The 72,089-nt window shown below is 33.4% G+C and overlaps 4 protein-coding genes across 4 annotated transcripts; all 4 read right to left on the bottom strand.

Moving 5' to 3' along the window:
* Positions 1-10,444: 10,444 nt before the first annotated feature.
* On the bottom strand, positions 10,445-12,558 carry LOC133327104 (transcription factor btd). The gene is made up of 2 exons (XM_061535680.1): positions 12,032-12,558; positions 10,445-11,897 (listed from the first exon to the last, which is right to left on the bottom strand). Exons 1-2 carry the CDS (start codon positions 12,556-12,558, stop codon positions 10,445-10,447), a joined length of 1,980 nt encoding a protein of 659 aa, XP_061391664.1.
* Positions 12,559-39,957: 27,399 nt separating this feature from the next.
* Positions 39,958-41,958, bottom strand: LOC133327103 (sin3 histone deacetylase corepressor complex component SDS3). The gene is made up of 7 exons (XM_061535679.1): positions 41,847-41,958; positions 41,642-41,777; positions 41,338-41,554; positions 40,680-40,778; positions 40,462-40,610; positions 40,150-40,378; positions 39,958-40,083 (listed from the first exon to the last, which is right to left on the bottom strand). Exons 1-7 carry the CDS (start codon positions 41,956-41,958, stop codon positions 39,982-39,984), a joined length of 1,044 nt encoding a protein of 347 aa, XP_061391663.1. The 3' UTR covers positions 39,958-39,981.
* Positions 41,959-45,509: 3,551 nt separating this feature from the next.
* LOC133327097 (small ribosomal subunit protein eS10B) lies at positions 45,510-46,060 on the bottom strand. The gene has a single exon (XM_061535673.1). The coding sequence runs from the start codon at positions 46,042-46,044 to the stop codon at positions 45,571-45,573; it is 474 nt and encodes a 157-aa protein (XP_061391657.1). The 5' UTR covers positions 46,045-46,060; the 3' UTR covers positions 45,510-45,570.
* Positions 46,061-62,335: 16,275 nt separating this feature from the next.
* On the bottom strand, positions 62,336-71,068 carry LOC133327099 (nose resistant to fluoxetine protein 6). Its single transcript, XM_061535674.1, has 8 exons — positions 70,782-71,068; positions 65,484-65,883; positions 65,330-65,403; positions 65,064-65,263; positions 64,883-64,998; positions 63,374-63,587; positions 62,647-63,303; positions 62,336-62,571 (listed from the first exon to the last, which is right to left on the bottom strand). The coding sequence occupies exons 1-8, from the start codon at positions 71,062-71,064 to the stop codon at positions 62,359-62,361; spliced, it is 2,157 nt and encodes a 718-aa protein (XP_061391658.1). The 5' UTR covers positions 71,065-71,068; the 3' UTR covers positions 62,336-62,358.
* Positions 71,069-72,089: the final 1,021 nt, after the last annotated feature.

The raw sequence follows: 72,089 nt of genomic DNA, 5'->3' as shown, positions 1-72,089 counted from the left end.
TTTTGTCTGTAGAAAGAGGTATTTTTTCTAAGGAAAGTTTCTTAGCTATAGAAAACATAAAGAAGTCCTCCGTCTATACACGACCAACAGATCGACAGAAATGTCATTATCGTCTGCAGATATTCGGTAAATATTTATAGAAGATCGACAGGAAAGCCGATATATTGTGTTCTATAGAATAATTTCGGTACATCGTCATTTGCAGCATTTTTAAGCGTCCAACCGCATTTTCCCATCGTAATGGTTATAATTTTAAAATTTTGGTTCTTGGAGGCTAAGACGTTCACATTTTCTGGACGTATCCATTCGGGTGATGCGTCTTTCGTTTCAATGTCATAGTCATACAGCCATGATCCGTCACCAGTTATGACCTTTCTGAGGTAATCTGGATTGAAGTTGAGGATTTCAAAAACTTATTAATGATGCACACAGCTTATATTTGTTCATAGGTTGGTGACATTTTCCGAAGACCAGGACGAGCCTCATTATATGAATCTTCTCAGCCGTTTTTAAATACTTTTTTTAAATTATTGGCGCGAGATCTCTCCTAGTCCTAGGACTGTTTTCTGTAGGCAGTCGCCATTCTGAGAGTCTACCATAATAAAATAACACAATTTTGTTATTCCATACAAAAAGGGTATTTTGCCGGACTTTTATACATATATACCGAAATTCTGTAGACAGTAAAGTAATTACTGGCGGCCTTTGATATATGGGAGATTATACCGTAATAGAAAATCTAGGTCATAATCAGGAGATTGAACAAATTCGTGAGTATATTATGAACCCAAAAGCACAAATTCGCCATAGGTCAGTTTTTTTATGGTTATTGCGTGTGAACTTTGTTCGCGGGTTGTTTGCAGGAATATTTTTGAGGAAGTGAGGAATATTTTTGTAAAATATCTCGAGTCCTTGCGCGTAATTTTCGTTCTTATTGTTTAAAGGGCTCTAAATACCTCGTGACGATTGAAATATTTACTATAAATATATCACATTATGCTAAATACGTTAATAAAATTTATTCGAGGGAGATAGATACCGATCGCTAAATTTTTTAACCGAATTTTCAGATAATAAAAACGATTGGTATACCGGGGTTTTCCTTATGGATTTTTAAAGTATTCTTTAATTGCTTTTATCACCATTAAGAATTTTATCGGATTCCCATTATCAACATATCGAAATTTAATAATTTCAAAAATTGTCTCTCATTTTAACCCTACGGTCAATAACCGGGTACATTTGTACCTTTTTCGAATAAAAATGCTGTAAAACTTTTAATAATGGAGATATTTGGATCAAATTTTGAGAAATCATTCTAGAGGTATTTTCACACATAATCGAAGAAAAAAATTATAAATATTTTCCACATATATAAATTTTAAAATTTTTTAAAATTATTACCTACGTAGATCAATAACCGTGGTACATTTGTACCCATCCAAAGATAGCTCTGTAACTCATTAAAAAATTGGGCTATCGTGAGGTTTTTTGTTTTAAATTAGTCTATACGGATCTGATCTAGATGTAGGAACTCAAAATGATATATACATTAAAATAATATATATTTAAATCCATGCTTAAATGATAATATATCTAAAACAATCATAGTAAATTCGTTATAGGTTTCGAATGGGTTAAGCTTTTTTAGTTATTTTTTATTGGGATCTTATTTAGGGGTTGAGGAACCTCTCTGCAATTTTTGTGGCCCTAGACAACATAGGGCCATCATGCTCGTGGAAGTCAGAAACTACCCTGGTTTTCCCTTGGTATACAGGGACGAAACTTTGTCTATAATCGAATTAGTCTGATTTATTACAATCCTAAATTAATGTTCATATATAAACTATCATTAAATAACGTTTTAAAGTATTACATAATGTTAAAAATGCTCCAATCACAATCTCTAAACTCATAAAATGTGAATAATTGGCAATAATAATTGTTTTAGTCCCTGTATACCAAAGGAAAACCAAGGTAGTTTCTGATTTCCACGAGTCGCCCTGATGGCCCCATGTTGTCTAGGGCCACACCTAAATAAGACCCCAATAAAAAAATAACTAAAACAGCTTAACCCATTCGAAAGCTATAACGAATTTACTATGATTGTTTTAGATAGATTATCATTTAAGCATGGATTTAAATATATATTATTTTAATGTATATATAATTTTGAGTTCCTACATCTAGATCAGATCCGTATAGACTAATTTAAAACAAAAAAACCTCGCGATAGTCCAATTTTTTAATGCGTTACAGAGCTATCTTTGGATGGGTACAAATGTACCACGGTTATTGATCTACGTATACTTTTTTGGTTATTGACCGTAGGGTTAATATTCAGAAAATTTCAAGACAATATGGACACGCGCGCTTAACATGTAAAACAATTTACCAAGAATTTTATGAGATTTGACACTTCGTAGTGGCTATGTCAAATTTCAACAATTATCTACTTAAGTCAGTGTGTTAATTTAGATTTATGATTTGCTCCCATGTTTCTGGATCTTCAGAACTTATGCCGCCTTCTTCTTCCAAAAAATAAACTGGTGTAAGTACTTGTTCTAGTTAACACAGAGATCGATGAAATTGTTTAACACACCGAACATATTCGAGGAAATTTTTTTCCATTTGACAGATCAATGTGTATTATGAATGAAGGACATTATTCGATGTATACATCTTCAAGAGGCAAGTGTTTGTTTTTTCAAGTAGAGGTTATCATTTCAAGTGGTCCAATAAGTAGCTGCTGTTTTTCGTGACAAACAACTAGCCGGTGAGGAATAAAATTTGTTGTTCAACACTTTTTTGTTGGGTGCTGAGTTCAGTGCTGTGGTGTTGTATCCCTTAAGTGGATAGGTAATTGTGGTCGATGTTCTACATGTTTCACCAGTGACACTGGCACAAGTGTCCACCCTCCACACCACTTCAAGTGGACTTTGAAAAAAGTAAAAAAAAAACAAGCAAATACAAATGTCATTGTGGACACTGAACCATGGAATCTTTGTGTTTCAATTTACAAACCGCCTCCAATTCTGAGAATTTTGAGCTAAAATTTCATTTTCACTTTCAAAGGATCACAGAGAAAAGGACATTTCTATTAGATTAACTAAACAGCGCCTGCTGTTTGTTGGTTAGATAAGTAACCGTAGCCAAAGCATAAGAAGATGATCACCTAGTATGAATAGTTGTTGTAGTTGTTGTTAGTCTATGATCATGACAAGACAACAAACTAGAATATCCTGATTATGTCTTTATACTCAGCTGGGTAAGGATATAGTTTTGTTTTTTGGTGGTGGTGTGGGCGTATCTTTAACAACGGTTTGGTCATATTGCGTTTGTTGACTTTGTGTATTTTTTGAGTTTGGTTTAGTTTATTATTTATGATAGCAGCATTTGGATTATTTTCCTCTTGTTTGTTTGTCAATAGGTCGGTCCATGGAATATTTTGTGTTGTTATCTATTTCTGTTATATGGAAAATTATTACAACATATGTACGTATGCATGTTTGTTTATGTAGTGTTAGAACAATATGTTTCTTTACGCCATCGATATAAAAATATACATACGAGTTCTAATGGAAAAAAATCTAAGGTCTGATCTGAGTTCTAATCAAAAAATGAACCAGGGAGAGGAGAAGTCAGTGCGGACATGTTCGATGAATACGGTAAAAACCCGCACACCCTGTGTGAGCTGGTGCAAAATCCTCATGCTCATCACTCTTTCACCTTTCGAAAGAAGGGTACTGACTATCTTCGAATGGAGACTTAAAATGATTTCAAAACACCATTCTCGGCTGATACTAGTGTGGTTGCCTAGGTACCGTCAGTCGATAATTTTACAACTTCCTTAACTAAGACAGTACAGAAATTGGTGAACCAAATTCGCAGATGGTTGCAATAAGAAATTTGGGGTTTTTAAATCTTTGTAAACAAGGTTCTACTCAATTTTTGGCACCCAATTTCCAACTTGAGTTTTCTTTAAATTGGTATTTAATTTTCCAAAATACAACTCTCCTGATATACCTCTACACAAGGCGCCGATATATTTGAGGTATTTGGAATGCACACCTCACGGTGGAAAGTCTGGCCCAGTGAACTTGTGAAGAAGATTCTCAAACCTAAATCCTTTCTGTAACCTTTTTAATTAATTTTGTGCAAAAAATAAGAATTAATTTCAAAAAACCTACTTCTTCCATCTACAGCGCAAATATTTACAAAAACAAAAATATTTATTTCAATTAAAACCGCATAGCCATAGATAACCATGATCTTTGCTCTAAAGATTTATCAAATATTTACAATCTTCCAATCGGTCGGTTGTTTGGGATTAGCCAACCAGCAATTCCATGAGTAAGACGACCACCATGAACACAACAACAACGGCAACCAACAGTCATCATTGAACAATTAATTAAAAAATAGAAAAAATAAAGAAAACGAAAACAATTTTTTGTTGCTGTAGAAATTTATCTTAACCCAAGTATCTTTGATAGGTTAATTGTTAGTTTTTTGTATTGCCTATAGATATGTGAGTATGTATGAATGTACTTATATGGGAATGTGTTTTTGGGTGACTTTATTTGTGCTTATTTTATCCTCGAACTGTTGGATGAAGAAAAATGCACGTGGTCATGGTGGATAAATAAATCAATTTGTCTGTTTTAAAAGTAACGATAAGAAAATATTGGAAAATTGATGAATTTATATATTTATAGGTTGTTAATATATATCAGATAGGTATTAAATTTCTAAGATAAAGTACTAATTGATCTCCAGCCATATCTCACTTTTTATGTACTTCACGTAAAACATTTTTTAATTTGTCAACTCTGATTGTATTGGGAAGCTAATGAAAACACGGCATATTAAATTAAAACACGAAAACGTTGAAGTACACACAATTTGAATGTCAAATTGTCTAGAACCTTCAAAAGGCCGATATTCTAAAATATTGCTTAGAAAATTATACTAAGAGCTTCAATCATAGACAATTAAGTTGACAAACGTGGTCAGGACCTTCAAAATAAAAAAAGATTGGGTGGCTCAAAATCGGTGGAAGATTAAAATTGTCTCACTTCCACGTAATTTTTATGGCTTATGGTAGAATTTTTCAGTTCATATTGGAAAACTCCATTAATTTTATTTAGAAAAGTGTAAAATTTTTTACATGTTTGCAAATATATGAGTTGTTTATTTTGAAAGTGGTTTAAGTCCATTGTAGGTTTTAATGCAAATCTTGATTTTCTAGAAAATTACTACTACTTAACAATATTTCACCTAGACCTACTACTAGACCTAATTTCCAGAAACAGAGTAATCTATTAAAAATGTACTTTCCAATGTTTGCTTTATCCCTCTTTGCTTTCTTGAGGTTTGGTTGCTACATCATTGCCTGCTAGTAGTTGTTTATTTGGTAAAATTAAAAACGAAATTATACGGGACTTTGTATGGGAGCGATGTAAAAATTATGAACCTAAATCGGAAAATTTCTGGAAAAGAGTTTTTTCACTTTAGAGCACCGAAAATGGGTCGCGTCCGACTTTATAATGGAGTTATGTCAAAATTTTCGGCAAACACATTTTTAAATTATAGCCACTCCGCAGGAAAAGGTTATAAACCTTAAAAGTAAGCAAATATGATGGAACCTTTATATGGGGGATATGTCCAAACACAAACCTTCATAGAAAAGTGTCCGCATAAATATATCCTACCCTACAAGAACCCAGAAAATGTGTAAAAAAAACCTTAAAAATAAAGAAGATAGAGCAGTACTTTAATATGAGGACTATGTGCAAACCTTCACCTATATTGAAAATGTTCGGCATATATGCCCTTCTCTAAAACCACGCAAAAACGTGGACCGGTAATAATATTTTCAGTGATAACATTTGAGACAACATTAACATAAAAAGTTTCAAATTATAGTCAATTCGACGGGAAACGTGTCCGACGTCCCTTAAATGCTGCTCTTTAGGGCCTACCCCAAAACATAGGCCCATATTGAGTATTTAGGGTTTGGGAATGTTTACCTAATGATAATCCAAAATATCAAATTACAGCCAATTCTACTAATTTTTTTTTCTATAAAATTTTTAGCATTTTTAGTTGGCATCTTTTTATTTTTTAGCATTTGAACAAAATGTAGCATTTTTTATCGACACAGTTTTGGCAACACTGCTTAACTTTACCCCCAAATATTCGGTATTTTAGGGATTTTTTCAAGATTTTCAATGGGCTGGTAAATCAATACCAATGCTTGTTAAGGTTTGCACATATATATTTGAAGATTTAAAAGAGAAGAAAAATAATTTACAAAAAATGTTTGTTATTGTTTTGTTGTTGTTTTTTGCAATTAAAGAAAAATCGTTATTTTTGATGCCGGGCATGATAACTCCTTACTGGAAGATCGGAATCCGAAAATGCCAACGGTGTTAGAAAGAGTACATGTCTGGCTCTCGTATGAACTAGGATTATTGACTTCGCTCTAAAATTAACACAATGGCGGACCTTTGAAAAAATATTTTTGGAAAATCACCGATTTTTTACCAAAAACCAAGTTAAAAAATAAGGAAGATCTTCACCGATTGGCCTTATCCTAGTTAATACGATATCTATACACTTACAGAGAAACGTCCCAAAATTTGGAGTCGATCGGATTATTAGTTTTTGAGTTATCGTGCCCGCCATTTGCAAAAGAAATGCTGACACAATAAATAGACTATATCTTCAAGAGTTCTTGAGATGTTCACTTGAAATTTTGTAGGGATATTCTTGAATTATTGTAGAATCGAATTAAATCAAAAAAAATTTGACCCCGAGAATGGGGGGTCCCCTTAAATGAGAACAAAATATCTATGAAAGGACCAAGCTGGAAGTATGACATGACAGGAGTAAACTCACTAACAATAAAATAAAACCAAATTTCTAGAAACACAATATAGGAGGTGATGCAAATGTGGTATACCCATTTGTTTTTAGATTGCCAATTTTTTATCCGATTAAATTGGAATTTTACACTTAACATGCTGCATGTGTTGTCTTTCCATGTAATAATTTGAAAATAATATTATTCTAAAAATTTAAGAGATATTTGAGAAAATATTTTAAATTCCATTAAAAGTGATTTTAAAAAAAAGTGCAGGTAATGTGGTATACCACACGATGTTATTGTGGTATAGTATAATGTTCACTTCGAATTAGCTCGAGATCTGTTAAGATTTTTAACGAATACGTTGAGTGGAACTTTAATTTTTATTATATAATAATGTCTACACATGGCAATATTTAATTTTTGTATGGAGAAGTTGTTAAAACTCATATCCTTTGTTTTTCATCCTTGTAATTCATGGTAGACTCTCGTAGAGTTTAAATGTTTCAAATAGTAATGATATTTTGTCTAGTGCTGGCTTTTTTCCATGCAGACTCAAGGTATACCACATTACCTGCACTTGTGTTTACTGAAGAAATGTCTACTTTTTCCCCAAATTGGTGATTATGTAGTGCAATCGCGCATTTTATTTGATTTCTAGTTCATACTAATTATTTGAATGCCTTAGTAATAACGATTAAATTACAACCATAAAACAAAATAATTATTCTTAAACTTCAACCGAAAAAAGTCAATTTCACGAAAAATTTAATTTTTGGTACTGATTCTCAACGTGATTTAAATAAATTAAACAGATTATTGCTATCTTGTTTTTTTGAGAAAAACAAACTATAGAACATGTTTCAGTTATTCTAAAATTTTCAGTTTACAAAAAAGTGACTATACCACATAACCAACCTATACCATATTTGCATCACCTCCTCTATCCTATTAAAAATGTACTTTCGAATGTTTCCTATATCCCTCTTTGCTTTTTTGAGAAACGTAATATTCTAAGTACTTTATATCTGGAAAAATTAAAATTTTGTAATTTTTTGAACGAGCCCTCCAAATTTTAGATATTTTTAAGGTTTGAGGCATATTTCCTTAACGAATTGGAATATTTTTGCAGAAACGTTCGTACCTGATAATTAATTTTCGTTCCGTTTAAAATTAATACACCACCATAACGTGGAGTGTATATTAAATTTGTTCATCCTTCATCTTATCTTAGGATATTTGGTATTGAAAATGGAATGGAAATCGGTTTTTAATCGATTTTAGTGTAATTTGGTTCTTTTATTTCCCATTGGATAGCAAATATCCCTACCAAAATGATCGAAATGGGCCCCTCTGTTGGATAGCTTCTATAACGAAAATCCCAATTATTCCGTATTTTAGGGGATATGGGTACGTTTATCAATCAAATTAACTATAATTTCGTATTTAAAATCCTCAATGGCTACAAACATTTCCTTCCAAAAATGATTAAAATTGGTGAACTTTTTATCACAGCTCCAATAAAATTGTACCGCCATTATTCGGTATTTTGGGGAGTTTAGGCACTTTTTCAAACAAATTCGCTACGATTTTGGTTTTTGAGGTATATTGAGTTCTTATGGGGTACTAAATGTCTCCACAAAAAATTATAAATATAGGTTCACTTTTTCTGGTAGCCCCCATATAACGGTACCTCCTAATTTTCAGTATTTTGGGGGTTTTGGTCTCATTTTTTCATCGAATTGGCTGTAATTCAGTACTTTGAGTTCTTATTGGGTAGTAAATTTCTCCACTAAAAATTATAAATATAGGTCAATTTTTTCAGATAGCCCCCATATAAGGGTACCCCCAATTATCGGTATTTTGGGGTTCTTGAGCGCGTTTTTCTACGAAATTCGCTGCAATTTGGTATTTTGTAGTCGAATGTGGTAAGAAATCTCCCCACCAAAATTATTGATATTCACCCCCTTTTTGTGGTAGTCCCCACATAACCCCTTTTTTATATTAAAATAGTTAGCTGATTTGTTCCACGTTTTGGGTTTGTTTCTGACGCTCTGTTGTAATCATTTCTCCTGCGGAGGATATCGACATCAAAAAATAGAACGTAAGGTTCGATAATGAACTATATATGAACTATAACCCGCATTTAGGCCTAGCTCCTGTGTGGGAAATACCAGAAGAAGTGAAACGATATTCCCCATCTTCGAACTTGAACTAAGTTTGGAAGAAATAATATTTTCTGAAACAAATTTGGTCCAAAGAAACATGCGGTCTATAACCATTTAATTGTGTCAAAGTGTATACACCCTCCTTACCAAATCTCTGAAATTTGTTTTATATTTTACATTATGGTTTACATAATCGGTTTGTAGAAATGTCGATATAGGTCCACTTTTTGTATTTTCCCTATATCATTTCAAGTACCTGTCAGTATATCTATGGTGGAGGGTATCCAAAGTTCGGCCCGGCCGAACATAACGCTTTTTCACTTGTTCATAACTGATAAAGCGTGAATATTTTTCATGTCTGGATTAGAATTTTTGTGGATTTTTGTTGATTTTACTTTGTTATTTCTATCATAAGACGTGGATTTTTAAAAAATATTCGTCATTCCTATCATAAGGCGTGGATTTTATAAAATATTTTTACATTTAGAAAAATTTTGTTCATTTCTATCATAAGGCGAGGAAAATATTTTTTCATTCCTATCATTAGACGTAGATTTTTTTAAGTGTTTTTATTGCAATCAGAAGGCGTGGATTTTTAAAAAATATATATTTTTTTAAATTTATTTTATACCTATCATAAGGCTGGAAGCGTGGATTGAAAATATTTTATGTGAATTTATTTCCCATGCTCCCGAATAAATATCCCAATAATAAAAAACACCATAATAATTTTTGTTAAAATTTTTTGTTATATATTTTTTATTGTTATTATTTTTAATGATTTTTCTTGGTTTTTGTAATATCTTAAAGACAAATATAATATTAATATTTTTTATATATATGAACATAACAAGAGTATTTACTTAGATAAACTGGGTGTAATTTTAATACATACATATATGATATATACACAAAAAATAATAAAAGAAAAAAACTTAAAATTAAAAATTAAAATAAGCCAATATTATATACAAAACAACAATTTCAAGATTATCTTAAAATTGATGAACTTAATTCTAAAGAAATAATATGAAAAATATATTACATAGATAAAATACAAAAAAGCAACAACAAATATTCAGCAAAGGCTCACATAGAACAAAGGAAATCCCTCCTAAGGGATGACGATGTTGATGTTGTGGCCCCAGACATACAAACCTACACATAGAAGCAACAACAATATACTACAAAAAATGCCTAGAATTGAATTTTTTTGAGGAGTTAAAACGGATATTAGCCATGATTTGTTTTGAACAAAAATGAAAATGTTAGAAAACGGCAAACGGAATGGCGAAACGGTCAACCGTCTCAAATCCTTGATTTCTGTTTTTTCGCAAAAACACAAAAAACTAAATTTTTGCACTTTAGATTAGAGGATTTCGAATGTGGAGGATTGGGTTCTCATTTAGGCAGTGGCATGATGAGGATGTTGATATGCTGCAGCAGCAGCCCATGGATTATGGGGATGATGATGGAATGCCGAACTGGCAGCTCCAGCATATGCCGCCGATGAGCTGGCCGAAAAATCAGCATAGCTGGGATATTCCGATTTCATTTGTCCAATTAGTCCTGAATATGTAGAGCTATGATGCTGCATATGGGCAGCAGGATGATGGTAGTGATGATGCGAAGCGGAGGAGGAATGACTTAAGTGACCACCAGTGTTCTGGGAGGGTGAAGTTGAGCTCATGGTAATACCATATTCGGCCAGCTGACTTTCATTTTGCATTGTTAGGGGAGGATATTGTTGGGAATGTTGCTGTTGTTGTTGCGATTGTTGTTGCTGTTGTTGGGTCATGTTATTGGAGTTCATTAGATTTCCAAGGTTTGAGGTAGCTGGTGAGGAATTTGCTGGTGATTGTTGTTGTTGCTGTTGATGATTAATTTGTTGTTGTTGTTGCTGTTGTTGTTGATTCCATAGATCAAATGTTGGCGGTGTGTTTTGTTGTTGTTGTAATCCCGCGGCTGAGCTGTTGTTCGAGTAGCTGCTGCTGCTCAATTGAGGCTGGAACAAGGATGAACTTTGATGATACAAATTGCTGTAGGGATTGTAACCCACAGCAGATGTGGCGGATGGGGCCTCAGGTTGTTCGGTCTTCAATTGCAGTTGGGTTACACCCTGAGCGGAATTTGTGTTGAGCCTTTGTTGCAGAGCTTGTGGCGATTTGACGGTGGTGGCTGCCGAAGCAGTTGGTGTGGCTGCCGCCGGCATACTCGGCGATTTGGCAGGACTACATTTTTCATTTTCAGCAGATTTTTCCTGCTTAATGTTAGTGTTGCCGGCCTGGGCCGCTTGTTCCTTGGCCTCAGCGGCAATGGCTTTTTTACTTTTCTTATCCTTGAAATGGGTTTTCTTGTGTTTGCTCAAGTGGTCGCTACGTGAGAACTTCTTGGAGCAGATGGGACAAGCATAGGGCCGGTAGTTGGTGTGGGTACGACCGTGTCTTTGCAATTCATCGGAGCGAGAAAACCTTTTGCCGCAAGTCAAGCACAAGAATGGCCTTTCGCCGGTGTGCCAACGTAAATGGGTCTTGAGATGAGAGGCCTTGCCGTACAAACGTTCACAGCCGGGAATGTGGCAAATGTGTTGTTTACGGCCACGCTCATCGGGTCCAACAATTGGTGGCAATCCGGACATTTCATTGGTGCAGTTAGGGCAGGTACAACGCACCGAACGTCTTTGCAATTGGGTCTGGAAGGCAATATCATCGAAGTTGAAGCTGGGATAGGTTTGTCCCGACCAGGGTTGATACAAACGGTCTTGATGGGAGAACCAGGCTCCGGCTGCTGCTGAGGCTGCAGACATACCAACATTGCCATAATAATCTGATGCATATTGGGCATAAGGGAATTGTGTCCTGCAAGAAAGGGAAAAGAGAGGAAAATTTGATTAGTAAATGAATTTAAAAAATTAAATAAAAAACAAGAGGAAACGGAAATGTCAAGTTTTTTTCTATATCTACTTCTTCTTCATCTTTTTTCGAATACATACCTTGATGGCAATGCCGCTGTATAGGCTGCTGCCGTATTCCAGGAATAGGCAGCCGTGGCTGCTGCAGCCGCACCCAAATCTGTATGTGAGCCGGATAGAGGTGAGGCCGAGGTAGCCGATGCTGGTGGACTGGAGGAAATTGAGGCAAATGACTGGGCGGGTGAGGGGAAAATGCTGGGCGACACTGAGGCCGATGATGCCGAGGCCGATTGTATGCTGGAATTTGGCGAGGCCGAGCCCGTCGATGATGGCTGTGACGGATATTGCATTTCCAATTTCATTGGATTGCACACGGATGCGGAAATCGCCGAGTTGGATGAGGACGAGGCACTGGCCACCGAGGAGGCTGGTGTCAATGTGGCCTTACTGTTGTATAAGGATGATGCGGATGCGGAGGAGGCGGACGTTAGGCTGTTGTTGCTGGCCACCGATGACGATGTGAAATCTGTTAATTGGGCCAATGAGGAGGTGGCAGCCAACGAAGCTGTGGCATAGGGATTTAAATAATTGCAGGCTGCATCAATCATGTTGAAGGATGTGTTGTGTTGTTGTTGTTGGGAAATAAAAATGTTGTTTTTTGTTTAAATTTTGGGTTGTTGTAATTTTTTGTTGTTGTTCTTGTTGTATTAATTGTTACACATTTTTTTCGTTATAGTTTTTTTTTTCAAATTGGACGGTTTTTTAATAATTTTTTTATCAATTCAATTTTTTTTTTCTCCTTATGGTCAAGGGCTTTTTTTAACACTTTTGAGCTTTTTGCGTATAAGCTTTTTGTTTTATAATAACTATAATTGTCTTAATTGCAGGAATCAATTTTCCACTACTGGTCACTGGCGATAAGTTTCTGCAATCACTTTCCGTATAAAAAGGCTACAGAACTACTGGCCTTTTTTATTTTTGTTCTTGTTCTTGCTGACGATGATGATAATAATAATTCCCAATAATGTGGCAACAGTGGCTGCCAGTGGCATAGAATTATTTTTTGTTGTATTTTGTTTCTTTTGGTGTTATTAACTTCTTTTTTTTTGTGATGTCTTTAATTTGGCTTCGCCTTAAAAGAGGAAACGAAAGAACGACTTTGTTCCACGATGACGATACGTCCACCGGTAATTATCGATGCCGACTGAATGCTTAAACGCAGCGAGAGAGTTGACTAACGTCCATACGAATTTGTTAAACACACAGACAGAAGAAAATTCGGTTTTTTTGTTGTTGTATGATTACTCTTGTTCTTCTTCTTCTAGTTATTCCAATGTGAACACTTCGTATATATTTGGTTGGTTTCGTTTGTTGTGTTATGTTATGTTTGGTTCTTTTTAGGGTAAGAGAAGTGGAGTGTGAAGTGTTGTGTCTCTGTAGAAGGCAGAGCAGAGAGTGTGAGGTTTAGAGGCGAGAGCTGCGCATTTTATAATAATAACCCTCGCAAGCATTCACACACCATTTAATCCCCTGGCAGTAGGAAAGAGAACGCCGGAGAGAGACACCGAGTAGTGTGTCTCTTTCTAACCTGGCCGCAGGATACAAGCACGCGTTCGTATTGCTGTTGTTGTTTTTACTGTGTGTGTGCTCTCACAGCACACATAGGCTAGGCTCATTGAGCATGCATAAGCAAATAAGTAGGTAGGTAGATAGATGACTGCTTGTGTGGTTGGTTGTTCGTTTTATTAGGCACAAAGGGGAAGTAAAACACACAACAACACAGCACAGTGACACTCGGTGTTTGGAGATATATGAGCACGAAATGACAAATGTAAATCCCAACAACAAACAACACAACAATTTACTGTGTGGGTTAATCTCTCATAAAGGAATCAAAGGCAAATTTCTCTACTCTCTCTGTCTTTCTAACGCCGAAGGAGAATGGCTCTAACATTCTCTCGCATCACTGCTGCGTAAATGTTTGTTTGTTGTTTTTTTTCTGTGTGCGTTTTTTGCACAATGAAACAAAAAAACTATTGCTCACGCACACTTTTTTGTAAAAAGGATATTTGTTCTACGTCCTTTTTCTCTTAATAGAAAATATTTGTATGTTTTTTGTAGGTTTCCATTCATTGACTTAAATTAAGAACCCCCTTAAAAAGGGGTTTTTGTTATTTTAAGCCCTACTCTCCCACTTTTTTCTATCTTTAGCTACGCTTTTGTGGGTTAAAACACTTATTTGAGGGTAACACCCCACATCCATCCCATCATCATCATTTTCTAATATTTAAATAATGCAAAAAATTCTATTAAAAAATCATTTAAACTCTTTTTTGAATGAAAGTATTGTATTTAGAGAGACAATTTTCTGTGGAAAATTTAGATTATTTTTGTGGGACAGATCGAACTTCAATGTATTCAATTCAAAATCAGACGTTCCTTCTGTATGACAGTTTTAAGAAAAATATATAATTATGAATAATTGAGGAAGTGGAACTAACAATAATTAAATATGGGGTTTCAAAGGGCTGGGTAAATCCTTCAATCCGATTTAGATTTAACTATTTCAGACATGAATGCATCAAAAATTATCTACTGAGTTAAAAAATAATATACATAGAAATATTTTCAGATTTTTGTTGGATATTTTTGTTTATGGGGAAATAAAACCAGACTTAAAAATTAAATGGAATTGGTAGTAACGAGTAAACTTAATTCTTTTAAAAATGTCCCATTATATTATAGAAATAGAAGCCAGCATAATAAAAAATATGATGATATTGAAGACCTTGCAAAAGAACTCCTAAATATTGCTAACTCTTAGGAAGTTTTTTAAATTAATTTTAAATAAAATTGGCTGTAATCATAATTACGTAGGTATATTGGCATCACTTTTTAAACACGAGCGGAAGTGATACTTTACAGAAGAGCTGAAAGGAATATTTTTATGAAAGAATGAAGTCTATACAGAAATAATAAAGTATTTATAAAAATAATGACGTCTTTATAAAAAAAACAAGTCTTTTGAGACGAATTCCACTAAAAAAACACAAAATGAATTGCAAAGTACAACAATTTTATTTTCTTTCTTCATCCATAAGAATATAACTAACGATAAGATATGAGTTATAATTTAAACATAATTACGTCAAAAATATTATTTAAAAATCCGTTCAAAACATTCTTTTCAAACCCCTTATAGCCTCTAAAAAACATTTTATTTGAAATTCAAGTCTACGCTTTTGTTAGCCCTTAAAGAAAATATTATTTAAAAATCTACACTTCTGTTAGTCCTTAAATAACATATTATTTAAAAAAATATATTTAGTCCTTAAAGTTAGCATTATTTAATAATCTACGATTCACACTTCTTATGGTAATTAAAAAATATATTATTTCAAAACTCAAAGTTCTTACACCCCTTAAAAAATAAATTCAGAAAAACCACACTTCTTATTGTCCCTCAAATTCAAATTCTTTCCAAAACAGCTCTTCAATAACATAATTGTTGAAATCCGCACTTCTTATAGCTCTTCAATAAAATATAATTTCAAAACCCACACTTCTTATAGTACTTGAAAAAATATTATTTACAAAAAATATTATTTACAGTTCTACAACAAAATATCAGTTACAAACCCACGCTTCATATAGTCCTTACAAAAAATATTTTTTTTAAAAAATCCAAGATTATTTTAATATTTCTTTATCAAAGTATTATTTAACAATCCACGCTTCTGACTCTTCTAGCCCTTGAAAAAATATTATTTCAAAAAAAAAACAAAATAAAAATTTAATTACAAAACTAATTTTGCATCTTGATGTAAAGGACGACCCAACTTTTTCAAATATTTTCTTTAAATTTTATCTATAATTAGGTTGATTTAAACAGGATTTTGATAATTCGATTCTCCATATATCAATACATGGAAGATCCAGAGAATAAATCCTTCATTGAAGGTATAATTTAAGATGTGTTTTCATGGTAGCCTCTCTCTTCAAATATAGCTCGTAATTAATCAAATCAGTATTATGTTCCTAAAATATCGAACCAATAAAAACGTTTCTAAGCTGTTTTCTAAATGTTTAACAATTTTTTTTTAAAAAATAGTCAGCATTGTAAGATCCAATGTACTTGTCTAAAATATCGGTACCAACACTATGCAACTAGAAGAGGACATTCACAATATGTCTATTTTTGAGTTATATTTGATGTATATTTTACCCTAAAATACATAAAGAAGTCCTTAAGACCAGATTTTTTGACAACCAAATATTCTACAAAGATTTCCGATAGGATCCTCAAAGACAAGAAATCGATATTCGTTTGTTTTCATCTTCCTTTTCCACTTTTGCCCGATTATTGCATCGATGTTCACTAATACATTTTATATAAATAAGATCGATAAATGTCGGATTCGCCTAAAATACTTACCATTTGTTCACCGGTTTTAATATATTTCAACTCACGAAGTGAAGTATATACCTAACATGAGTCTGCAAGTATGTTTTCTTACAGCAAATATTCCGTCAAATTTTACAAAGTCAACTCGAAAAACATTAATAAGATTTTCAAAATCGACCAATATTGGTGTCATATTCACCAAAATGTGACATTCCATATTCCATACAATAGATCCTGTATGAGTCAAACTTTAGGCTGACCATAAAAATTAAATATACTATAGAAGGGTACCTCCTTTATTTTAGTATTTAGAAATGATTACAGGACACAAAAAGTCATGTGAATCCCCTATTTTTTCTATAAAGCCAGAACATGCAGGATTTAACTGTTTTTATAATTTGTTGTTTTTAAAGTATAATATGTATATTTCGTTTAATTCGAAAAATAACAATAATATACAAATACCTAAAAACTGTAATTTTACTCTATTCTCTCATTTAATTTGTCCTCGTGAAAGCGACCGAAACAATTTCCCTGTCCTTAGAAAATAAATTTCAAATTTCTGCAAGTCATTGTGTTCTCACAATTAATTTTATGAAAAAAATTGTAACAAAACTACTCACACTTCATATTTCTCTGCTGTTTTATTTTTTTATTCAAATAAATAGGAAAATTCCTAAATGAAAACATAATAACAACAACAAAAGAAACCCCAAAAACCCACACTTTCTTCATATACGATCTCCATTACCATCCATTGTAACCAAGTCGTAGTAGTATTTCTTTCTAATTTACATGGCATGGAATAGCGTCGAAATAAGCACATGTTGTTGCTGAAGTGAGTGGAGTGCGTAACAACAGTGAGAGTGGTTGTGCGTGTGTATGTGTGCATTCCACTCTCATGCATGTGTGTGTAGTTTTTTTCGTGGTTGCGCCCAATGAAATAACTGTATTTAAAGGGGCGTTACCAAACACCATTGTACGTTCGTTTATTCGTTGTTGTTGTTGTTGTCGTACTTCTTGTTGTTGCCACTGCCGCTGCTGCTTAGCTTAATATACTCTTACTTACCCGTATCCCAAAAAACAACAGAAACAAATGAATGCTTACAAACATTCGCTCATAATGGTTACACAGTTCAACGTTTATTAAAACAACAACAACAATGGCAGCGAGAAAACCCCCCAACACCACGGTTTTAATAATAAAACCAACAACAACAACTACGGCAATATTCAAGTAGTATGTAATCCAAAGTTAAATTGTTTTTGTTGTTGTTTTTCATTATCATCATCGTTGTTGTAGTCATTGACTTGATCTCATCGGTGTCTCATCATCCATACCACGCGCTCTTTATTAATTTTACAACAACAGCTGTGGATAGAGGGTCCGTACTTTAAATGTTAATAAGTGGGGGGAAATATACAAATAATATGAATTTGTAGGTGGGGAAAGAGAGAGGTGAGCGAGATAAAAGTTGAAAGAAAATATTGGATGAAATGGGGTCCCATTCTGCAGAGATGCCAGATTACTGAATTGATGAGATATGAGGGACTTTTTAATTAATACTTCTATATATATTTTATAGCCCTACAAGAAGCGTGGATTTTTAAATACAATTTTTTCGTGGACTATAGGTGGCGTGGATTTTTAATTAAAATTACTTTGAATGACTAACAGAAGCGTAAATTTTTAAATAATATTTATTGAAAGGACTATTAGAAGCGTGGATTATTAAATACATTTTTTTGGAATGACTTTTAGAAGAGCGGATTTTTGGAAGGACTATTAGAAGCGTGGATTTAAAAATTATGAGATTTTTAAATAACGTGTTTTTGACGGATTATAAAAACATTGTAATCCACTGCTCAGGCTACGAAATGTGCCACGATTAAAAAGGAGATCCATTTCAGGTGAAAGACTGTTGGATCAACGTTTTAGCCATGTTCAGCTGTAGGCTTTATTTTCTAAATACCTGGTTCATCTTGGATATTCTTGGAGAATCTCTGAGACTAACTAACTGAGCTGAGCGGTGATGTGGAAGCGTTGTGTGTTGTGTCGATTAGAATTTCAATCTCTGATTAGAGATGAGATAATAGGTGATAGTCTCCGCCGATTTTAGTCAGATCGATTTGAAAAGAGGCGTTTTGATTAAACTTCCTGTATGTTATGGATAGGAAGTTCATGGTGGATATAATTGCTAGCAGCTAAGGTTATTGTGATTATTATAAGCTATATAGTGAATTCGAGATCATGCGTGCTCAACAAAAAAGAAGCGCGAATTCTTAAAAAAATCCATTTCAGAAGCACTAAGCGTGGTTTTTTAAACAATATTTTTTTGGATGGACTAAAAGAAGAGTGAACCGCCAACACTACTGAAGTGGATTTTTAATAATATTTTTCCAAGGCCTATAGGAAGGGTGGATTTTTAAAAAAATATTTTTGGAAGGACTATAAGTAGCGTGCATCTTTAAATAATATATTCTAAGATAACTATAAGAAGTTTGTTTTTCTTTAAATAATATTTTTTCAAAGGACTTTTTTTTGGAAGGACTATAAAAATGGGGATTTTGAAATAATATTTTTTGGAAGGACTATAAATATTTAAAAAATATTTTTTCGAAGGACTATAAGAAGCCTGAAATTTTTTGAAGATTAAAAACAAACATTATAATCCTCAGCTCAAGCTGTAGAATGTACAACGATTAAAATGTAGATCAATTTCAAGGGAAAGCCTATTGGATCAAATTTTAGTCATGTTTAGCTGAAGGATTTGCCGTCTAAATACCTGGTTCATCTTGGAGATTCTTAGAGAATCTCTAAGACTAACTTAGCTGAGCAGTGGTGTGTAATCGGTGTGTGTGTTGTGTCGATTACAATTTCAATCTCTGATTAAAGATGTGATAATGTGTGATAGTCTCCGCCGATTTTAGTGGGATCCATATGAAATGAGGCGTTTTGATTGAGTTCCTGTTTTATATGAACAGGAAGTGATTATGTTGGTGTTGCGATTATTATAAGCTATATGGCTAATCAGAGATCATGTTTGATCAATGAAAAAATATAGGCTTAAAAATATTTGTTTTTATTTTTAATGTCCTATACTAACCCTTAATTTTTATATAATATATTTCTTTATGGATTGTAAGAACAGATGATTTTTATATAGGAAATTTGGAAGTCTGTGGAGAGATCTAATTTGTAAATAATGTCCTTCCAAGTATTATGTATGCTTCAGATTTTAAATACATGGTTCATCCTGGAGATTTTTGTACAATCTCTGAGGCCAGAAATTAGTGTTGTGCCGATTAATTTCAATCTCTGATTAGATATCTCATAATGGGTGATAGTCTCCGCCGATCGGATCTATTTATATGTGAAGAGTTTTTAATATTTTTGAAGAGCTGTAAAAAGGAAGGGAAAAGGACTATCAGTGCCAGAATTATTCAATTTTAAAAAATATTTTTGAAGGACTATAACAAACGTGAGTTTTTATATAATATTTTTTTAGAAGATTTGCTTTTTATGTAATATTTTTTAAGTGATATCATATCCGGAAACGTAGACTACTGATATTTTTTGAAGAACTATCAGAGCCAGAAGTCAAGATTTTTATAAAATATTTTTTGAAGGAATCTGTTGTCCTTCGAACGCAGCCTATCAACAATTTACAAAGTTTTATTGCATTCGATCTTCTGATTTCCAACAATTTTGTCTGATTTCCAACATTTTGCACAATAACTGTAGGACAATCAATAAAACCCGCAATAACCCGAAATATAGCAGCACTACTGGTCGTTCACAGCCAGAAATCAGCAAACAGCAAACACAAAAGATAATGTATCTAATAGCCATGTGTGTATGTTGCAACATATAATGAAACGGAAGATACAATTATCTTTTATGAAAATGTTTTATGTGTGTTCTATGTGCGATGACTTCCATACATATCTTCGATACATCGCATAAATGACGATTTTTTTTCGTTATCCAGATGTATGGTGGAATGTACAGACTCACACACATACCGGCATACCATATATGTATTGAATGTTTGTTGGCTAGCTAGCTCGGCTATCTCTGTTGGCTTCTGTCTGTCTGTCCCAGCATTTTATCCATCTGCCACTAGTACTAATATCTTGTTTGTATGTCTGTCCACCAGCCGACCAACCATCCATCCAAACCGAACCATACGTCCATCCATCCATTTGTCTGTAGATGATGGGGCGTGATTCATTGTAGATCTTTTCACAATCTTTTTTTTTTTGGGTTAGTGTTGTTGTTGGTGGTGATGGTGGCAGAGTTTCATTCTTTTTGTTTTTACATGGTTATTGTTGCGTTTCCAAATTGTGGTATAGGAGTCTCTCTTTTAGGATTTTTGCCATTTGTGTAATGAGTGTTCATGCGTAAGTGTATTTGTGTGTGCGTTATTTTTTTTTCATGCTGCTCTGTATGGCCCAAATAAGAAGGGAGAGTGCCAGAGATTTATTACCCTTTTATAGCCGTTTTTATATAAAAAGCATATTGTTTGTAAGTGATTTAGCCATACCTTCTACTCCACCTCCTCCCCGTCCCATCTCACTCACTCATTATCTTTAAAGGTCTTCGATTAAAATTGTTTTACACCAATTGCCTTCTAGATTTTTCAATTGACCGAATTTTTGTTGTTGTGTAAGTACAAATTGTTGTTTGTTGCCTTTAATTCCCCGAGATTGATTGTAGTCAATTAAAAAAACGGGTTTAGATTATTACAGTTATAAAATATAATGAGAATTAGATCAATAAACAATTAAGATTAATTAAAAAGGATCTCAGCAAAAAATATAACAAAACACTACGATTTTGGCTCTAAATTCTTCAAAACTTATGTTAATGGATCTCATCTGGTAGTCCTTAAAAATATTATTTTAAAATGTCCTCTTATGATAGTCCTTCAAAAAATTTTTATTTAAAAAGCATTGATTCTTGTAGTCTTTCAAAAAAAATATTTAAATATAAAATAAATATTATTGAATCCTCATGTTTACTATTGATAAAACCTGATCTCAGTTCGACCCTATAGCTTATAACGATCGCAATCTCTAGCTGCTAATTACTACACATCAATTATATCCACCATCACTTCCAATCCGAAAAATAAATTAATCAGAACGCCTCTTTCCATATCGATCGTACAAAAATCAGCTGTGACTATCATCCATTATCGCATCTCTAATCAGAGATTGAAATTCTAATCGACACAACACACACTAGAACTCAACTTAGCTAGTCTCAGAGATTCTACAAGAATATCCAAGATGATATCTAAAGCCTTCAACGGAACATGCCTGACAAATTGGAAATTGGCAGTGGATTTAATCCTTTGAGCCCCGAATTTTTCCGCAATATATATGATATACACAAAATTTGACATCGCTACATCCTTGCATTCGGGAGATACAGTACATTCTTCCGTAAAAATTAAAGTCCAATATCAAGAAAACCAAATGCAAAATCGACAGAAAAATCATTTTAAATTATTCTTTATATTTTTTACAAGAATCAAACATAATTCTAATGGCAGCATTTGTACAATTTAAGTACGAAGAGATTAAAAAATTTGGTTTTGTACATAAATTTACCCTCTTTTTTATATTGAAAAGCTCATAACTTTACCATAATTTTGATTTTTTTTACTTTTCTTTGTATATGTGTCATCCGTAACCAGGTCTTGACATATGAAATACAAATAATATATATATCTACTAGCTGCATATTAAATATAAGCTCTAAAACATTTTGTTGCCTGTGGGCAACATTGGGCCACAAAGGGTTAAAAGATCTACTTCTCTAATATTCCTTATTATTTACAAATTTTGGTTTTGATAGTTCTTCAAAAACTATTTAAAAATTCCCGCTTAAGGCTCTGTCACTCCTTCAAAACATACTTTAAAATACATCCAGTCCTGCAAATAAAATATTCAAAAATCCAGGTCCAAAGTCTTTACAAATATTTAAGAGAAATCCTCGCTTCTTATAGCCCTTTAAAATCCTTCTTGAAGAAAATACTATTCATTCATATTGGCTTCTGGCTCCATAGACCTTCAAGCAAATACTCTTTAAAAATTAACTCTTCTGGCTCTGAAAACCCCTGGAAAATCGTATTAAAAAAATCACACAAACAATAGATCACCAAAAATATTATTTAAAAATTTATATTTCTGATAGTCTTGCAAAAACATTTTTAAAACAATGTAGAACTCTGATAGTCCTGCAAAAATATTAAAAAAATAATTACGGTTTTTGATAGTATTTTATAAAATCTTTGCATCTTATTCATATTATTCTATGTTCTTATTATTAAAAAAATCTAGCTATTGTCTCAGTAAATATTATTTAAACATCCACGCTTCTTGCCCAGTGTTTAGCTATGAGATTCTTTCCAAAAATTTATATAAAAATGCCATGTCCTCCAAAAAAATATTACGTACTGTATGTACGAGTATCTAACAACCACTCTCTGTTTGTATACACAAATTTATATTTTTATAACTTGTATCCATCTAAACATTACTTTCATTTTTATTCATGAGCCCATATGTATGTTCGAATATACCCAACACAAATGGAGGCTTTCCACATATGTGTAGTATATTTGTCGTTTATCTTTTATTATAAGCCATTTTTCACGAAGTTATCTCCTTGCATCAGTACCACCACCTGCTAAAAAAAGCTTATGTCGCTGCTATGTTGTGGGTGTTTTTTAAACATTTATTGAACTGTCATATATGCGGTGAATGGCAACTGGTTTGGTATTTGGGCCAAATGTCACCAACAATAATGACCTACGAGCGTACGCTTTGAGAAAATTAAAAGTGAATATGTGAATATGACAAGCGTTTATAGATATACATTGTCATAGGAAAATTATACACATAAATGTAAAACGTAATATAACAATATTTAATTTTTATTTTTATATTCTTATAGTCCTTTCAAAAATATTATTTAAAAATTCAGACATAATATAGTCCTTCCAAAAAATATTACTGAAAAAAAATTTATTTAAAAATCCAGTCATCCAAAAAAAAAAATATTATTTAAAAGTCTCCGCATAGTCCTCCAAACAATATTACTGAAAAATAGTCCTTTTACAAAATATGATTTAAAAATCCACGTTTCTTCTACTCCTTCTACAAAATATGATTTAAAAATCCACGCTTTTCTAGTCCTTCTACAAAATATCATTTAAAAATCCACGCTTCTTCTAGTCCTTGGAAAAACAGTATTAAAAATATGATTTAAAAATCCACGCTTCTCTAGTCCTCCAAACAATATTACTTAAAAATCCACGCTTCTTATAGTCCTTGGAAGTAATATTATTTAAAAATCCACGCTTCCTACAGTCCTGCAGAAAAATATTATTTAAAAATCATCTCTCCTTATAGCCCCCAAAAAAATTGTTTACAAATCCACGCTTCTTATAGTCCTTCAAGAAACTTTATTAAAAATATAAAAAAATTAAACCTCCGCGATTTTAGCTTAGCTCACGTCTAATCTCTGATTAACCATATAATCACAACGTCCTTATGTCCTAATCATTACACAACAATTATATCCACCATTTACTTCTTATACAGGAAGTTTAATCAAAACGCCTCTATCCACATCGATCCGACTAAAATCGGCGGAGACTATCACCCATTATCACATCTCTAATCAGAGATTGAAATTGTAATCGACACAACACACACAGCTCACACATCACCGCTCAACTCAGCTAGTCTCCGAGATTCTTCAAGAATCTCCAAGATGAACCAGGTATTTAGACAACAAAGCCTACAGCTGAACATGGCTAAAAAGTTGATCCAACAGGCTTTCCCTCGAAATGGATCTCCCTTCTAATCGTTGCACATTTTGCAGCTTGAACAATGGATTACATTGGTCTAAGCTTGGGACTAGGCCCAGAGTTGTGTGTACGCATGTTTCAAATAATCACCAAAACATTTACATACTAGGCCACTATTGGAACTGGCTGGCTGGCTAAAGCCGGTAAAGCGTTACGCTTGATCACCAATTTACGGGGATAAATCCAAAAGTTAAGCCAACATTTGTTGGGATTGAGAAAGAGGTTTGATCTTAATCAGAACTGGGGGATTTAGTTTATCCCTGAGATAAGGCGAGAGAGAATCTGCATACACACACGCACACATCGCACGAAAGAATGCGGGAGAGAGATTTTTTAATCCTTTCACTCACCACTACTGCTGGTATGTGGTGGTCTCGGATTAAACCACAGGTCATAATCACCACAGTGGGGTGGTAAAAACACAGAGGCGCGCACACACACACATTGGGAGCAGGTAGCAAATTATTGTTGTTTTTGTTGACTTTTGTATTTGCACAAAAATCATTGATAAGCTTGTCATAAAATGCCTTGCTTATGAGAGAAAGTCAAAGGATATATTTGTGGTAATCCACAAGATTTATTCATGACAAATTCAAACACACACACACTCACATACATCGATACATTTGGGTTTGCTTCCTCTTACACATACCAACAAACCAGGTCACATACACATAACTCTTGCAATTTATGGGAATGGCCAGCGATCAATATGTTTTCAAAGGATCAGCGAGGCCTAGAACGTTCAATTCAAAATTTAAGCCTTTCATTTTATCACCGCAACACCCAAAGGACACTCGGAGACGCCATAGAGAGCAACGAAGGAGAGAGAGCGCGAACAATAGGCAAGAGTTGAGTTACCAAAAAAACAAAAAGAGGTTGCTACACTGATCATCGTCTTCTTCGTTATGCAGATTTGTTAATTGGATTAATGCTTCAAGTCGGCCTTCTAATCTCACTCCCCCATAATGGTAGTTAAGCGAACGAGTATCGGGATCACTCTCACAAAGAGTTGACATTTTAATCGTGTTTTAATCTGGGAGTTTTCAGCAATTGACTCGATAAAGTCAACAACAAATATCGCGCTGAAAAGGTAGAGAAAGAGTTAACTTCGGCCACGAAGTCACGGTAATCAACTATTATTTTCGTTTCAAATGAATTTGACTCCTGTCTGCTGTCTTTTCCCTGGATTTGTATTGTGTGTGAGAACCGAACACATTGAGGTATTTTCCCGGGGCGAACAGTGATAATCGTGTTAGGGAATTAATTTGTCATGGAACAGACTAGTTTTCGCTGACTAAATATATATATATATATGGAAATGAATATTTGATTTTAGGTATAAGTTTTTGGCAAGGACGTGCACTATAAACGATAATTATTTTTTTGAATTGAACACGAAGCCAAAATAAAAATCTATGCTTCTGATATTTCTTCAAAATAATTATATTTAAGAATGCCCACAAAATATAGCTTAAAAATTCCCTCTTCATATAGTCAAGAAATGTGATCAAAAAATCTAGATTTCTTAAAAACGCATTCAAAATAAATTCCACGTTTTTAGCTTTGATCCCATCGGATCTCTGATTAAACCTATAGCTTATAACAATCACATTATCCTTACATACTAATCATTACACAACAATCATATCCCCCATTAATTTCTATACACATGCAGGAACGTAATTAAAACGCCTCTTATCACATCGATCCCACTAAAATCCGCGGACACGATCATCCGTTATCTCATCTCTAATCAGAGATTGAAAATGTAATCCACAAAACATCCACATATCTCGGCGATTCACAAAAAAAAAAATGAAAATCATCGCTTTAACTTTTAATAAATCTACGCTAAAAATAATATTTAAAAATCTACGTTTTTGGTGTTATAGTCCTTGAAAAAGATAACAATATTCACACGAATCTATCTCGCTTGAGGTTGACTCTAGTACATGGAATACAGCCTAAGTAGAGGTGCCTCACGTCGCCGATCATTAACAAAGTTTTGAAAGGCAATATGCCAGATTTCAATGCATTATAGCATTCCGGCCTAGGTAATGACCTAAGGGGCATGACACTTACCCAGTAAATATATACCCCAATGTTTTGCAGGATGAATAAGGACGTACAAATTCAACCAGGATAAGGAGAGATTACCACAACTCGCCGGATATGACAAATGACGTAACTTAGCAACCCGTTATTATTATTATTATTATTTTTTTTGGATCTTAACTCCCGACTTCATAACTCCGAACTTTTCTTAACCATGGAAGAGCCAAATTTCAGAAGTTCAGAGACTTCGCCGATTGATGCTTTAGACAAATCCAAATTCATTTGATGTCCGGGTAACAGAAAGAAGTTTTCGGGAAATATTGGTTAGAACAAGAGTGAGGTTTTGTAACATCTGTTCTGGTTCTATTGAATTGTGAGCTCGTCTCGTTTAGCAACGTTTAATCATAAATGAACATAAAATCTTGTTAAGGGCCTCCTTTAGAATACAAGGAGATCGTCTTATCGTAAACTATAAGGTTTTGTTATAGAAAACTAGAAGACCTTCATATAAAGAATAACATGTATTCTTATTGAATTCAAGAGACTTTATTATAGAAGACCCGAAGGTTATGATACATACAATTCCTGAATGTCTTCTTATATAGAAAACCTAGAGGTATTCTTGTAGACGACCCAGTAATCTAGAGGGCTTCTTATGAAAGACCAAGATGACCTCCTATGTAAGGCCTTGAGGTCTTATGAAAGACCAAGAGAACTTTTTATGAAAGGCCAAGAGGTATTTCTATAAAAGACCACGAGTCTTCTTATATAGAAAACCAGAAGGTCTTCTTATACACAAGACCTATGGAAGCCCTAGAGTTTGTTTTTTATATAAAAGGCATATGGAAGGTCGGTAGGTCGGCTTATAAAATACCATAAAGAGTTTTCTTTGGGTTCCTATGGAAGAAGAATAGATCTTCTCAGAGGAGAAGATCAACAGATCTTCCTATTGAACACCAGATGGTCTTCTTATAGAAGAGTATAAGCTCTTTTTATAGAAGACCCAGATGGCTTCTAGTAGAAGACCCAGATGTCTTCTTATATGAAACAAAACAATATTAACCCAGAAGTTCGCTTTGTACGAAAGGATCACTTTATATTCTAATCTTTTTTGGACAGAAAAGAACTTTTCATTACAGAAGACTCCTTTATAGATAACCAAAAGATCTTCTTGTAGACGTTAAAAAAGGTCCAAAGGTTATTCTTTAATAAAGAATATTGTCTCGTATACGATCTCTTCAGGCTGAGAAGGAACCACCACAACTTACGGTGGAAGATGTTGTCATCAGAAACGCAAAATCTTCCAAGCAACTGGATAAGCCAGGAATAGAGTACCTAATATAAGTCCAAAATTACCCATTACCCATCTTAATAGTTCCCTATGTCTAGAAAATGGATAGGGTGGTCCCAGGCTATTCTCCAGCATTTGATTATCAACACGGATTCCGAAGATGCATCTTATTGAATGTTTGGACAATCCTGGATCTTATATAACCCAGAAGTTCGCTTTGTACGAAAGGATCACTTTATAATCTAATCTTTACTGGACAGAAAATTACTTTTCATTACCGAAGACCAGAAGACTAGTTTATAGATAACCAAAAGATCTTCTTGTAGACGTTAAAAAGGTCTAAAGGTTATTATTTAATATAGTGGGTTGTGTTGTGATGTTCGGCTTTCAATTACTACAATCTTTTCAGGTCTTCAAGGCCAACCATCATACAAAATTTCGTTGAAGATTGATAACTGTGGCATGTCATGTTTACAAATTATAATGGACAGACGGACACACATCTTCCAAGCTAGGAGATATGAGTACCTATATCTGCTGCACAAAGCTATAATACCCTGACAACATAGTTGTGTGGGGTATAACTAGTTTATTATGATCTCAAAAAGACAAATTCGAGTTATGACGGGACGCGATTTTTTGTACTTCGTTAGTGACTATATTAGAAAAAAATTACCAGTAGACCGATATTCTCCAAACTTAAACTAAGTTTGGAAGAAATTTTACCATGTGCTGAATTTGAATGAAATCAGTTACTCCCATTTGATTATCAACACGGATTCCGGTACAAGAGATGCAGCTACCTTTGAATGTGTTTGACAATTTGGTAAAAAAAAAATCAATATTTCGATGATGCCTATGTAGCCTGTATAATCCAAAAAGATGAGATTATAACGATTTTAGATTTTATATAAGATTTTATATAGGTTAGTAAAAGGCAAGATATCGATATCCGTATGTTTTCATCATAGGGTAAACTTGTTTAGAATATCTGTCTTTAAAGTATTAATACTATTCACATATTTCACATCATGAGATCTATTTATCAGACGAATTCTCAGGCAATTCTTCATTTATACCAAATTAGATCGGCGGAGACAAGGTTAGTTCATTTTCCAAAACGGTTTTTAACATACTTATTGAGGAAACGCACCCATGAGTAAGCATGTTTTTGCCAAACACTTTAAATATCTAACCGATTCGTCTAATTTGCCTTTCATTTTCGATTTTAGATTATATCCATTGTTGTGGCGGAGCTTAGCCCCGTGTCATTGATGTATATTGAAATTTATGACTCCTTTTAAAACCAAAACCCAATATGTTCATGTCGCGCCATGAATAAAATAAACGAAAGAAAACAGTAGCGCCACCATATGTCACATCTTTCTTTTGGTATACATCTAAACAAACAATTAAAATCAATTAATGCTAATAACTCCTTTGTTATTGTCCCGAATCGAAGGCGAGGGCATTGGACAAATTTTCATTGGCCACACACACATATGAGGTCACCTACAAGGAATTCCAAAGAATTGTTCTCTTTTTCTCATCCGATGACCAAGTCATAGATGTTGCCAAAGAAACACCATCATCACAGCCGATTGATCTGATTGTAAGGTTCATCAACGCCACCGTCGTCGTCATCATCATCATCGTTAGGGGAGAGATTAAGGGGGCGTTTAATAAATTCAAATAATAACAACCAGTTGTTGAACAGCAAAAAAGATCACAAGAAAAAAACTCTTAGTTATTTATGACCAAACTGGAACAAAAAAAAACTCTTACAAATTTATTTTATTAGAGATTACATCAGCATTAGGTTTAGTGTCCTAATTTTTTAATGTCTCGAAAAACAACAACATATTGCCCATATTGCAGGTTTTTTTGTCATACACCCCAATCGATTTGTAATGCCTTAGATTTTTTGCGGCTATCATAAGTGAGTATCGAAATTTCACAAATTACTTGGAATTCTCTCTGTTATGAATTCCTTTTGCCCTGGCCTGTCCTGTGACAATTTTGTTTCTTTTGTTTTAACTTTTTTTATTGAAATGCCGCCTTCCCTTTGCTCATTTTGCCTATATATATGTGTGTGTGACCCCCGTTGAATATTATGTCACTTGTGCCGCACTTGTGTCTCGCTGCGCATGTGCACAGCCTTCGAGAAGAAGGAGTCACTTGGAAGAGCAACGTAACTCTCAAAAACAAAAGGACAAACCTTTTCTCGGCACATTAACTAACAATGCAGTCAAACAATAGAAATGACATAATTTTCGAAACGATGTTTCTTTGTTTAACTCAAATTGCAACAACACACACAACGGTAAAAAAAACAACAACAAACAATTGTCCTTTTGTTCGATCGGACGTAACAAATGCCGCAACATTTTGCCAGAATACCAACTGGTCTGCATTGCAACAGGTTCTTCTCCGTTCGTTCGGTCATCCGCCCAGAATATTGGACAGGACAGCATAACAAAATTGAACACTTGTTTTTATTGGTTCTGAGTAGTCTGGTAATGCGATTGTCGTAAATCTTCTTGTTTTTCCTATTCAAGTCACTTTTCGAGATTTACAACTTGTCATGTTCGAGAGACGTCACCGTAGAAAATTTGTTGTTACAGAAAGTAATATAAAATTAGTATTCAATTGAATTGGTAAAAGCAGGGTTTAAAATGCAGCATCAAAAAATATTAGCATTAGTCTTACAGAGCTACTGCTAAAAAATATTGACATTATGACTAAATCAGCAAACGGCTAGCTTTTTTAGTTCGTAGCATCCGTGCTAAGCACGTATTGCACATGCGAGCTTTTTTTGTTATGACTAATCGGCAGTACGACTACATATTCATATTTCGCTGCCGACGAATAATCAGCCGAGGGTTGTTTTTATGTTTGTGTGTTGCCAACGCAGAATTAGAAAAACGGCATTTCATTTTGTGCGTTTTTATTTAATTTAAGCTTGTCAAATCGCAATTAAAACTGTCAATAATAGTACTAAAAACTAAATAATATATTAAATTAAACTCTTTAGCAAGTATTACTAATTGTCTTTGTTGGAAAAAATGAAATTATCATAATCGCCATTTTTAATTATCTCATTTAATTTATAAAATTTCAATGGGCAACACTGAACTCGAAAAATGCTCGGGTTTTGTTTGCTAAAAATCTTGCTAAGCAGCCACAGTCAAGGTGCTTAGTCTTCATTGTAAGCTTTGGTTGTTAGTCGCGTTGACAATTATGTTGTAGTTGTTCATTGCTATTTTGTAGCTGCTGACAAGATCAAGAAGCTTTAGTTTTGCTTGCTAAAATTATTCGTAATGTATTGCTATTTGTTGCAGTTGTGCTTGGCTGTGCTGCATAGTTTGAGGATGAATTTAGTTAGCAGTGCGCCAATTTTCTGTGTTTTTGCTATTTTGGCGTTAGCATTTTAAACCCTGGGTAAAAGAAAAATATAATTGCATTTTTATGTTGGATGAGTATTGTTGTTGTTGTTTTTATTACAACAGGGAAAATAATAATTATGCAATAAATCTGTAGGGTAGCATTTGTATTTGTTCTAATATAAAAGCGTATAAATAAAATTGAAAAGCCTAGAAAAATGGCTCTTATTGATCCAATACATGGTATTATATTGAAAATTTTCTGTGAATAAATTTTTTATTTACAAAGAATCCGATGTGTCAAATTACAATAACTATTGAGAAATGCGACTAGGAACATGGAAATAACTTTACATGGACCCATATTGACAAGTATCTGCGAAGAAGTACTTTTCAGCTACTTCCGTTTGAAAATTCGACTTAAACTTTCAAAACACCAAAAATGAGATGTCCTTCAAAACATAAACCTATACTGATCATTTTCTTTATATGAGGACTTAAACCTTAAAAATATGAGTCGGGACCTTGATGTGGAAGCTATGTCAAACAGGCACCTATATCAAATATTTTAATGAGAAAATGCAGTCGACATTAATGGGAAAATGCAGAGGTAACCATCAAAATTCGATTGTGATTTTCGATATTGTGATCTCTACCATAATTTCAACAAACAAGCAGAAAGAAATACCCGACTAAATCGACATAAAATTGTATTTTGATAAAAAAAAAATAATATTTCAAGGTGTTGCAAACAGAATATCAAATTTAATATACACTCCACACCTACATTTAAGAGGTCATCAATTATTAAAAAAAAAAACACGACTATAAGAGTCCAGCAAAAATATTAAAAAAAAAATAAGTCATCAAAAATATTTTTTAAATAAAAAAATCCACGCCTATACGCTGTAATCAAAACATTTTTTTTAATTCACGCCTATAACTGGTAAACAAAAATATTTTTTTAATTCACCTCTCCTAACGTTGGACCATGAAATCTTTTTTTTAAAAAATCCACTCCTACCGTTGGATCATCTTAATAAATAAAAGAGCTTAGTGTGAGTGATTGACTGAATGACAGATCATCGCCCAGACGAAACGGCTAAAGCCAGAAGCTTGAAATTTTGAGTGTGGGTTGTTGTTGGAGTGTAGGCGTGAAATAAGGCTGGGTTTTTGGAAATTGGTACTAGAAGGGTACGAAAAGTACTAAAATGTACCAAATGTGGTACCCTTTGTATAAGGCGAACGGGAAGAGCTAGAATTCTGAAATTTGGAATGTGGGTCACTGATGGAAAGTTAGAAATATATACAAAAGGGTTTTTTGAATATTCGACCTAAACTGTACGAGAAGTACTAAACTTTACTAAATTTAATTATAATTGTATATATTGAGCATATATAGCTAGAATCTTGAAATTTTATATGGAATAAAGGTTGAGAAGTGGTGTTGATGTATGGAAATGATTTAAGAAATTCGCACTAATGTGTATAAATGTAAAAAGTGGTACCAAATTTGGTACTAGTTGCATTTAGTTCAGTGTATAGAGATGGAATCCAGAAAATAGGGATTAGGGTTACTCTTAGAGAGCAGGATTGTGGTAGCTTTAAGAAATCGAACTTATGTGTACGAAAAGTACTAAATTTGGTGCAAGTTGGATTTAGATGAACAGATAGAACAAGAGCCTTAAAATTGGAAATGAAATTACTGTTGGAGTGTAGTATTGAGGTAGATTTTGGAAATTCGTACTTATTGGTACGAAAAGTACCTAATAGTACTAAATTTAGTACAATTTGGATTTTGCTTGAACGGATAGAGCTGAAAACTTGAAATTTGGAATTCAGATTACTGTTGAAGATTGAGCTAAAGAGACATCTTTGGAAATTCGTATTTATGAGTACGAAAAGTACTAAACGGCACTAGATTTGGTATTTGGAGAGAGCTGGAAACCTAAAATATGGAATAATGGCTGCTGTTGGAATATAAAATTGAGATATGGAAGTGTAGTACTTATGTGTACTAAATAGTACTATATTTGGTGCAACTTGATTAAGTGTGAACGGATAGCGCTGGACTCCAGAATTTTAGAATTAAAATTACTGTTGGAGTGTAGGATTGAGATAGTTTATGAAATACTTAATTATAGAAACAAAAAGTACTAAATGGTACCAAATAGTTAACAAATTGGTTTTATGTGAACGGAAGGATAGAGATGAGAAACTTAAACTTAAATAAGGGTGGATTGTAGGATTGAGACATGGAGGTAGTTTTGAGAAATCGTGATTATGTGTACTAAATGGTACTAAGTTAAGTACAATTTAGATTTAAATAAAAATATAGAGATAGAAAACTCATATTTGAAAATAAAATTACTGTTAGAGTACAGGATTGAGACAGTGTTGAAAATTCAAACTTATAGTACGAAAGGTACTAAATGGTACTAAATATGCTACAATTTGGATTTATGTGAACGGATGTGAAATGTGATTATGTGAAATTTATTATTAAAATTACTGTTGCAGTAAGAAATTTGGGAAGTGTTAGAAACTCGTACTTACGTCTATGAAAATTAATAAATGGTACTAAATTTGGTACAACTTGGATGTTGGTGAACGGATAGAGCTGGAATCTTTAAATGTGGACTTACGGTTATTATGACTGTGTAGTTTTGGAAATTAGTACTTTTAGGTACGAAAAGCACAAAATTTGATACAATTTGGACATTGGTGAACGGGTAAAACTCGAATCCCGAATGTTGCAACTTAGGTTACTGTGGGAGTGTACAATTAGTGAACACGCACAGTGGAATTCTTAAATTTGGACTTACGATTACTATTTGAAAGCAGGTTTGGAATATTGAGATAGGTTTGGAATATGGGTACGAAAAATACAGAATGGTTCCAAATCTGGTATAATTTGGTTTTTAATGAACAGAGAGGATTGAGGTACATTTGGTAATTTGTACGAAAAGTAGTAACTTTGGTACAATTTGGACTTTAGTGGAATTAAGATTACTGTTAGTGTGTAGAATTGATGTAGTTTAAATGGCACTAAATTTGGAACTATTTGGATTTGGTAGAATCCTGAGATTTCGAATATAGATTACTGTTGAAGTGTAGTATTGAGTTATGGAATTTAGATACGAATAGTAGAATTGCATTAAATTTGGATTTTGGGTTTTTTACAATGTGGGTCACTGACGGAAAGTTATAAAGAAGTACCAAGGGGTTTTTTGTACTAATGGAGGTAGTTTTAAACATTTGTTCGAAAAGTGCTAAATGGAACTAAATTTGGAACCTGAACCGTATTTGCTAAAATATATAATTGGAATTCTGATCTATTTTTAATCTGTGTAATGGAAATAAAAAAGAAATTTCGGAAAATAGTTCTTATGCGTATAAAGAGTACTAAATGGTAATAAATTGTAACATATATAAACTATGGCGGGTACTTTGCTAATAAACAAAAAATATTTTTTAAAAAGTAAAATATGGACTATACAAAATATTTTATAAAAAAATCAAAGCCTATAAGCGGTCATCAAAATGTGTTTTTAAAAACCTACTCCTAAAATTGTTAAAAATCCACGTTTAAGATTGGACCAGTGCCTCTAGATCCAAAAGGCAATTCACAGTTTACCCTTTTCAAAATGTTGATATATGTAGCTGTAACTATTTCGGATTAAAATATATGGGCCTAAAAACTCCTAACTCTAGTAAACTTCAAAAAAAAAATCATATCGTTTTGACTACACTAAAATTTTACCATATCAAAGACGAAAGGATCAATGTTCGGCCCAATGTCTATTAGCTTCAAAAATTATCGTTATACCCTGAAACCCTATAGATATTTATAAGTCGACTACAAATTGTCTGAAACAAAGTCTTAACATTTTTCGCTTAGGTTCAAAAGAAAATATTAGAATCCTTTATTTTAAATCTAACAATTACATTTCATCTGAAAATGTATAGGGAGAAAAACAAATATGAACTCAACAATTAACCTAATTTATATTGGAAATTTGTGTAAATCTCTTATAAAATTCCACGAAAAATAATCAAATCAAAGGTCAATGCCGCAAAAACGAGAGCACAATTCTCCAAAGGAACTATAATTAATATCCTAACAACTAAAAATTCATATTGAACATCTTCGGCTAATGATATTTCACAGATCTTGTTGAGTTTTAGATTAATTGCCCTTTTTTCTCTCGATCTCATGTGAAATACGAAACGTTACGATTTCATTTGGTCGTTACAAGTGCACACACTCAATTGCTCGCTTTCGCTCGTATGGTAACTGTAACCTGTTGTTTGAAGCATAACCAAAAATATTTTCTTAGAATTTTGTCAACAATTGGTGCAACTTCATATTGCATAGATCTACAATTTCCAAAGGACACAACACACACACTCACATAGGAAGGCACACAAGGCAAGGGGGCACACCATTAGACATACCGTTGTCAACCAGCCGGTAGTAGTTTTGGTTACACCGATGACAATAATGATGATGACGATGCTGCTGCTGGATGATGATGACCTTAGTGGTGGTGGTGATGCTGCCGCATCACTACTCCTATTACCCTTGTAATGTGTGTGCAACACTTGCAGTGCGTATTGTTGTATAACCAACCGATATCTCTGCCAACGCTGCATGTTTGATGGGGTGTTGAAACGCACTCAATGTTACCCATACCCATCTTCTTTTTTACATCCATCCCTGCTGAGTCGGCTTTGGTTTTATGTCCGACACTTGTGCATTATTCTCCTCCTTGTCCTTTATCTTTTTTTGTGGATTATTATTAGTGATTCTTCTTCTTGTTCTGCTGTTTAATTTTGCATAAGAATATCCATTGGCCGCTCAGTTGGAGGTTGGGAAAATGTCATGAACCCACCATGATGCTATCTTCTTATTTGTTGTTTTGTGTTAAATAAACATTGTCGATTCCCTATGGGCGCTTACACAACAGAGAGATCGTAGATCGAGAACGAGAAGAAGAATAAGTGCCAAAAGGTGTGAACATTATCGGATCGCTTCAAATTGCTTATCTCTTTTTTTGTTTAATAGAAATAAAATTCGCACAGTTCACACCTTCTGTGTTCCGGTGTTTTTTTGTGTGTTTGAATGCAGCATCTCATAATCATCACCAGTTTTGTCAATTTTCTCTTGGAGATTGTTGTTATTTCATTTCTGTCTTTCATTTATAGCGTGAAATTGTAATTCCGGTTCTCATTGCTTACACATTAATTGCATGGGAATTTTTTTAGGGCACTACAAGAACTGTTGCTATTTTGGCAGTTTGCGATTTAATCTACACCGGAATTTTGAAATTTCTATAGAGTAGCGGAAGAAAGTAATTTGCAATATTTTCAATCGATCGGACCATAACAAATATTTTTTTAAAAATATCCACGCCTATAGGTGGTCATTAAAAATATTTTTTAAAATATCCACACCTATAAATGGTGCATATGTTTGTAACAGGCAAAAGGAAAAGAGATAGACCATGGTTTCTTTTGAGAATATGCATAGAATAACTTTTTAAGTCGATTTATGCATGTCCGTCTGTCCATGTTAAATTGTAAACAAAGTACAGGTCGCATTTTTTATTCGAATTGGATGAAATTTGGCACAGCTCATTTATTTGGCCCAAGGGCGAACCCTATTGAAATTGGGAAAATCGATTCAGATTTAGATATAGCTCCCGTATATAGTTTCATCCGATTTTATGTAAATAGTGCACCAAAGTCCCTATATATCCTTCGATTTGCACGAAATTTTGCATATCGTACTGAATTAAGTGTATAACGATGTGTGGTAAATTTTGTAAAAATCGGTTTAGATTTAGATATAGCTCCCATATATATTTTCGTCCGATTTTAGGTAAATTGTGCACCAAAGTCCCTACATATCTTCCGATTTACGCGAAATTTTTCACAACGCACTGAAATAAGCCTAGAATGTTGTTTAGCAAGTTTCGTTAAAATCCGTTCAGATTTAGATATAGCTCCCATATATATTTTCGTCAGATTTAAGGTAAATGGTGCACCAATAATATATCTTTCAATTTGCACGAAATTTGGCACAATGTGCTGAATTAAGCCTAGAATGATGTTAGCCAAGTTTCGTGAAAATCGGTTCAGATTTAGATATAGCTCCAATATATATTTTCGTCCGATTTAAGGTAAATGGTGCCCCAAAGTCCCTATATATATTAACATTGCGTACTGAATTGAGTCAAGAATGGTGAGTAGTAAGTTTTTGGAAAACGGTTTGGATTTCGGTATAGCTCCCATATATACTATATATAGCGTACTGAATTAAGTCTAGAACGGTGAGTGTTAAGATTGGTGAAAATCGGTTTAGATTTAGATATAGCTCCCTATATATAATTTCGATTTTATATAAAGGGTGCACCAAAGTCCCTATATAACCTTCGATTTGCACGAAATTTGGCATAGCGTACTGAATTGAGTCTAGAATGCTGTGTGGTACGTTTCGGCAAAATCGATTCACATTTCGATTGAGACCTTAATGACATTATTGCATTTTGTTAAAATTGGTGCCGATGTAGCCATAGCTTCCATATGTATTTCGAAGGGATGTCTGATTGAGATTAAATTTTTAACAGTGCGACGTATCGAATAGCATGTATTAATTTTGCTATAAATCGTTTTCCATAAATTTGTCCCATGGTACGCAGACAACTTTAAATCTGCCGGAATTATATTAAATTTAGCATAGGCATGAGTATGCTCCATCGACGGAACATTGACACGCAGTTGTAAGGATACATAGGTACAATATACCCAAAGTGGTGAAGGGTATCATATAGTTGGTTAATGGATTTTTTTTTTAATTTTTATTGCGATTTTTGTGACTGTTACGTAAACTTTTGTATTGTGGACACAAACCTTATAAAATATCATTGCCATTCACACAAAACGAATATGGAAAACAAAAATAAATTGAACGGAAGTCTTGTTAGATAAAATAGATAAATATTTTGAAATTCAACACCCTGTATGTACCACATGCCTTAAACGAAACAAAGAAGCTGTGTTCATTATTATAGTGTAGACACCAGCTGAGCTCAGACAGCAATCATTTGAACGTTGTTCGTACACAGACCATTCACAAATTTTGGAAAAAAATTTCATTGTCGGTAACAGTAGATGGCGCTACTTGTCATATGCAATTGACGTTAAAAGGATGTTAAATCCGTCGTATCTACAGGCATTTCTGTACACTCCACCAAAATCTGGAGTGATTATTAAATTTTGTCATTCCAATATATCTACGGGCGATATCCTTATATGGGGGCTATGCCAAATCTTATCTATATTGATCATTATCTGTATATATGTATTTCGGCCTTCAAGAACCCTTTATACAGAATTGCAGCCACATAGGTGGGAAAATGGGAACTACATATGACAAAAGGTAAACCTATATTGATAATGTTCCGTGGCGAGATTTGACAACACATTAGAACCTGAAAAATCAAATAAAGGCCAATTCGGTTGAAAAACGTATTCAAACATCTGCCAAAATCTAAAAATTCCGATAATTAAGTGGACCCTAATTTTTATAGGCAATAAATAATAAAAACAGAGTCAAGCGGCCCTTAAAGTAGTCAATCAAACCCCGAAGTAGCCGAAGGGTTTTTTTCGATATGGATCACAGTAAATCAATATAGCAATTGAGGACTCACTCCTCTGAGCTATCAACCCTAACCCATACGTCATCCTTGAAACTTTTTTAGCTTTCTCTCTTAACAAGGTCTTATCACAATGGACCATATATCTACGGGTGGAGGAACTGCTTCATGGCAAAATATGGACACATATATTGATCATTGTTTTCCGGTATATTTATCAGAAACCCGGAATGGCAAATTGCCGGTACTTCGTATGTATGTCAACCTCCAATAACTAAAGATGACAAATTAATGTCCCCCTCGGTTAAAAAATGGTTGCAAGAAGATTTTCTGCTCAATGATAACCTCTAATATTAAATTTGAACCAATTCTGTTTTAAATATGCCCAGCAGCTTTAAAATACCGCTCCATGAGGGTCATCCTGCAAAGTGGAGCAATGCTGAAAAGTATTTGTAGGAAGATTATCTACCATGTAGAAACTAAAATACCAAATTGTAGGTGATTAGGTTGGAAAACGTGCCCAAAAGCTATGGGGTCTACCCGAAAAAGTGGAGTAACATCATCGTAATTTCAGAGCATGACTAAATCGACATAGAATATTATTCTGAATATAGAAACTTGTTGGAGTCTCAGGTGAATATTTTGAGATGTTGCAAACGGAATGACGAAATTAATAATTAATATATATACAAATAAATAGTATCGCAAACAAAATTGCGCGTACTTGCTAGAGCAATATATATTTAAACAATAAACTTCTTATTTTATTACATTCAAAATAAACAAGGTTTTTTCTTTCGCGCATAAATAATATTTAGAAATCACATTTTAATGTGATTGGATGTGTTTTTTCTATATGAATACGATTATATTTAAAAACTACATTACATTTAATTTATTTGTTTCTAAAAAAAAAAAACATTACAATGCGTATTTACACAAAAATTGTTGTTGGTAAAGCAAAATAGAAGAAAACACAAAACAAATTAATGTGTGTGTTAAAATGAAAAAAAGGAATCAATAAATTAACTTATTGCAATTATACATAAAAAATAAACTAAAAACATAAAATAATAATAATAAAAAATATTTCGATATTTTTTTTTCTTTACACATTGTATTTTATATCGAATTATTTTGGGGGAGTTTTAAGAAAAACTAATTATCATTAGAAAATAAAAACTAAATCAACAGTTCAATCATACAAAAAAATAATGTTTTTTGTTTCCTATGCTGAAGTAATCTTAAAATATATATAAAATTAAATTAAGTTAATTTATTAATAATGGGTGGCGGTGTAAAAGCAACTGGTTGTTGTTGTTGGGGTTTAGAAGTGTTAAGGTGTCATCAGTTGGCACGACGTTTTATTGTCACTTTACCCTTAGCCAGATGGGACATGTTAATTTTAACCTTACTACTGCTACTGTCATTGACCTTCTTAACCCATACCTGCAAAAGAAAATAATATGAAATTACCACATATTTCATATTTTCAAAAATCTTAATGTTAATTACCACTTCATTTCCAATGGCTGTAATGGTGGCAGCAAATTTCGGCAAATCTTTACCCTCTACATAAATTTGTTGGCCACGATGAAACCAACGTTTTTCATACAATAATTTGCCATCTTCGATGCGTGTCTCAACATACTGTGTGGTACCATTGTCCGATACCATAGATGATTGTTGATGATTATTGGAACCATAAGAACTACTGACCGATATACCATTTTGTTGCATGGCTGAATAGACAAAAAATTAATTTAATTTAAGAAAAACCTCCTCCATGCACTTAATCACCACTTACTTGGTGTTAAAGGTTTTCCCCTTTGTATGGTTTTAAGATCATTTTCAATTTCCCTTTCATCCAACATATATACCAACAATTGTCCAGTGGTTGGTTTACGTCTTTTCTCCACCACAGGTACAGGATCATTTGGCCGTCTTCGTAATTTACGTGTCACTGTGGGCTTTATCTGCAATAAATATATATTTTTATCAGTATTCGTGGTATAAAAAAAAGAGTTTATGTATTGATTAATTACCTCCATTGAATCATTTGTTAGTTCCAGACTGTAGCGTTCGTTTTCAATTAATTTCCGCCGCTCCTCAAAGTCTGTTAATATGTTGTCTTTTAAATCAATCTGAAATAAAATGTTTACATAGCAGTTATAGAAATATAAATGAGACAAATAAAAACATAGTTAATTTCAGCATGACGATCATTTTTTACCCTCCACCATTCAACATTTTTAAAAATCATGGAACCTTTATTTAATTGTAAATTGTCTGTTAGTAGGTCGTTCATACTATGAGAAAATTTAATACTAAATTACAATCACTTAGATTTGAAATCTGAACTAGAAACGTTAAGCAATTTGAAGCAGTTGATGTCCTGATTTTCAAAATTCCACTACAATTTTAATATGGACTTTCGATTAACCAAAATCGTTTACGTTATAGATTTTTAGGGGTTGGCTACGTCACAGTATCTCCTTTCTATAATATAATAGTATGGACATGTTCGATAATTAAATGTTTGCAAACTACACGCAACCGCTTCAAATAAGGATGTTTTTTACTTATGTTAAAAATTTCAAAACGATCCATGACCTGACCTGAACCAATCTAATTATACCCACGCGAAGATATAAAATATTATTGATTCACTAACAAAAAAATCATCCGCCTTTCCGAACATACCTTCTTTTCATCGTATTCCTTTTGTGCAGCTTTCTTTTCCAGTATATAATCACGTTCAACACACTCTTTCAGATAGTCACGATATATTTCATTTAATTTTAATCGCTCCTTATATTGATATTCCAATTTCTTTAATCTCTTCAGATATTCCGGATGGGTTAGATTCTTTAGTTCCTCGAGTTGTTTATTTAAGCTGGCCAATTTGTGTTGATACATCCTATACAAAAGAAATAAAAAATACAAGTGTATAAACTTGTCTAAAATAAAATCCAACACCCTGTATTTTGGGCATTTGTTTACGTACTGCTCTTTAAGTTCATGGTTGTGGCTGTTGTTGTTGCTGTTATTGGTGCCATTTGTTGTTTGATGGTGATTGGAACTTGTATAGCTGGGAGTTCGTCCATTGTTACGAAATTCTGTTTCACTGGCATCATCCGTATCTTGAGGAATAAAAGTTGGCATATCAATTAATCAAAGGTTTGTAAAATTTATATTTTTCTTCAACTTACCCTCTTCACTGTCATAGGTGTTCTGTTCGAAAATATTATTGGAGCGAGAATCATCATTGTAGTCCGCAAATCGCTCATCATCGCTTGCAACACCATAATTTTGATAAGACATGATGCTATTTATGTGTATATTATTCAAGAATTAATGTTTTTTCAACACTTTTCTTTCATCCGACAAAAATCAGTTTTGTACACTTTACAAGAATTGTCGATGCCTGCAAAAATTAAAAACGTTCCTCGAGCTACAAATGGGGGGAGATGAAAAAAAAATGGACGATAAAAATGTACACACATATCGATTATTTATTAATCGAATGATAAGTTAACATCGATATTATGCTTTAGTGGCCTGGCAATATGTAAAATATGTTGACAAAAATTAAGGAATTTTCATATAAAATTTCAATAAATATATAAATTTCAATTTTTATTACAGTAGCACGGAAAACGTTGAATTTGAAAATAATTTGTAAAAAGTAAACTTTTTTTGTCAAGTCTATTGGTGGAGACACATCAGTTCATATGTGAATCCATGGTACAATAATAAAAGGTAGGGCAGATTGAGGTGAATAAGAAAAAATAAACTATGCACGTGTGGCCTCTTCTGCCAAAAATTAAATAAATATACGCAACTAGTGTTTGTATTTATTTTACATTTTTCCAACACAAAACTAAAAACGCGAAAAATGAATGAAAAGTTATGATTTCTTCACAAAATCCAGTAGGGAATACGATAAAATGTTTGATTCATCCATAACAAAGTAATTACTTTCAGACGAACGTGTTAAAAGCTCATTTCAATTAAACTTGAATATATTTTAATTTATTTTTAATTTATTTGACATTATATTCCAAACAATACACACACATACACAAAATATGTATTTTGATTTGATGGAACAAGCCACCTTGAGAAAATCAGTTGGTATATGTGCCCTACCTTGTAATAATTATACCATGTGTGAATCTACTATTTTTTACTGCGATAAATTTTTTTCCTTTATGATGTCGATAAAAATAATAAAAATTAGTAGATCCTTGTAGTACCGGAACATACCAATAGGAAAGCAATCCATTTTCGTCAATGTCAGTCTCAACTGGCAAGTTAGGAAAATCGGACTAATAAACACAACGATTGTTGCATTTATTTTTACTTATTCTGACATTATAGGCCACAATGTAGAGATGTATTTTCTTTTTATTACAAAAGATACGCTACAAAACTAATACACATTATTCTAGGTTCAATTTGGTACGCTATGCATAAAATAGGGAAATAGGTGCTATATCAAAATCTGAGCCGATTTAAAAAAAAATTCGCATAAGGCAATCTGTATTTAATTCAGTACTCTGTGCAAAATGTTGTCTCAATCGGACAAACATTCGAAGTTTGGTGCATCATTTACATAAAATTGGACGAAAATACAATAGGATCTAAATCTGACCGATTTCCTCTAATTTCAGTATGGTTCGTGAAACAAATCTAGTTTAGTAAAAACGATCAGATTTTACTAAATTTTTTTCCAGAGGTACGTATTTTTACCCTGATTATTGGGATATATTTTTTTCTTAGGGACGTACACGGTTACCCGGTTATATTTATTTCAGTACTTTGTGCAAAATGTTGTCTCAATTAGACAAACTTTGGGAGTTTAGTGCACCATTTACATAAAATCGGACGAAAAAACAATGGGATTTTAATCTGAACCGATTTCCACCATATTCAATAGGGTTCATGGAACAACTCTAGTTTAGTAAAAACGATCAGATTTTTCTGAAAATTTTTTTTCCAGATGTAGGAATTTTAACCTTAATTATGGGGATATATTTTTTCTTGGGAGACGTATCCGGTTGCCCAGTTATTCCCGTTCTACGTATCCGATTAATACAAAATATGGGTATCATTTAAAGTTGGTTATCACAAACCGTTTGGAAGATACAGAATCTCCTGTAAAATAGAATGGTTTGTTGGGTGGGCGAGGAATTAAGACTTCCTCCTGTGGACAGATACCTACACCGCGCTACACGGCATAATCTCATAATCTGTTTTTGTCAAATATATATTCGACATTTAAAATTACTCTCTTCCTTTCCAATTATTCGGTTATCCTATGTACCGTTACAGTTGATGTCTTTATTTTTGCTAAAAGATAGACAAAACTGTCCGAGGGTTAAAATAAGAATTGATTTTTTTCTAAACTCTGGGCCTTCATACAAATTTTACATTTTTATTCCGACAAAAATTTTTTTTTTTGACACTGAAAAGGTTAAACAAACTGATCGTTTTTACAAAACTAGAGTTATGCCGGGTTCGTCCTTGGGACAAATAATTGACCCGTGCCAAGTTTCATCCACAGGAATACATGAACAGACGGACATACATAAATCGAGTCAGAAAATGATTATAGGATCTGCTTGAGATTTATTCCGGAGAATAATGCTAGACTATCAATTTTATATTTGCCGAACAGTCTGTGTCTTCTGCCACTCAGCGATGGATAACTACAGAGGATACGTTTCCACGACAGAGGGGTCTACGATCGGAAACGACCCGAGTCTTACTCGGCCAACGTCTGTCACCTCAGCCCATTGTGTAAAAGCAATAGGTCTGCTACAACAACAGTGGATATTGTTAATTGTTTCTAGCTCTTCTTCATCCTCATATAGAAGTGAGAGAACTAAATTATTCTTGATATTTGTAAAAAAAAAAAAAAAAAATAGCTGTCTGTGATCCGTTCCCGCATTAAAAAAATGTGTTACAACTTTTTTAAATTTATAAAGGAAAACCAATTTCGATTAATAAAACCTTCTTACAGATTCTGTTCCTCTATTTGCAATATTGGTAGTAAACCATATTAAAAAAATCTTTCCTAAAAATAGTAAAATCTAGTCGATTCTTGCAGTTCTGGAACAGCCTTATTATGTTTGAAATAAACCAGAGATAGCTAGCAAGTTGTAAGCTAAGTTTTTGAATTTTTATTCCGATTAAAATGTATTTATACTGCAATCTTCCAAAAGCGTACAACCATCCCAACATTCTATTAACTATTTTGTAAATTTCTTCAACATATGATGGGAAATTTTAAATATTGATTTACGGAGCTTCTGTCAATTAAAAAGTTAAAACGCAATGACAACCGTGGAAGTTTCAAAATTTTAGAAAATTTAATGAAATGTTCTCGAACTTCTCGTCAAATGTTAACACTTGTATTATCGATAATACATCTTCCACAGGATTATATTGGAATGGATTGTGGGTATAAGGAATTGGTTTAAAATTATGTTCACAATTGAGTTTTGACTTTAATGGCAAAGAGATTCATATTTCCACCAATATACAATTTCATTTGCACTCTAGTATCTTAATTGGTATTTGATGCAATCTGCAGATAATGAATGACTTAAATGTTTTGTTTACATTCTGAGCAATTTTCACTAAATATTGGCACCAAATTATTTGCACTTTTTTTTGCACAATCAAAATTATCCCACTTTATAATGCATTTTCTTTTTTCAAATCAGCTTCCACTGTCAAACCTTCGCCTTCGTATTAATTGATGAACAACAAAAAGTAGTTTCAGTGTTTTGGATTTTAGATTTTTATCTTTTGTGTATTTTGTTGTTTTTTCTTTTCATTTAAAATAGAAAACATATCTTTTTACGAAATTAAAAAGATTTACATCTAGCCCGGTGACGAATACATCACCAAGTGTCCACTAGTTGTTTATTGGGGGCGACCACGACCGAAACCACCACGGAATTCAACATCACCAGCACCAGGGCCAACATCACCCTTCTTGTCAGCACCACCAGGAGCACGTCTGTAGGCAGAACGATCTTCACCAGTTTTGCTGGCATCAGCAGTACGCTGACCGGCAGCAGCTGGGCGGGGACGTACAGTTTCGGGTCTGGTGGGACGCTTGAGTGTGGCGGGAACGATTTCTGGGGGCAAGTGCAAGTAACTGCGCAAGAATTCAATGCCCTCATTGGTCAAGTACCAGTAGTAATGTCTCCAGGCGAATTGTTCCTTGACCAAGCCACGGGAGTGGAGGGACTGCATTGTTTTGATGACATGCAAGTTGGGGATGCTCTCAAGTTCAGGGTGCTTGGGGGCATGGGTATCTTTTTTGGCTACGATAACACCCTCTTTGAAGAGGTATTCGTAGATAGCAACGCGATGAGCCTTTGGCATAAACATCCTGCAAAGAAAAATACACACACACGCAATTAGTTGAATTCTCATTTAGAAATTTGCACTTGGTAAACATCATTAATCACAAATCAGATATGTAAAGCTATTGTTTTTCGTCAAACTAACGTTGGTCGGGGACACCAAACATATTCGAAAAAGTTTAGTCTTTCACTATTTTCTGCTTTATTATTAGTTTCACATATTTTAATTTATGATTGCATATATTTTTAAAGATTTTTTTACGGAATTTTACATACTTGGCGTCTTTAATGGAGCAGTCACCGGAAAGAAAGGAAAATCGAGTTGACAGCTGTCATTGTGTAGGTATACGGAAGTCGACTTTCGACTAATCGATTAATCGACATTTATCATATTAGGTAGCCACATATTCTGATATGTCAGAATCTGTGGATGATGGCATAATGTAATTGAATTAAGTTAAAATTTAAATTAAATAAATTGAAATAACTAATTTAATAAAAAGAATAATAAGTTCTTTTTAAAATAAAAAGTGTGACGCACAGACAAATCCGTTTTGTCCATATTTTGTTTATAAAACCGAGTACCCACAAGCACTCGATGACATATGTTAAGCGGTGTACACACTATCACTTTTGAATTACACTCTTGCCAAAATTATGCTTGTTTAATGCCATGTATGAATACCATGTAAAGACATGCCTAGCTTGCTCTCTCATTCCTTGTTCGACCGTGAATTATGAAATAATTACTTTCTCTCTCTCTCTCTCATTGGTAAATTGAGAGTAATTAGAGTTGCGCTTTATTTAATTTTGTAACAAGCGTACTTTTTGTTCCCAAAAGGTACGAATTGACATAAACGCACCAAAACAAAAAGTAGATTTTTTGATTATTCGTGAATACATTTACGCTTAAATTATAACATATATTATTTATGCAAATAACTGACCAATATTTCTCGATAATTATGTTTTATTATCATTTGAAATAAAATTTTAGGTACCTTTTCGTACTTTTTTTCCTACCTGTGGCAATGTTTTTCAAATCTACCAATGAGAGAGAGAAAAAACTATCAACACAAATCCCATTCACCAACAGTGTAAAACCCCGCTTAGTTCCCCATACAAAAATTATCTGAGCGAACACAGACTTTTGTAAATTGAAAGAAATTCGTCCCATCCCTAACAATTCAGAGCAATGATCGAAAATAAATTAATTTTGATATTATGAAAAAATTTCTAAAACGTAAAATTTTTTTAAGAATAAATGAGAGGTATAAAACTGGTTAGTTTTTAAATATGCATGGGGAAATAAATTTAGTTTTCTATTTATTTCGATATATCTTTCTTTTCATTTGGTTCGAATTAGCGTATAAAACAAGAAACGAAAGTAAGTCCGCTTTTCCACAGGCAGATTTTTATTTGGCAAATTTTTTGTTTTCTTTTTTGAAATGTTCGCTTGCTTTTCCATTAGCAAATTTTTCTTTGCAAAATTTGCGAATCAAAATACAAAAGAAAGAAAATAAAAAAACGTCAAAAGAGTTTGCATTTTTAAGAATTTTTTACTATTTTATTTATTTTTTATATATTTTATTATATAAATTGCAAAAATTAAAAATTAAATTTCACTTGCACATATTTGCGTGTACTGCAAATTCTAAACAGTCAAAGTTTTGTTTTTCTTCCTTGCACCTCATTCGCCAACAAACTCAGTATTTGCCAAATAAAAATTTGCCCGTGGAAAAACAGACTAAAAGTAAAAATTGCTGAAGTTTTTAGGTATATGACATTTGAATTTAAAAAAAGCTATTTGGAATTCGAAAACATTTTCGACTGATAAAAAATTAAATACGTTTAAAATGTCTAAAACAATTATTCATTAAAGTTTAGATAATAAAGATAACAAAAAACGGTAAGGAAAGTAGTAAAGTCGGACAGGGCCGACTATATATTCAACAGATGAATCCTAATAGACGTCGCATTTTTGAAGTACCATTAACATGAAATTGGATCCATAAAAATGTCATTCTGCATCCTATACCAAATTTTTTCATTTGGTCAGATATAGAGTTGCTTCTTACAATGAGACAAAATTATGTAAATCAATTTAAAGCAAATACCAATCGGACACTCGTTGATTATTTGAATAAATATCTGATAAAAATGCATCATTTAATTAAAATCGGACGAAAATATATATATAGCTATATCGAAACTTGTCACATGTTAGGTTATACTAATTTCAGTATGTTATATGTATATCGACTATATTTTGAGTTCTTGGTGCTTCATTTACTTAAAATCGGAAGAAAATATATATGGGAGCTCTATCCAAATCTGAACCGATTTCAACAAACTTTCCACATGTTAGGTTATATTAACTTCAGTACGTTGTGCAGAATTTTTTGTCAATCGGCCTAACTTTGGGTGCGCCATTTACTTAAAATCGGACGAATCTATATATGGGATTTATTCTAAATCTGAACCGATTCCTACATAACTCGGCACACGTACTAATTTCAGTTTGGGGATGTGCAGTCGCTTATGTGGCTACAGCACTTTAAAACCGTCAGGTCCATTGTGATCATCCACGTTATTTCACACCGATTTTAACGAGACTTGCCAGAGATTCCAAACCACGAAGTGAATTTTTTCTTTACTGGATGTCGTTTACTTATCGCAATATATGAAAGAATAAACTCTCTTCAAAAACATTCGGGGTAATTTTTATTGGAAAAGTAAACGAACGCATTTATTATTGCTTATTTCTAGTTAGAATTTTCTCATTGAGAACATATAAACAAGGAATCCGGCATCGGACTACTTTACTACCTGATTTATTTGTGGTGACTAGGGATAAAGGCATAAGCAGAATGTTCGCGGTGAGCATTCTTTTGTTACCGCTTCAACGCACACAAAATGGTAAAATATATTCAAGTTCGAAGCGTAGCGTTTCCTTGTGGTTGTTGTATTTTCCTCAGGATAACAACAGGTTAGGAATTCTCAGCGTTCTAACTGACGTTAATATTCAATATCTAACTGCTACCGGTAGACCGATGCAAAATCCACTAGATATTTGATTTTTTTTATAAATGTTCTTAAGTTCTGGAATGTGCAATTTTTTGACAATTTTGGCTTTGGTATAATAAAGCAAGTATTTGTAAAAAGATCGAAAGTAGATCTTGATATGTCGATTTTGCGATTTCCTCAAAGATCAAAAGTCGACTTCGACTTTTTGAGTTTTTAACAACACAAAAAATCGATTAGTCGAATGTCGATTTACTTAACCCTAGTGGTGACGGTTTGTTTATATGTCTGGACGTGGGATAAGAATAGAATTTTGAGAATTTTGTTAAGGATTTACCCAAAAAAGCACATACCTCGACGATTATGACGATTAGAGATTAAAACAGGTGTGTTATAATTGTTCAATATATGAAATGTTAAGCATTAAAAACTAATAGCAAAGGTATTGAAAGATTAAAAGAAAATTAAATTTATGGCAATTTAAATAACAATGTGATCACGGACGCAATATGATAATAAATTGGTGTCAGCAGCGACTGATGAAGGACAGATTGGTGTCAGCAGCAACTGATATAGAAATCGGGGAGAAGGAACATGCAGTAGTGATGTGATTGTTATATTCAACCCGGCTATATTTTCATTTTATGTGAATATACAGTTCTTCTGCAGTTTATTTCATCATGAAAAAGCATGCTGCATTTACATAGCTGATCTGGTGCAAGTTCAAGTTGTTTTAAGGTAATCAAAATTAAGACTACTTATTGGAATACTTTTTATAATATGAAGGGTATGTTTCCTTCTTTTAAAACACAATTTGTGAATATTTGGAACGAAATATGGCTTAAGTCAAGTTTAGGGGCATCATTCGGATCGCTTTGAAATTTTTGGTGGCAATAGTAAAACGGCTGTTTTACACAAAGGCCCATATCTAGGAAGTATGCATTTCCCACATAAAATGTATATCACTTAAATCAGCTCAAGGAGGACTACTTACGTAAAAATACCCTAAACTTGACTTGTTTCCTAAATATGACCTCATAAAATTGTAAATGGGCGTACTTAAGTCCATCTTTAGAGTACAGTTGTATTGAATGGCCCTATATCTCATCATATTTGGTGATGAACCAATGATTTTAGCACATTTAATGTTTTTTCCCAGAACTTTCAAGACCCGCAGAACTAGGTACACACCGAAAACTCGAATAATTGTTCCAAATATTCAAAATTATGTACCTATATACCTACCTATACATACAAAAAAGTATCAATATAAATTACCGTAGTAAAATAGCATGAATAGGGTTAGTTTTCTAACATCTCAACTCTCTCAATCTCCACAATATTGCAGATTGCTCTATCAGATTATCAGTTCTGAATTATCTACCAAAGAGTGTACATAAAATAATAATAATAAAAATGTTTTTGAAGTACAATGGTTCTGAACCCCTCCAACTGAATAGTCGTTAAGATAACATTAAGCTAATACACTGTTAGTTTTAAGCTTTTGGAGTAGTTTATATTTTGTTGTTTTTTGAATCGCTTTTGGCCCTTTGGGCTAGATTCTCGTTTATGAAAAATAAATTGAAATTGAAAATTGAAAATATGCTTCTATAGCAATACTTCGAAATATTCGTCGTAGGTCCCGTATAGATCAGCGTAAAATTTTATGTCGACGTAGTTGAAATCACTATGTGGCTTTAAAGGTTTGCACATATATACCTACTACTATTGGGATTGTTGAACTTGAATATGGAATATATCGGTCTTCTCGATGCAGCGTAAAATTTTATGTCGATTTAGTTGAAATCACTATGTAGCTTTAAAGGTTTGCACACATATACCTATTACTATTGGGATTGTTGACATTGAATATGATCTTCTCGATGCAGCCTCTACATATTAGCTCTGCCCCCTTTTTTCGTATTTAGCCGAATTGGCTGTAATTTGACACTTTCGGTTATTATTAAAAATCGCAGCAGATTTAAAATAAAATTCCATTTTTCGTATTTGGCCCTAGACTCATTTTGCTGTCGATATAATTATATGTAGGCATATCGTAGGGGTGAAGTACTCTTATAGCTTAGCCAGGAAAGAGACCTTTGAACTGTTGTATTTATACAGAGTTACTGAAAATGGAGTTATTTTGCAGTTGTTTCACGCGGGGAACTTTGGTCCCTTGTGTTCATCCAGAATTACTGTTGAATTTAGACTAAAATTGTTAGCTTATCCGAAAATATATCCCGGTAAAGCTACGGATTTTTTAGATATACTTCGGAGAAGAAGGTCTCTTAGTACGGAGCATTTTATGTTCGATCGTTTTTAAATTTTCCGTGTATAAAAGACCATAATCCACTCCATTGACATCCCCCTTTAATTGACATATTTAAACGAGGAATAAAAACTCATAGTCTTTGGATTTTCAAGTTCTGACTTCTCTTAGCAGATCTTTTCGCGTTTTTAAAAATGATATAACAAATATGTAGATCTGTCGACTGTGACACATTGACATCCCCCTTTAATTGACATATTTAAACGAGGAATAAAAACTCATAGTCTTTGGATTTTCAAGTTCTGACTTCTCTTAGCAGATCTTTTCGCGTTTTTAAAAATGATATAACAAATATGTAGATCTGTCGACTGTGACACATTGATTGTAAGACTCTCAGAAAATAACTCACCTGTAAAAACTGTGACCCATATTATCACAATCCACCGAACGGTTTCCTAAAACCACGAATTTTTTTTTTGGTTTTGTTTATGTAGCAGCCAATATGTGGTCTAACGGACTCCACAATTTGTATATCTGACGACTGTGACTCCGTAAGACTCTCCGACCTGATTTAAGTCCCCTGTAAAAATTATGACCCAAATCTTCTCAATCCAGAAGGACCCTAAAAATATTCTAATGCCTACCTTCTCGTAACAGATTTTCCGGGGATTTGCTAATGTATGAGACAATTTGTGACATAAGACTACTCAAAAAGTAGATCGGGCGACTATGACCCATTGACCGTGACATAACTACTCAAAAGTAGATCGGGAGACTATGACCCATTGTCCTTAATACTGACAGACAATAACTCATTAAGAAGTCCAGTGACTAAGATATTCACAATCCATAGTACGAATTGCATTTATTATCCAAATGAAATGAAATTTGACACATCTCAACCTCAATGTGGCCCTGGGACGAACCCTATTGTAACTGCTGAGAATCAGTTCAGATTTACAAATAGCTGTCATATAAATATTTGTCTGATTTCATGTACTTTGTGCACTAAAATCACTACGTCATTCTGATTGACACCAATTTTGTCAGAGGCTATAGAATTTAGATAAGAACTGGTTCAGATTTAGATATTGCACCAAATACGTCTGTCCAACTGACACGATATTCATAGCCTAAAGCAATTACAAAATTTATTAAATATTATAAATAAATATGTTTGATTTAATATAATACTACTATAAGGAATATGAACCATGTGAAATTTCTATGTTTACAGACTACAATCTACACTTCGCGTAATTAATTTAGCAAAATATGAACAGTTTTTTGCATTGTCCAGTACGCTTCTCGGGCGTATACAGAAAACAGGAGATACACGAATTTATTGAATATATAAAATGCTATAAACAAATTAAATGCATATCGGATGAACAGGCATTGCTAGAACTAAATTGCCTTTTAACGGACGATGCGGCTAGATGGTGGTTGAAAAGAAAAACTACCATTCCAACATGGCATGAGGCATTACAAGCACTGGAAAATCAATATTCAAAAGAAAGATCACATTACCAAATATATCAGAATATTTTCGAAATAGCCAAAAAGGAATATAACAATATTGGAGATTTTATTGATGATGAATACGAATTACTAAATGAATTGCCAAAGGAGACCTCTTCGTCTGAGACACAAAAGTTGGAATTCATATATGGTTTGTTGCCTCGTAAATTACAGACAATGAATGAGGAATTTAATGCAACATCATTAGATAAATTTAAAGAAATTATACAAAGAGAAAATAATTTGAAGCATATTAAAAAGGAAAGACAAGAAAATGATAGCAGAGCAGAAACAACATCGAATTCTGGCATTCAAACATTCACAAATAATGACTCGAATTCTGGAATTCAGACACGTACTGCAAATAATGGATCACAAAAAGAACACAATCATCTATCATCCACAACTAACTCTAGTATTCTAACATTTACAAATAATGCCTCAGAAAATGAATACAATCCATTACAAAATGCTACAGAAACTCCCAATCTTGCAACAGATTTTTCACTACCACCTCAAAATAATCTGTATGAGAACGGTAGCAGTGATAATTTTAAAATTATATCCATAAGATCTGGTATTGAAAATTTTCCGAATGAACATCACGACGGAGAATATAATGAACCTCGTATTTCTAATGAGACAGACATTTTCCCAAATGAACAATATAATACACCTGCTATTTCTAAAGAGCATTTACGAATTACAAGAAGGTCTATGCGCAAGAAGAAACCACGTTGTAAATTGTGTCGTTCTCGAACTCATATTGTGGAAAAATGTCCAAGAATTAAGTTTGCGAAGCGTACTACGACTGCCGAACTCCGATAGCGTAAAGGTGAGACAGGCAAATGATGATAAAAATGTTTACTATAATATCTAGTTTTTTACTTTTATGCCCTCCACAACTATTTTGTGAAGGTATTATACTTTTGTGTGGTCATACTAATTAGTAACGCCACAAAGTATTGGTCCGAGATGATCAGATAAAACAAAACATTTAATTTTGGTTCGAAGAGGCACATTTACGCAAGATTGACGTAGATTTTCTACTTCCCAGCTTTTGCAAGTCCTCGAACCCAATTCAAGGAAAATAACTATTCACAAAATAACGGACCTAAGAGGTTGTGAATAGAAAATAACAAAAAGGCTTCAATTCGTGGATTAAGAAAGGTTTTTGTTGGTTGCCTTCCACCGTAGTCCTTGCCGTAAACCAAAAGACCAAAAATGCTGAGCCAGAAAAATAATACAGAACACAAATGTGAGTTTTATACATAATTATTGCATCATGAGAGGCAGAAAAACAGACTTTCAAAATCTCCATTTAGAGCCTCCCCGTACTTTGTCTATAATAGCCCCCTTGTTCTGCTAATCTATAGAGCCCCTTTTAACTTGTCTATAGAGACTACTTTCAGCTCGTCTATAGAGACTACTTTCATTCAGCTCCTCTATAGATACTACCTTCGGCTCGTCTATTGAGGCTACCTTCGGCTCCAAAAAATAGACATTTGTTTAAAAAAAAATATACTGTATCAATTGGTAACTATACCTTTTTCTTATGTTATTCAAAACATATCAAATTTAATTCGAGAATTTCATTTGTAATTCAGAATATATAATTTGCAACTCTACACCTTTTTCAAATGTTATTCAAAACATTTCAATTGCAATTGGAGAATTTCATTTGTAATTCGAAAACTCAATTTGCAATTCATAACATTTCACTTGTAATTCGAGTGTAATTTGTAATTCACAACATTTCATTTGTGATTTTAAACTTTTCGTATGAAATTCAAAAAATTACATTTGAAATTTAAAAAAAATTATTCGTAATTCGAATATTTCAATTTGAATTTCGTAGAGTTTCATTTGAAATTCAAAGAAATCCATTTGAAATTCAAAGAATCCAATTTGAAATTCATAACATTTCACTTGTAATTCATAAAATTTCAATTGTAATTCATAACAATTCATTTCAAATTCATACATATTCCTTTTGTGTTAAATGTTTTTCAAAGTTATATGAATTTCAAATCAAATGTTAAGAATTTCAAATGGAATTATTTAAATTTCAAATGAAATTTTATTAATTTCAAGTGGAATTTTACAAATGAAATTCTTGAATTTCAAATGATATGCAAATGGAATTCTCGAATTACATTTGATATATTTTGAATTGCAACATGTGAAAAAGGTGTAGAATTCCATTTGCAATTCATACCATGTCAGTTGTAATTTGAAAATTTCATTTGTAATTCATTTGTAATACCTTTCGAAATTCATAGAATTCCATTTGAAATTTATATACTTTCATTTAAAATTCCAAAGACTGCATTTGAAATTCATAACATTTGATTTGAAATTCATAACATTTGATTTGAAATTCATAACATATGATTTGAAATACATAACTTTTCATTTGTTATTCATAAAATTTAAATTTAAACTCGAAAAATATTATTGGCCGATTGTTAATTACATTATTGGACCATATCAATGCGGCTTCAGACCTGGAAAATCCACCATTGACCAGATGTTCACTCTGCGCCAAATCCTGGAAAAGACCCACGAAAAACACATCGACACTTTCCCCCGAATGCGGCTTTATAGTCGACGTTTGGCATTCCTGCAAAATTAATACTAGAAACACTGGAATACTTATATTGCCTAAAATCGGCTACTATGATTAATAAACGTAGTAATATATACGTAATAATATACACAATTATTTTTGTACTTGAAATTGAAAAAGGTCAAAATGACCGCCTTCGGCAATCTAGTGCTAATACGGCTTTATAACTTTAACTGATAAAATGTCAACAGTTAAAGTAGGAAAGGACCACTCGGAGCTCTTTAATAACCGCCACATTTGAACGAATTGAGAAGAAGTCTGCCAAAGTGGGACTGGCAGTAAATGGTGAAAAGACCAAGCTGATAAACAAAACTAATAACATAAGGAGGAGAATAGTGTTGGCCAACAGATGCTACTATGGTCTGAGTAAGCAACTCAAAAGCAAGGCCACCTCTCGCCAGACCAAAGTCACACTCTACAAGTCGCTGATATTACCCGTGCTGTTGTATGGATCTAAAGCATGGGCACTTGCGCAAGCAGATGAGGCAGCACTTGGAGTGTTGGGAGAAAAATTTTCCGGAAGATCTATGGGCCGATCTGCGTCGATAGTGAATATCGCCGTCGAATGAACCATGAGCTATACCATATATTCTCGGACATCGACATAGTCAGACGGATCGAGCTGCAGCGACTACGTTGGATAGGCCATTTTGTGAGAATGGATGAAGATGGCTCAGCTCAAAAGGCATATAAAAGCGAAACAGCCGATGGTTCACGCCGAAGGGGAAGGTCACGAATCCGATGGAAAAATCAAGTAGAAGACAACATCTCGGAAAATGGTCTTTCAGATTGAATGAGATACGCACAAGACCGATGCGCCTGGAAATCTTTTTGAAGCTCGGCTTATGGAACAACCATTCTGTCATAAGCCAGCTAAGAAAGTACGTAAGAATTTTAAACGGATTTCTTTGAATTTCAAACGAAACTCTTCTTTCAAATGGAAGTATACCAATTCCAATCGAAAATTTTTAAATTTCAAATCAAATTTATTGAATTTAAATTGAAATTACATATGTATATAAATATAAACTACAAATCATTTAAGTCTTGAAATAAATACATGTTAATTTTTAACGTAATTTGAAGTCAATAATGTTGTTGTTATTTGAAAATAATTTAAAAATTAATTTATTTGATGATATATTAAGACATTACATTTAGAAAACACCGACAAATTGTATATTTTAGGTGTTCTGTTAAAAAATGTTATTCAGTTTTGCAATTATTTATAAACAATTTCTTTATTGATATTTAAATTTGTATAAAAAACACGTTAATCTACAATACCTTTGCTATTACATTATTATGTTATTTTTTTAATTATTACTTACATACATCTATTTTTGTTTATTTTCTATTACACCTCCCTTCCGCACACACACACTCTCACTAACAGATAACTCACTCAAAATGGAATCAAAACTTAATTTGAATACCATTATAAATAATATATTAAACAAATATAATACATTATTAGATTGTCCGCTAAAATTTTCCGGAGATTATGGTGGACAAAAGATACAGCAATTTATTGAATATATAGAATCATATAAACGAATTAAAGCCATATCGGATGAACAAGCACTGCGGGAAATAGGTTATCTGTTAACGGAACATGCCCATGCATGGTGGCAACGTAGAAAAGCCCATTTTACAACATGGTCTGAAGCCATGACAGCTTTACAAAATCAATATTGTCGACAGCGGCCAGCATTTTTAGTCTATAAAGATTTGTTTGAACATACATACGAAGATTACAACGTCGAAATTGATTTCATCGATGATAAATATGAATTATTAACAGAGTTGTCGGATCCAAAGCAAAGTGAAAAAAATAAATTAGATATGATATTTGCTTTATTACCCAATAATATTCAAAAGAAATTGGAATATGGTTGTATCTCAAGTGTGGCAGAATTAAGACAACAAATTGTTCAATTGAAATCGAAAGAAAATAATGAAACCACCAGCAATACTGTAGAGGCATCATCAAGCAGCCACATCAATGCAAATTGCAATAATGTCAATGGTATGGTGGATAGTGTTGAACCCAAAGAAGAAAATTCAAGTAATGAAGAACAAAACCAAACCACAACACCTAATAAAATTAATGTAAACGAAAATAGTGATGTAGGTTCCGAACCAGCAGCAGCAGCTACAACATGCTTAATTAACGATAAGGATCCCATAATTAAGGTCAGACGTACCGAAGATCTTATGCCACCGGTCATTAAAAATGAAAATACGGAGGAGGAGGAGGGGAATGGAACAACCATGGCCGGCCAACAGGAGGAATTTATTGCCATAATTCAACAGCCCGCCGCAGCTCAAACAACAGCAACCACAATAACAGAAAATATGAATTTTCAAATAGACGTCGATATCATGGATCAAATCAATACAATTATCGATGAATCCGAAATGAACTGTGATAGTGGTGATCAAAGTGGTGGTCAGCATTCTCCAATTGTGCCTATACAAGAACATTCAAATGCCACTGTTGGTTTCTTAGTCATCAACGGTGAAACCACTATACATGCCGAAGTTTCGAAGAAATCTCATCCCGCGGTATCCGCAGCAAGTGGTCCAACTATACGTAAAATGAAATTACGTTGTAGCTATTGTCGTAAATTTAATCACATAGCTCAGGATTGCTTAAAACGGGCACGACATATGCAATTATTTCCAGGAAAGTTTCTACCAACATCTAGTGATATATCGAAAGCCAATAAGGAGGATAAGTCCAACAACTGCAACAACAACAATATTAATATTAATAAAAATCATGATGATGACATTTCGTTATCTAACGACATTGTAATGGCATCTGCACCATATTCCCCATCATCAACTTCATTTAGTCATGTACCCGCCAGTGGCTCATTATCATCTAACATAGCGATTAGTACGCAAACTACAACAACATCTATACCACTTTCTACAGCAGCGATATTTAGCCAATTGTCAACAGCAGCCAACTCATCATCGTCATCATCATCGCCCTCAGCGATTAATAGCAGCACATCCAACTCGATAGCATCACCCACCATTAGTACAAGCTGTACGAGCACAAATCCCACCACTGTCACACACAACAACAATAACAACATATCATTGTCACAACATATATCAACATATTCACCACACATCACTACAATGACACCAAACCCGCCGACTCCAACTGCGTCATTAACCACCAAACTGATAGCGCCGAAAAATGGTCCTTGCCCAAGTAAACTCTTAGCTGCCAAACTTCGTAGTAGTAATAATGGACCATCACCGAAATGTCATCAGTGTGGAACGGTTGGTTTCTACAAAAGTATTTGTCCAAATTGTAGTCCTATATATAATAGTAATCAACAGTATAGATAATATTTTGTTTTTTTTTTTTTTTTTTTTTTTTGGAATTTAATTTTACCTAGAGTATGTTAGTGTATGAATTGTGATTGAAACATTGGTCAGGGCATGTAAATATATATATATATATATTGAATACTTTATCCAAATATTTATAAGTCTATAATTGTATACATTTTTAATTAGCTTGATTATTGTATTATGGCTGTATGGCGGTTATATTTAAAAGTGAAATAAAAAAGTTTTAACATACATTTTTTCTTACATTTGGTGTACTGCTTGTGTACCTTTACAACGAAGTTCTCTAAAATGAATACTTAATAAAGCTCAAATGGAAATTATGTACTTACTTAGCTGACTTATGACAGAACGGTTCTTCCATAAGCCGAGCTTAGAAAATTTTTCAGACGCGCCGGCTTATGCTCATCTCATCCAATTTGAAAGACCATTTTCCGAGATGCTGTCTTCTACTTGGTCTTTCCATCGGATTCGTGGCCTTCTCCTTCTGCGTGAACCATCACTTGGCTCGATTTTATATGCCTTTTGAGCTGGGGCATCTTCATCCATTCTCACAAGATGACCTAGTTAACGTAGCTCTGCAGCTCGATCCGTCTGACTATTCATTCGACGGCGATATTCACCATCGACGCAGATCGGTCCATAGATCTTCCATATAATTTTTCTATCAAACACCCAATGAGCTACCTCATCTACTTGCGCAAGTACCCATGCTTCAGATTCATACAATAGCACGGGTAATATCAGCGTCTTTGGTCGGGCCATAGTAGTATCTGTTGGCCAACACTATTCTTCTCTTGATTCCAAAGACGATGTTATTAGTTTTCTTTATGGCGGTACTGAGGTATATAAAATAGTTCACTACTTCGAAGCTGTAGTTTTCAAGTTCCACAGCTGGTCCGAGTCTACTGGACGTCTTGCGCGTTGATACCATCAGTTTGCTTTGGTTTGACAGACTTCTTCTCAATTCGTTCAAAGGTGGCAGTCACCGCTCGCAATGTTCGACCCATTATGTCGATGTCGTCGGCGTAGGCGAGTAGCATATGCTGTTTGGTATACAGAGTGTCATTTCTGTTCACATTTGCATTTCCTATGACCTTCTCAAGCAGGATGTTGAATAGGTCACACGACAAACTGTCACTTTGTCTGAATCCTCATTCGGTTTAGAAGGGCTCCGAGAGGTCCTTTCCTACTTTAACTGCTGCCATTGTACCAGTTAAAGCTATCCTGCATAGCCGTATCAATTTTGCAGGAATGTCAAACGCAGACATGGCTTTAAACGCCTCTGAACGGATAGGGCTGTGGAATGCAGCTTTATAGTCGACAAATGGGTGGAATGTGTCGATTTGTTTTTTCTTGGGTTTTTTCCAAGATTTGGCGCAGAGTGGAAATCCGGTCAATGGTGGATTTGCCAGGCCTGAAGCCGCATTGGTATGGTCCAATAATGTCATTGACCATTGGCTTCAGTCGTTTACACAGCACGCTGGATAGCACTTTATATGCGATGGGAAGGAGACTTATTCCTTGATAGTTAGCACATATCGTCTTGTTTCCTTTTTTGTGCATGGGACACATGATGCTAAGGTTCCATCATTGGGCATTTATTCCTCTAGCCAAATAGTACAAATGAGCTAATGCATGCTCCTGACCAGCATCTGACCACCGGTCTTGAATACCTCGGCTGCTTTATTGTTCTTCAGCCGATTAATTGCTACTCTGACCTCATCTTGGCTAGGTGGTATATACTCTATACCGGCATTTCTTATTATTTCTGGCGTATCTTCTTCACCGCCACTTTATGATACCAGAAGCTTTTCGAAATGTTCCTTTCAGATCCTCAGCACGCTATTTGTATCTGTCACCTGGTTTTCATCTTCATCTCTACAGGAGGAAGGAAATGCACAGCATTCAATGTCATGCAAACATATAAGTAGATGACTTAACCCCAGAACAGGCCGTGCAATAAAACATATTGGTGAACCTTGACATATCGAAAGCCTCCGCCAAGCTGTTTGAGATCACACAGAAGGTAAACCTTCGGCCACGTTTGAAACCTTGGATAATCAACGGAACGATTTCCGTATGTGGAATTCTCAAATATACACTGGTGGCCAAACTATAGCAACTGAAATTTCAAACTGAATAAATGACCTGTAACTTTATTGAAAATAAAAATATAGTAAAAGTTTCTTTCCGAAATAAAAAGGGTAATTTATTCATTCAAAAATAAGACGCGGTTTTATATCCTTCACCACACTGTGGTACAGGGTATTATGTCTTTGTGCATATGCTTGTAACAGGCAAAAGGAAACGAGACAGACCCATGGTTCCTTTTGAGAATATGCATAGAATCACTTTTTGAGACGATTTATGCAAGTCCGTACGTACGTCCGTCTGTTGATGTTAAATTGTAAACAAAGTACAGGTCGCATTTGTCATTGGATTTGGATGAAATTTGGTACAGCACATTTATTTGGCCCAAGGGCATACCCTATTGAAATTGCGAAAAATCGGTTCAGATTTAAATATAGTTCCCAGATTTAAATATAGTTCGTCCAATTTAATGTAAATGGTGTACCAAAGTACCCATATATCTTTTGATTTGCACGAAATTTGGCATAGCGTACTGAATTCAGTCTAGAATGATGTGTGTTAAGTTTCCTGAAAATCGGTTCAGATTTCGATATAGCTCCCATATATATTTTCGTCCGATTTAAGGGAAATGGTGCGCCACAGTTTCTAAATATCTTTCGGTATGCACGAAATTTAGCATAGCGTACTGAATGAAGTCTAGAGTGGTGTGTGTAAAGTTTCGTAAAAATCAGATTTAGATATAGCTCCCATATTAAGTTAGTATATCGTTAGGTGTGTCAAGTTTTGAAATCGATTCAGATTACATATAGCTCCTATATATTTTCGTCCGATTTTATGTAAATGGTGCACTAAATACCCATAGATTGGCCGATTGACACAACGTACTGAAGTTAATATAAATTAATCTGGGGCAAGTTTTCATGAAATCGGTACAGATTTAGATATAGCATAGCTTCCATATATAATTTCGACCTATTCATCTTAACAAAATTTAGCATAGGTTGCAGAATGGCATGTGTTGGGATTGATGTTAGTCGGTTTACATATAAATAAAGAACACATTTTTGATTTTGTTCAATTTCATGTCAATATACCTTATATATATATATAAAGGGTATCATATTTTTATTAGATTTTGAAAATCCACCAATTCAATGAAAAGTATGTATTTATATTTGTGGTTAATAAATATTCATATATTTAGATTATTGCCTAGTATTTGATAAGCTCGTAATCAATACGATAACAATATCAACAATGTAAATCTTTGTTTCTTTAAAATAAATTAACATGTTTTGTTTTTTGTTTTGTTATGTTTTCAACTATTTTTTGGACGTTATTTGATGTATTTGTTTTGTTGTTGTTTTTGCCAATTTTGCAAGTTGATGAGTTTAGATAGAGACTAGATGAAGGACTATAGATTAAACTTAAGCCTTGGCAACAGTTTCGGCAGGTGTGGTTTCAGCAGTAGCTGGTTCAGGAGCAACTGTGGTTGTGGGTTCGATTTTCTTGGGGGCGGGCTTGGCATCACCACGACGGAAGATGGCCTTTTCAATACCCAAAATAGGCGATTCAAAGGCCAAAGTGGCAAAGACGGAAGCAACCAAGGTGATACCGAAATCGTGCCACCAACGGAGAACCTAAAAGTGAGTAAATTGCCATACATTAGCTTGGCTGTCTGGTAGTTACAATTTTATATAGTTTCCAACACTTACCATATCGTAATCGGAGAAGTGAGTATCGGTCTGGAGACGACCAGCTGTAACCCATTGGACAATTCTGTGAATGACATACATACAGTAGCTCAAGCGACTCAAACCGGTAAAGAATCCCCAGGACAAGAAGTCATTGATAAGGCCACCATGACCGTTATAACAGGCCCAGACAATCCAGCCAATGGCGCAAGCCCATGAGGCACGAGACAATGGTTCGTAGAAGGCACCTTCAATGATGGGAGCATCAGGGTTTTCGGGCAAAATACGCCAGTATGGACCCCACAAATCGGTAAGCATAACACCCAACGCCAAAACCCAGCCAATGATAACATAGGTCTTCTTCATTGGTATTTGACGGCCGCGATTCTTGGTGAACAAGAAGTAACCGAAGATGACACCCATCAACCATGTTGGAATACGTGTGTGGGTTGGATAATAGGTAAGACGTTGACGCAAATCGACTTGATCATCATCGACACGGAAGAGAGTGAAGTTGTTGTGCATGAATGTGGCAAAGGTGCAGCCCATACAGAGGACACCGAATACGGCAATGGGAGCAACAGCTTTCTTACCCCATTTCCACAGGGGAATAAGGAAGAGTGGTGACAAAACATACAGCTGGGTATCGACAGCCAAATACCAAGACTGACTGATGCACTATAAAAAAGAAAATTATGTATAATTATAGGTCTCCAAAGCTCGTAGTTTGATTTGCAAAAATACTTACAATGCTGTAGGGGAAAGCGTAGTTTTGGACATACAATAAAGTAGCCCACCACGATTCTTCACAACGTTTGTCTTGAGTGCCGAGTTTCATCCACATGGGACCAGCACCAGAGTATTTGTACAAGGACATAATGTACAAGACAACAACAGCGACGACGGGGGTCAAACGAATGTAACGATGGAAGTACATCATCTTAATGTCCAATTTACCCTTGCTGTAAGAATTAGAAAAAGATGGGGCTCAGTTAGTTACAGCAATTCAAAATATGGGAGAGTAGAAAAAGTGTTCTCAGAGTAGAACTTCTCGCGGATTTTTTGAATAATTTTTATTAGAATATTTAGGTAAGTGAAAGCGATAATTTTTAGTGGAATATTCAGGTGACTTAAGGCGTGGATTTTTTAAAATAATTTTTGATAGAATATTTATGTGAATCAAGGCGTGGGATTTTTTAAAATAATTTTTGATAGAATATTTATGTGAATCAAGGCGTGGGATTTTTTAAAATAATTTTTTATAGAATATTTATGTGAATCAAGGCGTGGGATTTTTTAAAATAATTTTTGATAGAATATTTATGTGAATCAAGGCGTGGGATTTTGAAAAATTCGTACAATTTTCAGTGCGATTTTTTTAGAGTATTCAGGATTTTATTAATAAATTTTAGTAGAATATTCAGGGGACTCAAGGTATGTTTAAATATGTCATTTTTTTCAATAATTGTAGGAACATATTCAGGGGTCTTAAGGTGCAGATTGTTCAATAGTTTTGATTACAATATTCGGGGGACCCAAGGCGTACATTTTTTCAATATTTTTTAGTAGCATATTCAGGGGACTGAGCGCGTGATTTAAAAAAAAAATAATTTAGCTACATTTTCAGATTTAGATATAGCTCCCATATATATTTTCGTCCGATTTTAGGTAAATAGTGCACCAAAGTCCCCATATATCCTTCGATTTGCACGAAATTTGGTGTAGCGTACTAAATTAAGTCTACAATGAGGTGTGCTAAGTTTTAGCGGAAATCGATTCAGATTTAGATATAGCTCCCATATATATGTTCGTCCGATATATTTTCCTTGGAGACCAAATATACATTTTATAGAAGTTGAAAAGATTATATTAGAAGAAATCCAAGAGGTATTTTCATCGAAGAGCAAGAAGTCGTCTCAGAGGATATCCACTCTTGTAGAGAAATTTCGATTTTCACAATACGTTAATTTAGGCAGGTTTCTACACCTTGGACGTTTCGTATAGAACATGGGATTTATCGATTCACGTTTTGGTATAGCATCTCATATTCAGCATTTCAATCGAATGGCCTCAAATTTGAACATTACACATTTGGATATTTTCAAACCCAATTGCCTCAAATTTGAACATTAAACATTTGGATATTTTCAAACCCAATTGCCTCAAATTTGATATTATGGACTAGCATTGGGTGTCAAATCGTTTTCGTATTGACCCAACTTATTGTCTTTTTTATTTAATTTTGTCTGTTACTTACGTCTTTTCCATTTCACGGAAAGCACCCCACAACATCAACAAACCGGACATGAAGAAGAAAGTATCGACGCAAAGGGTGGCGTTTTGTACCAACATAGAGTAGGGGGTTTGGGTCCACTGTAAAGAAAATAGTTTTAGTAGAATATTTTGTTTACTCATAAATTTCTCTCCTTTGGACTTACGGTGTAGAATTTATTTCTATTGATATGGGGCAAATCGTAGAAAGTCATATAACCATGACCGAAAACGACCCACATCATGGAGAAGCAACGCAAGCCATTAAGGCAGTGGATAACATTGGGGTTATTGACTTTCTTAACGGTGAAGATTTTGGGGGCGTTGGTGAGGACCGAGAAGGACAGGTACAATGGAGATTTGGGTTCTGTCGAGGGGAAAATAAAAACAAGTTAGTATTTTAAAATAAACAAATTTATATCTGAACTCTTACCTCCTTTCTTGGTCTTGACATAATCATAAATAGAACTGGCCAACATACAGAAAACGATGAAAGAAAAGAAGACACTGCAACAAAAAATATGAATCATTAATTTTCCAAACCTTTTTTGTTTTGGTAATAACAAAAAACCGACAATTCTACTTACATGGCAAATATATCAATACCGCGCAATGTAATTGGTTCATCTATATCACAGAACTTCTCGCTGACCATGGTCTCGGTAATATCTTGATTGTAGAATTTCTTAATAACTTGACGCAAGATTTCATTGGATTTGGCTGGCGAACAGGAAGCTGGCACACAAATACCCAATTCAAATGTTTCGGGATCCTTTTGCTTGTAACTGATGGCACGTGGCCTGGGATTATCCTGTACAATCTGTTTGAACCAATTCTTAATGGGCACCTTGGTCAAACAGTATTGACCACGAAGTGGTTCTTCGGCGGCAAATAGACGGTTAATTTCAATACATTCTTCATATTGACCCATACTGATGGTGTGACCAGCCAAAAGACCCATGGGCAAACGACCCCAACTGTCGGGGACTGTAAGTTGGAGAGAGAGATTGAAAAAAATTGGTGTGTTTTTAATGTGTAAGAGTTAGAGATGATGATTTATGTACATATGTATGTGTGACTAGAATAAGACCAATTTTTTGAACATATAGGGATATAAATTCATAGAAGAGCGGATGGCATCCTCATAGGGGACCAATGGGTCAGCTCATGTGATAGTGGCAGAATCAATGTTGTTTTAAAGACCAACTTCTTGTGGATTTTTAAATAATGCTTATTATAGAATGTTCAGCAAATATTCAGAGTACTCAAGGCGTAGATTTTTATAATAATTGATGGTGGAATATTCAGGTGACTTAAGGGGACTAAAGTCAGCAGTGTTCACGTAGCGAACATGGTTTTCAAATAATATAGATAGTGAATGTCTTGCTGTGGGGGTCTCTTGTGCAAAGGAGAGACTATTTAATTAAACAGGGAACTATTTTCGTATACAGTCCACATGAGATAACAGATCCATCGTTTAACATTGGTCCTTCGTGCCGGATAGTGAATGCTGAAGAATTTACCTTAAAGATCGAGGATATTTTGTCAGCTTGGTGAAAAATCCAAATAATAAAAAAAGGATTGGAAAAAAATGCTGAGTCAGAAGGAGATAGGGCGTCAAGGGGCCTCAATTCTGAGCAAAAGGCATTATAAAAAGGGATGAGGCTAAAGGGGCCATATTCCCTGGAGGACGAATCGATAGAAAACTCGGCACCGACCCAATTTCAGTTGGAGATAAGCAATCTAATAGCGAATATTTACATGTTCGCAGAGGCTATCGATGAAATGCACAACGAAAGAAAAAGACGTGCTTTCACTGCGCGGAGAATATCCGCGTAAGATAACAGAACAATCAAGGCGTGGATTTAAAAAAAAATTGGTGGAATATTCAGGTGACTAAATTGGTGGATTTTTAAATAATTTTTAGTAGAATGTTTAGGGGATATGCAATTTTTAATAATTTCTAGTAAAATATTCGGGAGTCTTAAGGCGGGGTTTTTATTAAAATTTTCTAGTTGAATATTCCTGGGTTTCATTAATACTATTTAGTAGAATATTCAGGGTATTCATGTCGTGTTAAAAATAGAATATTCTTGGGACTATAGACGTAGTTTTTATTAATTTTTTGAAATATTCTGATGACTCAAGGAGTGGATTATTTAATATTTGTGGTAGAATATAGATTTTTTATAATTTTTTATTAGAATATTTAGAGAATTTTAATTCTTCTATGTTTTTTAATAATTTATAGAAAATTAGTCTAAGGACTCAACAACAATTTAGTAGAATGTCTAGAGGGCTCAAGGCGTAATAATTGTAAAAATGTCCGGGACGCAATGCGTGAATTTGTTTTAATAACTTCTACACCTTTTTCAAATGTTATTTAAAACATTTCAATTGCAATTCGAGAATTTCATTTTGAGATTGGAAAACTTTATTTGCAATTCACAACATTTCAGTTGTAATTCGAAAACTCAATTTTCAACCACATTTCATTTGCAATTTTAAATTTTTCATATGAAATTAAAATAAATTCGTTCGATATTTTAAAATTTCGGTGTAGGTAGTTGAATTTATAGGGATCAGAAGATATTCTCATACACCTTTTTCATATGTTGTTCAAAACAAATCAAATGTAATTCGTCAATTCCATTTGTAATTCACAACATACACTTTGCAATTCGAGAATTCCATTTGAAATTCATACATATCAGTTGTAATTTCATTTGTAATTAATAGAATACCATTCGAAATTCAAAGAACTCCATTTGAAATTCAAAGGATTGTATTTGAAATTCAAAGGATTGTATTTGAAATTCATAAAATTCCATTTGAAATTCTTAACATTTGATTTGAAATACATAACATTTAATTTTAACACACAAGGAATATGTATGAATTTAAAATGAATTGTTACGAATTACAACTGAGATATTATAAATTACAAGTAATATGTTATAAATTTCAAGTTGTATTCTTTGAATTTTAAACGGATTTCTTTGAATTTCAAATGAAACTCTAAAAATTTCAAGAGGTTATATACCAATTACAAATGATTTTTTTAAAATTTCAAATGAAATTTTATGAATTACCAATTACATACTCGAATTACAAATGAAATGTTATGAATTGCAAAAATAGTTTACAAATCGATTTTGCGGTATAAAATGGTATTTTTATACGAATTCGACTTCTGCGCCATCATCTAATACACATGTAAATATGTATGTCTTGAAATTAAATAGCCTTAAATATTTATTAACATTTCTACCTTAAAAAATTATGTATGCATATATGTACAAAAGTAAACACATTACACTTTATTGCCTGATAAGATTTGCACGATTTCGATTAAGCGAATTCACTTTTGGAAATTCCTTGCTGTTAATAATAAGGCTATATAAATCATAATATTTAATCGATACTACTTCCACAATCTCTAGCTAGCTACCGTGTCAGTTAAATCCAATAAAACGAATCAGATATTTCGTTATCGCAAATATACAAATACAATACAACAACAACAAAATTTCAACATTCTAAAGTTCAATAAAATAAATATACGGTAGCTATAGTTTAACGATTTTCACAAATCTTAGATTTTTTAGCTTTATAACTATTTGTTGTTTTTTATTTTTATATTTTTATGAAAGTTTTCAAAATTTCAAACATTTTGATTGGTTTCAAAAAACGTAGGAAGGTTGTTCCAGTTGTGGCGATTACGCGATAAAGGGTGATGAAGAAATTATGCATGCTAGAAAAACTCGAACATACGTCAATTACGTGATATATGTATGTATGTAGCTATGTGTATATATGTATATCAGATATATATATAGAACAGTTATCGCTTCTAGTATTTAAAGTTCTTATTTTTATAACGATTATATTTATGTTGCCAAAAATATGGTGTTATTTTTTTTTTGATTTTCAATCGCAACATATTTTTGGGATTTTTATGATGCAATTAAGAGATTATTTTGATTTGTTTTTTTTTTTATTTTTCGTTTTTGTAGAAATTAGACCCTGAGGCGTTAAAATTTTATATTGTATCTGAATGACCTGACTGACATGAGTAGTTTTAGACATATTTGGATTATTTTTCTTTAAAACAACGAAATACAGGCGTCTGATCTTCATACATAGCAATCGACATTTTAATGTGAAAATAAATATTGCAAAGGAATAGAGAAGTTTGGAATTATACTTGTAAACATCCAAAATATGCCAAAGTGCATGGAATTCAGGATACGATAACAATTTTTCCTTTATGATATCGGAAAAAATAGCAAACATTTGTTATTACAGACAACCAAATTGGCAGCAGTATTATATTTTGGATTATCATTGGGTAGAAAAATCTCCCTTTAAAATTATCAGAGTATAGGGCCAGTATAACAATATCACATATTATTCGGCAGTTTTGGCATGTATTTGATATCTTGGATTCTCATTTGGTATTTGTGATTCTCCTTTAATATATTTTATTTAAGAGGACAACTACCATTCTCGATTTTAAATTTTCAAGATTTTCATTGGGCTGGTAAATGAATACCAATGCATGTTAAGGTTTGTAATTGAAGATTTAAAAGAGAAGAAAAATAATTTGCAAAATTTGGTCGTTGTTGTTTTTTGTGGTTTTTAGTGATTAAAGAAAAGTCCTTATTTTTGATGGCGGGCAAATAAAATTGGATTAGAGTGCGAAATTATTCCAATCAAGTTATTTCAAATTGAATCGCAATTATAATGGAGTTGTAATTCGAAAATGTATTTGGTAATTTAAAACAATTCGTTTGTAATTTTCATTTTTTTTCTAATTCGTATATTTCCATTTGAATTTTAAAGAAATTAATTTACAATTAAAAAACTTAAATTTGAAATTCATAACATTTCACTTGTAATTCATAATATTTCAGTTGTAATTCGTAACCATTCATTTCAAATTCATACATATTCTTTGTGTGTTACCAATAATATTTTTCGAATTTAAAATTGAATGTTATGAATAACAAATTACATTTTATGTACTTCAAATCAAAATTTATGAATATCAAATGAAATTCTTTGAATTTAAAATGGAATTCTATGAATTTCGAAAGGTATTCTACCAACTACAAATGAAATTCCCGAATTACAACTGATATGTTATGAATTACAAATGGAATTCTCGAATTGTAAATTATGTGTTGTGAATTACAAATGGAATTTTCGAATTACATTTGGTATGTTTTTAATAACATATGAAAAAGGATATAAAACATTTTGAATTATAAACAATACATTTGAAAATTCTATATGTAATTCAAAAAGGTCTACGTAATTTTTTACAATTCGAATCCTCAAAAAACTAATAAAATGTTTTGAACTACATCAGAGAATTTTTTTTACAATAGAACAATTTAAAATATACATTGAATTATTTAATAAAATTAAAAAAAAAATAAATTTTTAACGGATATATTTTGGGATAATTGGAATAAATCTCTTATTTTTGAATATATACATATGTTAAATTCCAATCAATATCTTCATATTTATAATATTTCTATATTTTAAATATTTTTATTTTTTTTGTCACATATTTCAAGTCCAACACATTTTAATTAATAAAATCGATTATTCGAATATCAATATCTTTAAATATAAAATATTTCTATATTTGAAATATTTTTCAATCTTTTTTGCCACAAATTTCAAATCTTCAAAAAAAAATTGAATATTTTCACAAATGTATGCCACACATACACAATCCACAATGTCATTGTAATTCAATTCACATTTTTTTTTAAATTTCCAAACAATTTTCTCACATTTTTCTTTAATGTTCTTCACACACAAATGTTCTTTTTTCCCAGTTTTCATTTAGAATAGAAAAATATGCTTACATTTAAGTGCCCATTCATTGTATTGTTTCATGCCAGTTAAGACACGTTCAATATCTCTTGTACACTGATCATCGTCGTAGCCTCGGGACGATGCAACTGTGGCCGTTACATTTCTCAATTCATAACTTAATTCCAAACCAACATCGTAAAATTGGTAGGCAATATCACTTTGGAAGGGACTTGACTGGACGGACAGCAGCGTATTCGATGAATCTTCGGCAAATGTTGCACTGACAAGCACTAAAAGTGCCAACGACACACCCGTTAGGATATGCCGAGCCATAATGTGTCGTCGTAAATGTCGTTCAAAACCGTCACGTTACAAACTAGCTGAGTTAACCTAATAAACGGTAGCTTTTATAGCCGACCGACCAGATATTGATTATGATTATCACAAAGGTTGCTGCTACTGCCTTCGGTCACACTCCTCAACACACACACACAGATTTTCACCATTGACCATTGTTGTTGTTATTTTGCAAAAAAAGTAAATAAATTTTAAATCTAGGGATATTGTATAAATATCAGAGTGTGAGTGATTTTCTTTATTTGATAACAATTTTAAGCTAATCGGAAGTTGTTGTTGTTGCTGTCGTCTTTAGTGAAAAGTGTTAAGAATTTTGGTTTCGTGTGTTCGAATAGAGCAATGATAGAGGTACACATGCGAATGATTAACGAACGCACTAAGGCACAAACGCACACACCTGATTATTACAATAGGTACATATGAACATGCAGGTGGGCACTTTTAGAACGTGATACATTTTTAGTAAGAGCATTAGTAAAATATTAGAAAATTAGTAAAAATAATGAACTTTTTATGCAAGCATGAGGTTCAAAATAATGGAGCGGACTTTTTGTAATGATCAATTGCTGCCAGGAGATAACGAAGAAATACCAAAATTGTTCATTTAGATTACCGGTAATCGTTCTTCTACATAGATCTTATTTGCCCCAACGGAAGACACATATGAAAAGATCATATGTGTGGATCGGTGTGGAACACAAGAGATAGCAGAAGCCTACTCCGCTCAACTTACCCAACTGCTTGACGAAAGCACCCCTTGTAAAAGCACAGTGACAAAGAATTGCCCACTCCCTACTAACTGCAACAAAAGCCACAATCAAGAAACCCGTGGTACGATCAGGAGTGTCGTAATGCTACTGAGGCGAAAAACGCGGCTTATAGGGCAATCCTGCAGACAGTAGCAACACGTAATGCGATGGAGAATTATCGGGAGAAAAGGAGAGAGGAGAAACGTATTTTCAGAAAAAAAGAAGAACAACGTGAGCGTGAGCAAATCGAGA

Source organism: Musca vetustissima, unplaced genomic scaffold, assembly GCF_032173495.1.
Source record: "Musca vetustissima isolate MV318-11 ecotype Yass unplaced genomic scaffold, APGP_CSIRO_Mvet_v1 utg12896, whole genome shotgun sequence".
NCBI lineage: Eukaryota > Metazoa > Arthropoda > Insecta > Diptera > Muscidae > Musca > Musca vetustissima.
Note: the sequence above shows the minus strand (reverse complement) of the source record. Positions and strands in the feature narration are given on the sequence as shown.

What these genes read in the sequence shown, in the direction of transcription:
- LOC133327104 (XM_061535680.1), bottom strand. Translation starts at nt 12,558, where the DNA reads ATGATTGATGCAGCCTGCAATTATTTAAATCCCTATGCCACAGCTTCG. An exon ending in ACAGCGGCATTGCCATCAAG is followed by an intron (nt 11,898 to 12,031) that starts GTATGTATTCGA and finishes CCTTTCTTGCAG; the next exon opens with GACACAATTCCCTTATGCCC.
- LOC133327103 (XM_061535679.1), bottom strand. Translation starts at nt 41,958, where the DNA reads ATGTCTTATCAAAATTATGGTGTTGCAAGCGATGATGAGCGATTTGCG. An exon ending in GATCTTAAAACCATACAAAG is followed by an intron (nt 40,379 to 40,461) that starts GGGAAAACCTTT and finishes TTTTGTCTATTC; the next exon opens with AGCCATGCAACAAAATGGTA. An exon ending in CAGCCATTGGAAATGAAGTG is followed by an intron (nt 40,084 to 40,149) that starts GTAATTAACATT and finishes TTTCTTTTGCAG; the next exon opens with GTATGGGTTAAGAAGGTCAA.
- LOC133327097 (XM_061535673.1), bottom strand. Translation starts at nt 46,044, where the DNA reads ATGTTTATGCCAAAGGCTCATCGCGTTGCTATCTACGAATACCTCTTC.
- LOC133327099 (XM_061535674.1), bottom strand. Translation starts at nt 71,064, where the DNA reads ATGGCTCGGCATATCCTAACGGGTGTGTCGTTGGCACTTTTAGTGCTT. An exon ending in TTCCGTGAAATGGAAAAGAC is followed by an intron (nt 63,588 to 64,882) that starts GTAAGTAACAGA and finishes TAATTCTTACAG; the next exon opens with CAAGGGTAAATTGGACATTA. An exon ending in ACTTCTCCGATTACGATATG is followed by an intron (nt 62,572 to 62,646) that starts GTAAGTGTTGGA and finishes ACTCACTTTTAG; the next exon opens with GTTCTCCGTTGGTGGCACGA.